Consider the following 72,089-nt stretch of genomic DNA (forward strand, 5'->3'; position numbering starts at 1 on the left):
CTATTCCAGTAGTTTCTTCCCCAGGACAGCTAGACTTCGGAATTCCCTTCCGGGTCCCTGCTTCCCGACTGTACTGACATGAAGAAGTTCAAGTGCAACGTGAACCGACATCTTGCTGCTCAACTCCCTACACAGTACCCCTGATACCTATGTCCCTGATAGTAGCCCCCTACAACTAAGTGGCAATGTGCCTTGTTTGGGGTGATAATGAAATTAAAAAAAAGAAAAAAGCAAAATAACAAATATAGACATTGTAAACAAGACGAAAACAGAACCGACAGCAAAAGTGAATGCAGTAAGCTTATCCAAAAGAAAAAAGAAAAAAGAGATGACTATGTTGGAAAACTTGTCCACGATGGTATTTGTGTCGATCATTAAACTGATAAATGATATAAACCGTGAGCAAACTGACCCTAACTGTAAATGGTAAGATTACATTTCCAAACAATATTTTCAAATTGACCCTAACTGTAAATGGTAAGATTACATTTCCAAACAATATTTTCAAATTGACCCTAACTGTAAATGGTAAGATTACATTTCCAAACAATATTTTCAAATTGACCCTAACTGTAAATGGTAAGGTTACATTTCCAAACAATATTTTCAAATTGACCCTAACTGTAAATGGTAAGATTACATTTCCAAACAATATTTTCAAATTGACCCTAACTGTAAATGGTAAGATTACATTTCCAAACAATATTTTCAAATTGACCCTAACTGTAAATGGTAAGATTACATTTCCAAACAATATTTTCAAATTGACCCTAACTGTAAATGGTAAGGTTACATTTCCAAACAATATTTTCAAATTGACCCTAATGAACTCAGCAGTAATCGTATCCTAAAGTCTAGATTTGACTTCAATTTTTCAAACAAATCTCGTAAACACATGGAACCATACAACAATAAAAAGTTGTTAAAAGAATAGAAATTTATTAATATGAGGTGATTTTAATAAGTTTCTACACTATTTTTGTAGAGGCATTTAAAATTGATGTACATTCTTGAAAATTCAGTATGTTATTGCGATCCAGTTTATTAGATGACTGACCCATTTTTTTTTTTTTTTTCAAATGAACAGCTACAGTAGGAATTGGAATACACCCTACTAAAGCCCGATTGTCACAGCTGGTGAACTTGAACACATCCAAGTTGTAGTCAGGTGGGAAGCAGGCAGACGGAACAGAGTTCCACAGGCGTGCAGTTCTAAGAAAGAAGCAAAGCTTTGTTCATGGAATCCACGTTTTGATTTAGGCACAGATAAAGAGTGGGGGAAATTTTTCACAGTAGATTCAGCTAGACGGGTGTTTTTCGTTTTACACACGGACAAAAGAGAAAAGGTCTGCTTTTATTTACATTCTGACACAAAGAGAGAGAAAACAGGCCAACTCACTCGTTCATATACAAACCAAGAGAAGTAACTCAAAAAGCTTATATCATTAAAAAGTAACACGTCATTACAAACCCATACACGAACAATGGGAAGCAACTCTTCACACGGTCCAAGGGACAGAACTCTTACAATGTTCATAGTATTAAAATTTAATTTATATTGATCATTTCCAATACAATTCTTCCCTTTTTGTCAGAAACATCGCTTATGGAATGTGAGGACTAAAGGACAAAGATGATGCTTTTAATTTTGATGGCGGTACAAAATGTGAACCATTCGCTATTTTTCTTAAAGAGAATCTTTCAACATGACAGATATCAAACTTTTGAAAAAAATATTTTTTGTACTGATGAGTAAATTCTTTTTCTCCATAAAAAATTATTTTTTGTTGTTTTATCTGGTTGTACTAGCAACTTTTAATGACCCTATCTGACAAAATATTATCCCCTGTTTAGTGAAAGTCAACACTTTTACTGTTTAGCTCGCAGTATTATCAGCAATAATAGTATGAGCAAGCAATTGTAGAATCATCTTTTTTTTTAATTTTCTCCTAAATTTTTCAGGATGTTCACATATAATTGCCTAAAAAAGGTAGAATTTCATTTTGGCGAGGGGGAGGGGTAGCAGAATATGTTAAATGTACAATAATACAAAAGAAATCTTGCAATGCATTCATTTTTAAACAGTTCTAGTTTTAGATTTCAGTTTCTTGTACATAAAATGCATTACAATTCAACTATGAATTCTCTAACTTCTTTTCTTTTAATGGATACGTGGCGTTTTTTATGAATTGCATTATATTTATATGCATTTACTGCAGATGACTTGGAAACCATTAATTTCTGAAGATTTCCAGTGATATATTTGGATTTTTTGCATAAAAATACATTTACATGGCAGATTTCATTGCTTAATCTTGTGTTTTAACAAAAGATATAACATTTTTATAGAAAGAATAGCGTAAAGAATGTGACAAAATGCACAAAAGAGGAAAAACTATCCAAACATGTGAGGCACAAAAATGTTCAAAACTTCACTTTTTTTAGTCGGATTTTAAAAATTAAAAAAAATTCTTTCTTAGATCATCACGTTCGCTCTATATATCTATATTATTGAAATATTTTAAACATATTTTAGGGAAATTGAAAGTGAACTTTGGGTTTAGTTCTTTTGAGAGTCACGTAACCTATTTCCTTTATTTTGTTCTTTAGTCTTCAGATTCCAGGAACATGTTTTCTGACAAAGGATGAAAAATTGCTGATTTGTTATATCCATCTAACACTTATTGTTGGATACGTTTTGACTTTCCATTTTTTTTTTTTTTTTGGCTTCCTGCGTTGTTTGGAGCGATTTTCATAAAAAAAATGTTTTAATTCAACTTTTTCACATTGTGAATTATATTCCTATTTAGTATTGTTAACGTGTAAATTTGATTAATATACATTTAAAAATTTGATTAATATACATTTAAAAATTTGATTAATATACATTTAAAAATAAAACTTCAAATAAAAATATGAAATACTGCTTGAACGCCTTTTTGAAATTGTTTAGATATAAAAACACATTTTGAAAGGAATTAAAATTTTATTTACAACAGAAATCTAACACATTAAGCTTGCATCGAAGGACGATTTTCAGTTGCGTTCAGTTTTACACCAGAGCCAGAAAATCCACTTGCACCCTGAAAAGAATTAAAAAATAGAAAATTAAATGTGATCGTTTTGTTCTCATAAAAAACAAGTATTTCATCATAATAATGCAGAGAAAAATATACGCGACCGAAGCTGTTAAAAAAAGCAGTAAAAGACTAACCAATTTGAAATTGGGTTCATCTGACGAACCCAATGCTGCTGTAGATGCAATGCAATAAGTTGCATTGCATCTACATCATGATTACAACATCATAATTATGCGTTCGTTTTGAAGAAAATAAGATTTTGTTTATGACGATTCATGATTTGAATTATTTTGACAACTTATCTTGGTTATGACTGTTGAAACAAAGATAATCTCCCATCCTCTCTACTGTGGGTTAAATGAACAGTTCAGTTTGGAATTCTATATAGGTTTCTGAGTTCGACAAATTGGTAAAAATGTGCCTGAAGAGGAGAAAATAACAACCCCAATGGGAATAATAGTCCAAATGATTCAAACGATACGACTTAGTTGTAAAAATGAAAAATAAACAAAGTTCAAGACAACTTTTGGATCAAGCAGGGAATAAGGAGTACAGCACAATCACGTTGACACACCGGTTCTCACCAAATCACCGAAGTTAAGCAACATTGAGCCTGGCCAGTGCCAGATAAGTGACCATTTGGGAAGGCTAGGCGCTGTATGTACCTTCTGGGAAGATTGGGTGTGTGGCCAGCACCCTCACCCTGTAAAAAGAACTCCTCGCTACAAAAGCATCTACAAAAGTTGTATGCCCCTCCAAGGGCTCAAGGGCGATGGATGGGATGGGTGGAGACAATAAGGACACCAGCCGGCTTCACTTAAAAAAGGGCAGATTGAAAAATAAAAAAACTATTAATAATAAAAGAGAAAGAAATGTAAATTTATAAAGAAAAAAATTATTTAATTTTGTTTACATCTAAGTTTTATCAAAACAATAATTTATCACAACTTGAAATTGAAAGTAGAGAGGTCGCGGTGACCATTATAGCATTGGGGGTTACTATTGTAGAGTACACGGTTTCATCGTATTTAGAGAGAGAGATATTCGTCACCGATTCTGCATACGCCAGATATATGTGTATGTATGGATCCCGGATAAAAAGGAATGACCACACTAAGGAAAATACATTTAAAGGAGAAACATCAAAAGGGAGGACGTTAAAGTCGCGATATAAAAGTAAACATTTATTTAACAATATTCGTATAATGGATTCTCGGTACGTCGACATACAAAAGTGTGTAAGTTCTTATAAGTTCTTCGATGAGACCAAATGGAAATCCTGATTCGATTTATTGTATGTAAATCCATGCAAACTCAATAATTCATGAACTAGCACAACAAATACTGATTTACCACATACACAAGTTAAATCGTTTGATTTAATGAACAAAGTAGAAGAAACAAAAGTGTATATGCGTAGTGTACATACATAAGCCTAAACTTGAAATGTTCGTTGTGTGTATATGTATGAACAGAAAAAGTTTTGATAAGCTTATAGTGAATGCATATGTATCAAGTGTTCATATAAGTTTGCCAATGTGTGGTTTTACCTTGAGAAAAGATGTACGTTCGTTTTATCTTAAAATGAAAGTATCGCCTGCCGAGGCAAATGGGATGTACAGGATGTACAGGCAAAAAACAGATTGAGATAAATAGAGAATATAAGTGGGAAGAAGAGACACCACCTGTCGGACAAATCAGAAACTACAACAAGAGCAAATAACGATTGCGTCATCACTGTTCGTGTGCATATATGCGCGACATACCTATTCAAATATCAGTCTGAAAAAAAACTTGTTTGCAATATTTAATACAATGATAAATAAAAGGTGCCCTTACCCTTTGTAATGGAATGATGTCGGATTCTTTGAGCTTTTTACCGTTGGTCGGATCAACCATATCTTTTTTGATAATGTTTTCCACACACTCCATCGTCACAACATTCCCGCTGATAAGAAATCAAGACGGCATAGAATTTCACTTTGTCACCAAAAAACAATTAACAATTAACAAAATAAAAAACACAGGATATTCAAAAGTGTGAACATTTTTATACCAAAATATTTATAAAAATATCAGAGCTTCTACAGTAGCAAATCCTTTACATATTTTTGATATAGTGTGCTGGGCATTGATCACAGATTTGGCTGATTATATTTATAGCCAAGGATGATGAATTGCACTTGTGACAGCATTTGCCAGCGATGATTGAGCCAGCTTCAGGTAAATTTGTTGCATTACAAGTCAAGGCAGTCCATTGAAGTCTGTCTGCTTCTGACTCCTCAACATACTTCAATTATCCATAATTCCATTGTTACACATTGAAGACGCATTAACCAGTTATAGCTTCCAAGTCAGCTCTGATCATTGTGAGCCACCACTCTTTTGGCGCCATTCCGCTAACGGTGTTAGTGCTGTTGCTTTGTGAATCAAGTCAGTTGGAAGGCGACAAAGAGCATGCAGAAACCATCAAAGTCCCATAAGAAAAGTCTAGTAAGCTTATATCATATGTGAATTGTGATGTTTGGAACATGATCAGTGATACAAATCCCAAAGATGCATTAATCGAAGACTTTCAGTCTTTGAATGTCAGCCACTCGCATGACCCAGATTTTGCACCTGTAGAGAAAGATTGTGCAAACAAGGACCTAGTAAATGCGGCATGTGGTGGTTCGAACAAATTAATCAGGTATCAAAATTGCAGTACAACAAGCTGAGCATGTAAGGTTGCGCTCCACAAATGAAAAATTTATTTTCACAAGGACTAATGTTTGTGCTAAATTTTAAAAGAATTCAGGGTGTGGTTATTGAGAAGAGTGCAAACAAATGAACAGATGAATGATTTGGGGGCAATTTTACCCCTATAATACCCAGTAGGGGGGTAACCAGAGTTATCCTGTAAAATTTGTTCTGAAAAAAATTTACTTTCACCATGACTAATGTTTGTGCAAATTTTTTTTTTTAAATCCAAGCTATGGTTATTGAGAAAAGTGCAAACAAACAGGCGTGAATTACTAAGTTCAAAACTTCCCTTGTTCGGAGACCAAAAATCTCTTAAATTTTCAGTCATTACATCTTAACAGTAGAACCTGATTGACATTTTTTTGACCTGGAATTCTTTATGATTTAAAACTTCTCTGACTTGATTGAGATTTATAAATTTTGCTTGGGACAACATTTAATATTTGCAATTGGATTTTTTTTTCGCTATGATAAGTTTTTTTTTTTTGCTACGATAAAGTTATTTTTTTTTGTTACGATAAAGTTTTTTTTTTTTCGTTACGATAAAGTTTTTTTTTTTTCGTTACGATAAAGTTTTTTTTTTTCGTTACGATAAAGTTTTTTTTTTCGCTACGATAAAGTTATTTTTTTTTGTTACGATAAAGTTATTTTTTTTTGTTACGATAAAGTTATTTTTTTTCGTTACGATAAAGTTTTTTTTTTTCGTTACGATAAAGTTATTTTTTTTCGCTACGATAAAGTTATTTCTTTCACCATCCTTTTTTGGATCATTTTTCTTTTACAAGAATTGGCTGACTGGGACAGCCTCCGTACATTCATATCTGATCTACCTCTGCATTCCATATTTAAAAAGGATGTGTCCTCTATAGTATCAGACCTGACTGAATGGTTAATTGTAGGCATAGACTGATTCATACCATCCAAAAATTCCAACAAAAACCTAACGGCCAGCCATGGTTCTCTCCAGAATGTGCTGCTGCCATCGCGCACAGAAATCACTTTTTCCATAGCTACCAATGTAATAGATGTACTGAGACTAAAGCTGCTTTCAGGACTGCCAGCAACCACTGTAAAAGAGTAATAAAAAATGCAAGAGAGCTATATTCTCAGTCCATTAAATCCAAAGTAGCTGAGCAGCGGCTTAGTTCTCACCAGTTTTGGCAAATAGCAAACAGGATCCTGAACAGAAGCATGCGTTCTATCCCAACCATCATCAATGGACCTGAGGTGATCTCGTCAGCATAAGACAAGGCCAAACTATTTGCCAAGAAATTTGCAGCTAATTCTACTCTATGCGACGAAGGCCATCAACTCCCTGTATTTCCTCCTATAACAGACAACATGCTATGCAACATACAAATATCTGTGAATGAGGTCGCGTAGCTAATCAAGAACCTTGATTCCAGTAAAGCAACTGGTTCTGACAGCATTCCAATTATACTGTTGAAAAAGCTTCAACCAGAACTTGCCCCCATACTTACAAAACTGTTTAAGTGTGGCCTTAAGGAGAAGTGCTTTCCAACACCCTGGAAAACCTGATGCTCTGTATTTGAGAATTCAGGTGATAAGTCATCTCCCGCTCAGTACAGAGAGAAGTAGTCAACCACCTCAGCAGAAATAACCTTCTAAGTGACATGCAATATAGTTTCTGTTCTGCTAGATCTACAGCAGATGACGGTTATATCTCATAGGATTAGTGAATCTCTCGACAAAGGCTTCCTTTCTAGAGCAATTGCTGACATATCAAAGGCCTTTGATAACATATGGCATAAAGGCCTACTTCACAAGATTTCCAGCTACGATATAATTGGAAATTTTTTCTCAATGATTAAATCATTTCTCTCTGATAGGCTCATAAGAATAGTGGTTGATGGGCAGAAATCAGAAGCCCACAGTATTAATGCTGGAGTCCCTCAGGGGTCAATCCTGGGCCCAACTCTCTTCCTGATCTACATCAATGATCTCCCAAAACACATACTTAAATCATTTGTTGACATCTATGGCAACACATCAAAGGCCATAAATGACAAAGTTCTCTCTGATTCTCTCTCTTCTGATCTTGAGCGTGTTATACAATGGGGAAAGAGGTGGCTGGTTATCTTTAATGCATCTAAAACCAAGCTTCTATCTTTACATCATCAACACTCTGATTCTCATCTGGCATCAATTGAAATGGATGGCTCTCGTCTTGGGGAGGCTCCATGTTTTGATAAGCTTCTGGGTTTGACCTTTACTCCTGATCTGAAATGGAACATGTACATCAAGTCTGTTGTCAAGGTCGCTGGGAAGATGGTGGGATCCTTCTACCAGTCCAGTAGATATCTCACTACTGATGCAATTCTCTATCTGTATAAAAGCCAAGTATGTCCAAGGATGGAATACTGTTGCCATATCTGGGCAGGAGCTGCTAAAAACAGCCTATTCTGCCTTGATAGAGTACAAAATATGTTATATTGTTATTATTATTATTATTATTATTATTATTATTATTATTATTATTAGACGATACCACTTGTGCGCGTATGTTACGTGAGTTCTTATTAGTAATGATATGAGTCTTAGTGAGAGTTCTTGTCTTATTACATATGATGTTGTATCTTAGAGAGAGATGTGTATGTAATGACATTTTATAACACAGACATATTATAACAATACAATTTACCTTTTTGTAGAAATCACAAACACAAAGATGAGCTTTATCCAAAACACATGATGGATTTATTTTCTTACGACCGGTCGTGACTTCCCCATTAAGAACTCAAAGTTTCACATCTTAGTTTCTGAAGTGACGTCTCGCTTCAGACGTCCGCCTGTCTCTGTCTCCTCTGACTGTCTCTCTGAATGTCTCTCTGACTGTCTCTGACTCTCTCTACGACCAACTAACTCCCACCTCCTATATTGAGAACTCCATGCATCCCGGCCACGTGAGCAAAATTCACGTGTCTCAACATGCGCGACTTTGCACGTTTTCGACATTGATTTCCCAATAACCTATTTTTCTTGTGTTGTTTCCACAAAGGAATTTAACCTACATATCTAATTTATTTAACTCATATTTTATTATCCAAATTCTTTTAACAATTGAATAGTTTATTTATTATTTATTTCATCCGAATTAACAATTTACTGGACATTCCATTTAAACCTATTATTCTTTAAAACTTATGTCCAGGGTTCGATTTCTGCTTTCTCTTATTTCCATTTTAACTAATCTCTCTATTTTTATACTTACATGAACAGGGGACAGCCCTTATCATGTAACAAATAGACTTCGTGGCTTAGTGGGAAATGCCTTTTTCTCTTCCCTGCAACCTCTCTCCCACAGGAGAGACGTTGTGAGCCTGTCTTTATTTTATCGTTATTTCCATGGCAAGTGCTTGTCTGAGCTCCAATCTCTGGTCCCCCCTCGCCAATCTTTCACAATAAACTCCCGTCTAGCTGAAACCACTGTCATTAATTTTCTCCACTCTTTATCTGTGCCTAAATCAAAGCATAGATTCCATGAACAATGCTTCTTTCTTAGAAGTGCACGGCTGTGGAACACTCTTCCATTTGCCTGTTTCCCACCTGACTACAATGTGGATATCTTCAAGTCCAACATAAACAAATCCCTGATTAACCGCCCCCTTAAGTAAGACACTTTATCAAATCTCCAATACTAACAATTACTACGATACTATCCCACTGATTACTGTACACGCAATAACCCTTATCCCCAGGTGGCTTCTAGGCCTTGATAAGTGGTGACCTCCATGTAAAAAAAGAAAAAAAAGAATAGTTCTATACTTAAAAGGTTATGGGATTAGTAATCGCCTTTGATGGATCTGACTTAAAATTCAAATTGTAGCAAGTGAAATTTTTAAAATATATAAAACTACAGAAACTACACAAAGTTAATTAGTCACTACCCAAGAATCCTAACAACCCAGAATTTATTAAAAAGAACACAATTTTTTTTACAGAATTGATACAATGTTTACATGATAGAAGAAACCCATCCTTGATAATTCGAGAAGCTTTGGTTGATGGAGATAAAACCCTGGACATATTAAGAAGGCATTATTTATCAAAATGAAAACCAAAAATTATCTTGCTATATATGGAACTAACATCAATAAAACGTATCAACTACTAGGATGATTACTCATCTATAAATATAAAAGCAAAAATGTGTGTATGTATGTTCGCTTTTTGTGTATGTCCAAGAAAGGCTTTTTTCCGAGAAGCGATCAGTCGACTCACTTCTTCTTAAAAGTTTTTATATCACGCCTAAATGATAATATCTATGAGTTAACAACTGGGGTCGCCTGTCTATTTAATTTGCCCGACTTTGAAAAGATAAATATTCAAGATTTTTCAATCGCCGCATGTGCATTAAGCTTTTTCGTATAAAAAGGAAAGCAAACAGATTCGCGGTAAATAAAACACTGTCCCGCACTCAAAGTTGACGTCATTAAGTCATCAAAAACGGGCACCTGCTGTTAAATGTTGTATGTTTTTTTTTTTCACTTTATTATTTTCCAACAGCGCGTCAAGGCTTTGTCTTTTTAAAACAAAAACCCAGCCAACGATTTTTGTTTTCATTTACCCAAAAAAACACTTACCTCCAAACACCCAGGCAACGCCAGGTACCCCCCGCTAGTATGTTATAAGGGCAAAAATGATTGTAAACGTCCAGTTTTCTGCTGTGATTTTAATGAAACATTTTACTGCGATTTTAATGAGAATTTTTACTGTATTTTCTAATGTGATTTAAATGAGACCTTTTACTGTAATTTTAATGAGATTTTTAAATCTCATAAAAATCAGGAAAAAAAAAAACTTCTAAGAATTTTTTTTTTCAAAGCTTTTGCATGCTGTTTTTTTTTCTCAATTTTATGAAATTTAATCAACTTATGATATCATTTGGTCACTAATTGAACAGAATTATTTAAAATTATAACATTAAAAATGAAGTTTGAACATAAATTACCATAACTAGATTATGAATTGTTTGATAATTGTATGCATGTATACATATATATATTTCATTAAACTGTTGAATAAATATCTTTAATTAAATTGTCGAATAAATATAAATATATTTCATTAAATTGTCAAATAAATATAAATATATTTCATTAAATTGTCAAATAAATATAAATATATTTCATTAAATTGTCAAATAAATATAAATATATTTCATTAAATTTTCAAATAAATATAAATATATTTCATTAAATTGTCGAATAAATATAAATATATTTCATTAAATTGTCAAATAAATATAAATATATTTTATTAAATTGTTGAATGAATATAAATATATTTCATTAAATCGTCAAATAAATATAAATATCTTTCATTAAATTATCAAATAAATATAAATATATTTCATTAAATTGTCAAATAAATATAAATATCTTTCATTAAATTGTCAAATAAATATAAATATATTTCATTAAATTGTCAAATAAATATAAATATATTTCATTAAATTGTCAAATAAATATAAATATCTTTCATTAAATTGTCAAATAAATATAAATATATTTCATTAAATTGTCAAATAAATATAAATATATTTTATTAAATTGTTGAATAAATATAAATATATTTCATTAAATTGTCAAATAAATATAAATATATTTCATTAAATTGTCAAATAAATATAAATATATTTCATTAAATTGTCAAATAAATATAAATATATTTCATTAAATTGTCAAATAAATATAAATATATTTCATTAAATTGTCAAATAAATATAAATATATTTTATTAAATTGTTGAATAAATATAAATATATTTCATTAAATTGTCAAATAAAAATAAATATATTTCATTAAATTGTCAAATAAAAATAAATATATTTCATTAAATTGTCGAATAAATATAAATATATTTCATTAAATTGTCGAATAAATATAAATATATTTCATTAAATTGTTGAATAAATATAAATATCTTTCATTAAATTGTCGAATAAGTATAAATATATTTTATTAAATTGTCAAATAAATATAAATATATTTCATTAAATTGTCGAATAAATATAAATATATTTCATTAAATTTTCAAATAAATATAAATATATTTCATTAAATTGTCGAATAAATATATATTTCATTATATTGTCAAAATCAGATTATTTATAAACATGGGAGATACCCATATATGCAAAATAAATATCAGAGAGGAAAATGAATTTGAACTTACGAGGTTTTCAAAACGACACATGGGACTGAATTTCCCAACACGTCATTGGTGACAGCACATACGTATCTCGCCTTAAAAGTTTAAACAAAGAAGAATTTATAAAACAGAAAAAATTACACTTTTGTAAGTAAAATTTAAAACAAACTTCAGATTTAGTATATCATTCCACCAACATCCAACAGTCATCACTTGTTCTTCATTTTTGATCGTTTTCGTGAATAACATTTGTATCGTTAATACTCTTGTGAAATAGAGTGAATATCGCCCATTAACAAGGTGGTCCCCAGGTAGCAGATTGGGAATGTCCTTCAGATGGCCATCGCATTTCATTCTAGATGATGGTGTAGGACTCATTCTAGTCAAATATATCACCACAAAATATACCAGATTGTAAAAGAATGAACTTGAATTGGGGGTTAAGTAAAGTGTAGTATCTGTTTTGATCGAACACTATCTTTACTGTATTCGGTCAGTGAAGGAGAAATCCTGATTCTTGTCCAGAATATCTCCTATATTAAAAAACGAAAATAAAGAAAACTACATATGACGTATGTATCCGTGATGAAACAAAAATATCATATTCGAAAAATCGCTTAAATTGATCAAATAGTTTTTTTCATTTTTAAGTGAGACATAATCTCACAAGTTTGAATTATTGTTGTATTGTCTCCCTTTTTTAGATTGTTTTCAAAATGGCAAACAAGACGGCTATTCTTCAGTTACTCATTTGCAAGTGTTTCGATGGCAATTGTTCTGACAAACTCCAAGCACTAGTACCCTCTTAATGACAAACTAGACAAGCACCAAAATCCCACCCCTACACTGTAGATATCTCTAGATGTTGTAAAGCCTTATACTCGAATAGGTTTTCCTCTTGGACTGCTGCACTTTGGAATTTCCTCCTGAGCCTCCGTTTCCCTGACTGTACTGACATGCAGAAATTCAAGTGTAATGTGAACAAAAATCTCGCTGCACAATTCCGTAAATAGTATCCCTGCAAATCTGATCCAAATAGTAGTCCCCTCACAACTACGTCAATAAAAACAATAATACTTGAAACAAAAATTTTTAATAAACATTTCATTCATAAGTTTGTTGGAAACACAAAACAGAAAACATTCATATAAATAAACATTTTAGTAATTTGATAAGTTTTATACAAATTTATTTTTGAAAATTTGAAAAATTACCACAAATAAACGACAAAAAAAAAAAAATTAATTTCAATGGTGTGGGAGCGATTTGTTTTTAACTTAAAAATACATTGCAACTTGTTAGAAAATTATGTAAGTCGAACATAAAATAAACACAACTAGTTGTTATATTACAATCAAAATAATCATTGAATTAAAAAAACAATTAAATGTAATTTTGCAAAACAAATATGCAAATTAGTTCCTTTTGCAACTGAAATCACGTATACATAAGCAATATATAAAAAAGATGTTGCAGCTATGGTGTCAAGTTGAATAAGCTTGAAATAGCTTTGACTTAACCGTTTGTGTGAGAAAAGGATCCAACTTTATCATTCAGTTAGAAGACAGCATCAGAGCCAAAAGTCTGAAATTTTTTTTCATAGATTTAAAATTTTAAAATTGTTTCAAATTAGAATATTATGGCACGTCTGTTCGTGGCGATGATTTATAAGTGTTCGTGTGTTTTGCTTTCACTGAGTTTGTAATCTTTAGATGAAAAAAACACTTTTCATTTTGCCTTATTTTAAGTTTCATACACCAACCTGATAATACCAAAAGATTTATTGGGTTGAAACACGAAGTGTATTATGACAGCTAAATATTTTTGTATAAACAATTTTGTTTAATATACAGTTCTATTTCTTGTTGAGCATTCACACAAATGCTGTAAAGTTAATTGCTTTCATTGTGCAATGTCTCTGAATAAAACTATATCTGCAATAAATGAAGAATAAATGAACACACACATTTATATATATATATATATATATTAATGATGGGACAACGCCAATATTTTTCCTGATTCCGATACAAATACTGATTATGACCTACATTTATGAGTTTGATTCTTCTTAAATTTTTAAATATCTCATATAGAAAAGGCAAATTTATTAATAATAATAATAATTCCATGTGTGCTAAAGTTACGTATAGGTGAGAACAAAGACACACAAAATCATGTCTGAGACTATTTAATCCTATTGGCTGCAGTTATTTCCCTTTGAATATCGTTGCAGTTATCTCCCTTTGACCAATGTTATCCTTATTACCTCTCTAATTATCGTTGTACCTATTTACTATGCCTCCCCACGGGACAGAGTTAGACACCAGGGTCGTTTTTTAACGTGGAGAAAAGGTACAAAAATAAAAATTGTCTCAGTCGTGAAGGATTTCTCCTCCACCGAAAGAGAACAAGAAATAGAAGTGCAGCATCTGAAGAACAGATAGATACTACACTTTGATCTTGTCCCGAAGGCCAAGCATGTCTCTAATTATCGTTGTAGTCATGCTCTACATTTAAGTAATGATTTTGGAGGGGTTTTTTAACAAAGCAAGTGATCATGGCGTTTTTTTTTGACTATTCAGAAATATGAGTTTTTTTAAAATATTTTTTTACCTCAGATTTACCCACTAAACTTTCTTTTCATATTTATAAAAGTTACACATGAATTTCTTTACTATCACCCCACTTTGAAAAAAAGGTGAAAGTGCACTGGGGGACCACCCGAAGCTTTACCTTTAAAAAGTTGATTACGAGGAGGTTGAAAATGAGAAAATGCCTTTCGGAATAAACACCCCCAACCTCCCCATGTTAAGAACGGCTTTCGGAATAAACACCCTTTGCAGATTGAACAACCAGTGTGGCAACCGTGCATTGATCGTCTTCGGGTGGTCCCCCAGTGCACTTTCACCGAAAAAAAAAAAAAGAAAAAAGAAAAAAGAAAAAAAAAAAGAAAAAAGAAAAAAAGAAAGAAAAAAGAAAAAAAGAAAGAAAAAAGAAAAAAAGAAAAAAAGAAAAAAAGAAAGAAAAAAGAAAAAAAGAAAAAAAGAAAGAAAAAAGAAAAAAGAAAGAAAAAAGAAAAAAAAAAGAAAAAAGAAAGAAAAAAGAAAGAAAAAAGAAAAAAAAAAGAAAGAAAAAAGAAAAAGAAAAAAAAAAAAAGAAAAAAGAAAAAGAAAAAAAAAAAGAAAAAAAAAAAACAAGAAAAAAGAAAAAAAAAGAAAAAAGAAAAAAAAAGAAAAAAGAAAAAAAAAGAAAAAAGAAAAAAGAAAAAAGAAAAAAAAAGAAAAAAGAAAAAAAAAAAAGAAAAAAGAAAGAAAAAAAAAGAAAAAAGAAAAAGAAAAAAAACAAGAAAAAAGAAAAAAAAAAGAAAAAAAAAGAAACAGTACAATATGGATGCTGTCAAGGGTAATACTGTTCCAAAATATCTAGGTAAATGTTGTGAAGAATTGTAAGACGACCTTGTGTTTACTTTTGGCAGCCTCGTAATCTTCCTCTGAGGTCATCAGATCTGTGTTAAAGATTCACATTACACATCCACTGTATTATGCTCAATATCCCAAAGTCTCAAAGGACAGATTTCAATTTCATACACACACATGCCTAAAACTCTTTCTTTGCTATGTGCTGGTTAGTAATAACACTGTGCTAGTTAGTAATGGTAAAAGTTCCCAGAACTTACTCCATTCACTACTAATTCTTGTTATCAAACCAAAACCAACTCCTTCCTGTGCTCCAACGCTATCACCAGGATAACAAATTCATACTATGTATTGAAGAATATTAAATATTCTCTCAACCTAAAAGTTATTTGAGAACGACAGTTTTTTTGCTTGTGCAGGTAGCACCCTTCTAGACTTCAACATTCACAGATGAATTGGAATAAATACATAGAAGGTACTGCCTATCTGCGGCAAAGAACATGGGCTTCCTCTACCAGGCTAGAAAACTTCTCATACGTGCCAGTATTGTATATCTCTGCAAAACTATCATTCGCTGATGGAGTGTTGTTGTCGCATCTTGACTTGTTTCCCCAACCACTCGTCTCTTCCTTTAAGACAGGGTTCAAAAGATGTGTTCTGCACCGTATAATGCTGCGTCTCACTGCACAACTTCTCACCCACCACTTTTACATGCACTTTCATAAGCAATCCTAGTAGAAGTCAGTGTCCGTAAAGATGTTGGTTTAAAAAGCTGGGAGAGAGGAGAATGAAAAAGAAATAAACTTGGTTTTTTTTTTTGCATTATTTATAGTAATATAGTTATACTGTATTTATGTATTTATTTATAGTAACATATTTATACTGTATTTATGTATTTATTTATAGTAATATATTTATACTGTAGCACTTTTACTGAATGTACGTACGTCGTGTATCATGGTTTCCAGATTATAAATGATTCATCGGAAGATCCTATTTATTAAAAAGGGGGATAGAAGGTTATAACATAATACAAACATTAAATTAGTATATAGATATGCTAATTTAATGTTCTTACTATGTTATCACCTTCTGTCCTCCTTTTTAATAAATAGGATCTTCCAATCACCAAAGACGCAGTGTAAAAAAAATTTAAATAAAAAAATGTTTTTGTGCTGTACGTGAAACTAAAACATACCTTCTTGGTCTTCTGGCTAGAATCCAAGGGTAGTATCTGTCCTGTCTAAAAATGGTATTATGATATTGTGAGGTTTCCATTCGCGCCGAGGGTCCATATAATGGAAATATGTCACAGACGCCTATAAGAACATTGGCGATAAACCGTAATAATCAGATATATTCTGCCACTATATTAATTAGATTAATTAGATAAATACTTTTACAGTTTTAACAAAATTGGTTACAATAATATCACGGGGTCTCCATTTACGTTTAACGTCCAGCATATAATAGATTACATACGAAAGACGCAGCTGTGGAATTTCCACAGGTCTCACTAGTTTGTAGTGATACAAGTGTTAGCATATTGGTGTTATTTTAGAGATTTCCTTCTCCCAGATGGGTTACCTTACTAAAGCTAAAGATTTTAGTCTACATTACTATTCCGCACAAAACTGGAGGGATGACATACGCTTTCGTAAACGTATTAATGAAAATAATGCAATCGTATTTTCTGATAGTATCCGAATATACTGTAAACCACTGCATTCACGCATTGTAATTTTGTAAAACTAAATTCAAAAAAGATTAATGAAAATATACAAAACCTGTTTTGTGATGAGAGAAGTTTTCTTATCTCGGTCGTTAATTGCAGTGAATGTGATGTCCAGCAAGTCTTTCAACTTGAGTGGTTTGCCGCTCATTGGACAGCGAACTTTATCATCCTAAAAAAAAATTATAAAGAATCTTATCAGTGTATTTTTAATTTTGCGTGCCCCTTTCTGAATAGTTAAATTTTCCCCATATTACAAACTAACCTTGCATTTAACTCTGCCTTTGTAGCAAAGAAATAAGAACTACTTATTTTAAATTTACCTACTATTCAGATTGTTCTGATTTTTGGGAGATTATACAATCTGACTTGTAAAAAGTCCAACTCCTTCCTAAACCCCAGATTTCTTGTGACTGTGTGACTCTGTAACTGTTTCAAATTTAAGCTTGACAAACTAACCAATGGACAGAGTCTGTTAGAAAATAAGATGTGCCAATTCAATCAAAAAAGATGTGCCAATGCACCATTTTTAACGGTGAAGAAATGTTACAATTTGAAGATAAATGACCAAAGCTGACTTCTATAAAAAAAAAAAAAAAAAAAAAAGTAATACTTACTGGTTTGGTCATCATCGTAGCAGTGGCACTGGGAGTGAGAGATGGCACCCAAAAGCTTGGCAAAGCCTTTTCGTTTCCAGTTTTCATGTTGCAGATGCTAGTGGAAGCACCACTGCTTGTGCTCGGTTCTGAAGTTAAACAAAATAAAAAGAAAATTCAAGAAACTTTTCAAAAAGAAAACGTTTCATTGGTTGTTTTACATCATATCAACTTTTTTGGTGAATTATTTAACAGCAAAGCTTTAATCTGAATTTGAAAGAGAATCGTGTTGCCGAGTTTGAGAGAATATGCATCACATATCTTATAGATAAAGAAAAGTCAGAGTTTTGACTATTTTTTGGATCGATATAGCTGTCTAAAACATAAATGACAAATAGAATTCTGTTTAATGTTTTTTAGTGTATTACTGATATGTGCTTTCGGAAAAAAAATTAGTTTTATATTCTAGCTGTGCAGACATATTCTCTTTGTTAAGAGAGTAGGAGCAATTACCCTCCCACAGTAATAATTTCTCATCCTTTGACACAGAACGCCACAAAAGACACACAGTAGAAATATAGTGTCATTTTTTCATATTACACCAGCTGTTAACTTAGTTCATATTAATTACATGGCTGATAAAGATTTTTTAAAGTTATGTTTCCAAATTACAAATTAATACACAAAGATCCATAATCTTCTTACACATGGTATTCTCAGAATATACATAACAAAACGACCTTTACACTTCTCATTTTTAGACTCAAGACAAAATTATGCACCATTTTTTTTTTTTACTGTTTTTCATATGTGTTTAGGGATTTTTGTTTATTTAATGTTAAAGTAATAATCACTAGATTTGTGCTTGAGTATTTTTCACACGTCAGTTTGCATTCGCAAAAGAAATGCTTTTCTCACATCAGCATTGTGTCACTCGACACTTTTTCTTATAAATTACTTTATTTACAAATTACATCTACGCATATGAAATAGTTCCTTCATTTCAGTGCTCATTCTTTTTTTAATACACTTAATTTCTATTATTTTCCACGTTGATTATTTCTTATTTTGATTTTTTTCTTATTTAAATAAAAGTTTTGTACAAAGTATTTATTTACTTTTAGTCAAATGCTAATATTCTTGAAAATGCTTAGAAAAATTATTTCATTTACAAATATTTAATTTTCTATCAAATAGTATCGTCCGTCCAATGTTTGAATGTAGACATTATTATTTAAAATCACGCATTTTTGTTTTATTTAAAAAAATTTTTTGTTTTTTTTTAATTTGTTGCCTCTACACAACTCTTTGGGTTTTTTTTTTTTTACTTGGGAGTCACCATTTATCACGGCCAAAAAGCCACTCGAGGATAAGAGTTAATGAATGTAAGGTGGTAGTTTAGTAATTTTTAATCGTGTAGATTACTTGCTGCACAGATGCTACATTATAATTATGAAACAATACAAATATTCATTATTATTTAGGATTTCTATATATACTAAACACTACAAATTATACTTATGAATAGTTTTTCTTATTCTAAATTGAGTAACTTATATAGGGGTTCGGAGGAGAGAACATGCATTTGTGTTCTTCAATGTTTTCAAGCAATACTCACCAATTTGTCCCACATGTAAAAAATCAAGTTGCAAAAGGTTTTTATAATATATGTTACTGAAATTAATTTAAGTATTCAAAAGCTGGAATATCTGTACCTGGCAGGTAGGTATTTATTTGCTTCCCCACATAAGCAAAATATGACACAAGGTCGGGTTTTATGTGGGGTGAAGGGAGAGGGGGAGGGGACAGGGAGGGGATGGTATACATAGGGTTGCCCCTACATGTACCAACAACCAATTGCCACAAGGGCAATGGTCTCAAAGTGCAGCATCTGGGAACAGATACTACACTTTGATCTCAGTCAAAAGGCCAAGGAAGAGGTGTAAGGGATTTCACACTCCCCCAAGATGGCCTTATAAGTACGATCCTCCCTTTACAATAATTTGCATCAGAATGCGATCAGTGCTACCAAATTTGAAATCTGTAGCATCAATAGCATAAAAGTATCCTTCCACAAAAGTCAGGAGCATTTAGTGAAAACTGGGAATATAAATTGTCATGGGCTTTCTGAACAACCTGATACTACAAGGCTCTATGGACAAATTTATCTTTAGTTGATCTTCAACAACTAAATATTTTCATTTACTAGCCAAATAGAAAAGTTACTAGTCAAACCCACATGATTTTCGGAATATGACATCTTTGTTCCGTAATGAGTTTGTACATCATAAAAATGTTTGATTATTTTTTTTTTCAAATAAATGAAATTCAAAATATGCACCAAATTTTATGTTGATACTTGAACGTATAAACATTCAAATTTCTTCACATGCTTTTTAAAACAGCCTTCATTAAAAAAAAAAAAAAGTATATTGTTCTATTAAAAAATTTATTCTTTAAATAATTTGACTTTGCTAGTTTTATAAGAAAAAATAAAGGTTGAAAACATATTTTTCACTCAATAATTAGCTTTGGAAGATTGTCGGTGAAAAAAAAACAACACAATCACCAAAATACAAGCTTTTTATTATTTCTAGTTTCCACTTAAAAAAAAAAAAAAAAAAAAAAAATCACTCACAAATGCGATTGTTTCACTTGCAACATAAAGCGCTGTATTATTCTCATTTTGGTTGTTATTTTGATGTTTCAACTGATGTAACCTACCACCTTCTTCAAGTACATTTTTTCGAACTTGGGTATCTTTATGTCAACATTAAAAAGGTGCAGTTCAAAATTCTGTACAAATTCCCAAGTTTATAATAAAGATAATGTGTAAAGAAATGTGAAGAGGGTTTATGCTGCTAAGTGGAAATCTATTTTACAGAAAAGAGAAAGAAGGAATCATATGAGGGTAATAGAAATCAGGAAAAAAATAAAATTCTCCTGTCTTGAAAGAGGAAATCAAGAACACATTAATATTGGTTAATGGAATTATGATCTTAGACGATGTATGATTGATATCTAATCACAATGAAAACGACCCAATGCAATCGATTAATGACAATGTCTAAGCAGTTCGTGACACAATAAACCTATTGTTTTATCGACTTGATATTTGTTGGATTATTAATCGATGCCTCTTGAATGGATTATTAATCGATGCCTCTTGAAATGAAATGATTTTCAGCACTGATTTTATATTAGAAGGTTGGGAGGTGAAATTAATAACCAAGATGAGAACACAATGACTAGCAACTGCCTGCAAATTTAATATTCTCTTGACACTTTCTCCTTTGGAGTAATCCAGTTCAACCCGGCTAGGATGAATGCAGTACAACAAGCAAACAAGATGAGAATAGTGCTGATTAGCTGATTAGACCTACAATCTTCAGATTTTATCCTCTACCCATGCAGGGTAGGTGGGGGGAGGGGGGACAGAGGGGAGGTACAGTCACGGTTATCTTTTTATATAAATAGGAAGTATGAAACCCCACATTTACATTTCACTCTGTGATTTTAATGAGAGTTAACCAATAGATCACACAGAATTAAATACGTTAAATTTCAGCAGATTTTGAAGAAAATGGTGTGCACCCTAGGTGAGGAACCATCATGTCATGATTCTGGTTTCCCATTAATGGCAGGCCTTTTCGACCCCTTGTCTGTATCATTTCCTGTTTAATGCATATTTAGCATGAATCCTCTTAATTTTTCTTTACCCATTACTTAATTTTTCATTGAGATTTAAGATTTTAATTAAAAGTAATAAACAGAAAAGTATATTAATTCAGAAAATTTCAATCATTAATGGAATCAAATGCTGAGAAACATTTAAATGTTCAAAACTCATAAATTCACTTGTTTAATCTCTCGTGCAGTTTTTATTGTAGCAACCAAATTTGCATCATTGGAAGATATAAAATCTGACTCCAACTCTTAGGATTCAAAAACATACAACTTCTGACTCCTTATTTTAAAGTCTTCTAATATTCAAAGTTTTTGTTTAATCCGACTCAGTCTCCTAGTATACTAACGAATCCAAATCAGACTCAGACGTCAACTCTTTCCAACACTGGTAATATGTTTCTTATTACATTGAAGTATTTGGGGTTTCTTACAATTCTTTAAGTTTCCAAGTGTTTTGCATTATTCTGAACCTGTCCTGGCACAGGTATTCCAACTAGTATTTATATAGATTTTTACTTTGATGGGAATCTTTGCAACAATTTATTCATTAATCTTTGCAACAATTTATTCATTAATTTTTGTCAAGAAGTCATGTAATAAGCACTATTGTTAAATCACAAATTAGTTTGGAATATCCAGGATTATTATCACAAAAGCCAAAGAAGTTTGTCACGTCTCAACTTACTTGGTTGTTTGCTTCCATTTACAGCACATACAGGGTTGCCCTCCGTCTGTATAAATGCCTTCTTACGGCTTTCTACTTCAGCCTGACCAAGTTCTTCCTGCTCTGCCTACAAAACAGGTATCAAAATTATCAGATTGACAAATTCTAAACAGAAAATAATCACCATATTTAATAAATAAGAATATTCAAATTCTAAACAGAAAATAATCACCATAGTTGTAGTAAGATAAAGCTAACAAATCGTAACGTTTACATTTTGAGGAAGCACATGTTCGTGTACATTTTTTCCGTAAAGGCAGTCGCCATTTTGTTGTATCAACACACAATGGTCGGAAGCAAGAGAAAAAAAGAACAATATTGAATAAACAGCTGTATTTTAATTTTATACACTTATTTGTAGATGAACAAAAACTGGTTTATGGAAAATGTAAGATAGTATATGTGTGTGTAAAATTGAAATGTAGTTTGCCTGAAGCATTGTGTGGAATAGGTATGTAGTAGAGATTTAGAAGGCTATCACAATGCGAGGAATGGGATACAGTCTTTAGTCTATAGTTTTAATTCAATCTTTTTTGCTCTATCATCCGGCATGCTTTAAATAGATCCGTTACATCAACCATTTGAAAAGGAGAAATTTTTCCCAAAATATAATGGATATTGTCACAGACATAGCAAGTAAGACATTTGTACTTAATACAATTGAATAACTACATGTATATATAGACATATATGTATGTACTTATTGATTTGTAAATTGCCACTTGTTTTCGTCTTCTCTCATCAACACCGACTATATCTCATTCCTTGCATTGTGATAGCCTTCTAAATCTCTACTACATATATATATATATAAGGACACAAATTTAAGACTTTAAATTAGATGTTAGGTGAAGTTCGACAGGATATATATTCAACAAAAAAGAAATAAGATTTCCTTAATCCGCAGAGTTTCAAAGAAATGTGTTCCTCTCATCAGATGAACGATATTAGCAAATGAATATTATAGTGAAGCTATGGATTTGCTGGTACTTGCATTAATTGAAACAGCATTATATGAAAAATAGTCATAAATGCAAAAAAGTTTTTAGTGCAAAAAATGCATAAAATGGAGAAAAGAAATGAAAAATAAAAGGAATTAAAAACCAAAGATTAAAAATCCAGATGAAAGGATATGGAGAGATTAAGTATTATCAAGACAAAATTATGACAGGAGTCAATGTTTCCATGAGAAGAAATTAAATAATCTATATATATATATAAAAGCGAAAATGTGTGTATGTATGTTCGCTTTTTGTGTATGTCCAAGAAAAGCTTTTTTCAGAGAAGCGGTCGGTCGGCTCACAACTTCTTAAAACTTTTTATATCACATATAAATCATAATATCTCCGAGGTAAAAACGGAGGTCGCCTGTCTATCTAATTTGCTCGACTTCGGGAAGATAAATATTCAACAGTTTTCGCTCACCGCATGTGGATTAGACTTTTTCGTATAATAAAAGCGACACTAATTCTGGCGGTATTTTTCCATGCCAGAATTGTCCGAAAGCAATCAGCTTTGATCAATGTGGAAATATTTTCCTTATATCAGACAATTGCTATTCAATTTGGACAAAGGGAGCTGGTCCTTCCCCCCCCCCCACATCTTGGGAAAATAAAAATAAAAAAAGTGTTCATGCATTAAATAAAATACTACCCCACTGACCTCATTAAGTCATTAAAATGTGCACCTGCCAAATCTAAGTAATTAAATAAATTCAAACGTGTTTCCGTTAGTATCTCGCGGTAGCCCAATGCTTAACGTTGCACATTTTTTTTCACTTCAATTTCCAACTTCGCCTCAAGGGTTCGGGTTCGATCCTCATACTCACCTACCAAAACTTTTTTTTTATTTTAACAACCCACCCCAACCCGGAGTTTTGATTTACCTAAAACCACACACACCTCCAAACATCCGGGCAACGCCGGGTACTCCACGCTAGTGTAATATATAAATATAAAATTACTAAAACATCATATTTAAGCATATTTTACAAACGGGCAATGCCAGGTGCACAGCTAGTCTAATATACAAAAGAAAAACTGTATAACTATGGCCGCACGTTGACAACTGCTAACTTCCAATATGTTGTGTTTTGTTTTTCTCCATCGTCTTATTCAGACCATGTCAATTTTAATATATTAGGTGATCACCAAGCATGAAGCATTAGTTTACAAATTGCATTCATTATAAAAACTAACAAAGGTACAACTAGAGATGTTATATAAACTGTTGTTAAACTCAAATGTGCATGTGTTGCTTTGATGTGATCAAATAATAACATTGTTTTATGGCATCTTTTTTGATTGTTTTAAGCTGAAGCCGTTCATTTTGGAAACAAATTTTGATGCTTCAAGTTGTTTGGTTTGATTGTTATGTAAAGGGAAATTGTTGTTTTTGTTTTTGTAGCACATGATTGAGTTTTGCAACAGGAAAGAAAAAAACAATAAAATAAATGTTTGGTGCATTTTAGGTCAGGAAGCCAGTATCTTCAGACAGCCTGATCTGGTAGCACCAGTACATAAAATAGGTAAGTATTGATAGATAATCTTACAATCTTAGAAAAAGTGTCTAACTTTTGATGCAATTCTCTACCGTATGAGAACCAGATATGTCCTAAGATCGAGCACTGTTGTCACTTCTACAGGATGGAAAGATAAAGTTGTAGCCTTAAAGAAAACAATCCTACAGTTTTATGCTAAAACTTTTATTGAAAAAATCAATTCAGGTAACTTGGTTATATAGTAGAGCTGATATCTATTCAATGTAGCCACCTGCAGCCTCAATTACCGCCTTCATACGAATTCAGAACTGGGAGTATATTTTTTCCACAAGCGCTGGCAGGAACTCACTGAATACTCAGCAGAAGGTGGCGATCAGGCTGGCTTTGGTGTTGTGGGAGGTCATGTTGGTGATGTTCTCGACATATAACCAAACAAAATAGTCCAGCAGCTTCAGGTCAGGAGAGGAGGAAGGCCAGTGAAAGAAGAGTACAAAGTCATAGCACTCGTTCTGAAGACAAGCCTGGATCTCTTTGGACTTGTGGGACAGCACCAAATCCTGCTGCCACACCTAGGGTCTGCCAGCGGCCACCTAATTGCACCAGGGGATCACCACACGCTTCAGCACATCCAGGTAAACTTTGGTGTTGACGTTCAAGCCAACTTCAAAAATGCAAGGTGGCATGATGTGGTCCTTACTTGAAACCACACCAAAGATCATAACTGCAGCTGGAAACTTTTTCATCACCATGGGTATGTCCGTGTTATTCATAGCAATCCAACGATGCATTTTGAGAGTGCTGGCAATGGTCCTGTTGTTATAACTTGGATCAGTAGAGAGCATGAGTTGTACACCGGCGCATCTCCAACCCACTCGTTGAACATTGTGTCATTTTCAGACACGATAGAAAGCTCCTATCGCTCTTGAGATTTGTACACAACTGACCAACTAGTAGATGGTCTGCAACAACAAAAGAAAAACGCTTTTTATCAGAAAAATTGAATCATGTCGTCTTTTCTCGGGCAACAATTTTATTGTTGCACCCTCTAGTGGAAGATGTTCTATTCTCTTACCTACCGCTTCTTTCTCTACTTTCATGGGAGTTGCTCGATTGAGCAACAATCGCTTGTTCCCCCTTTGTAAAACCTTGTCTTTCTCTAACTCACAGCAAAATATTTTTCTTTCTAAACGGAACTTCATGAGCAGAGTTTCTTTCCAAGAACTACCATCTGTCAAAACACAATACCACAAGGCTGCTTCCCAGCTAACTACAGCATGGTATTTTTCAAGTTCAATGTTAACAAATTATTATTTTGTCATCATCTTAAATCAAATTCTGCCCAGTTTTAACCATCACTGTTTACCTGATAAATTCATTCATTCTTATCCTCAAGTGGCTTATGGGCCTTGATAAGCAGTGACTCATACTACAAAAAAAACATGTTCAGAAATATGAGGTGCCTTAAATAAGTTTCCAAACATTTTTTGTACAGACATTTTAAATTGTCGTAGACTCTTGAAAATTCAGTATGTTATTGCTATACATCTTATGAGATGACTGACCAATTTTTATGATTTCAGATTCAAATGAACAGCTACAGCAGGAATTAGAATATACCCTACTAAAGCCTGATTGTACACAGCTGGTGAATTTAAAAAATGCAATCTAGACGTGAGGACTCTTTAGAAAAATGATATGCAATAAAATTCTGTTTTAAACCTGGAAAAGATGCCACAGAAACATGAAATGCATCAGACGGCTTTTGGACCCTCTTGCATGAATCGAGTATCAGTTTTTGAGTGGCATAAGAGATTCAAGGAAGTCAGGGAGTTTGTGATGGATGATGAGAGGTTGGGAGGAGTAAGGAAATCAGAACACCAGAGTTGATTGGCCAAATAAAGAATTTCATGTGTAAGGACCATCATGTGTCTATAGAGATAATAAGTGCACAGTTTGATGTCAGTGTGGGAACTGTACACACAATTGTTTGCGAGAAACTGAGTATGCGGTGACTTTCGGTTATTCCCTAAGCTTAAGGAAAACCTTAGAGGTTGTTGTTATGAGACAACTGAGGAGATGAAAGAGGCTGTGATGAGGATCATTGACACGCTCACACAAGAGAACTTCCATAGGGTTTTCCAGAACTTATTGGAATGGTACAATAAGTGCATTGCAGCCCGAGGAGATTACTTCGAAGGGGACTAGAGTTTCATGTGTGTACAATAAATAAAAGTGTCCATATGAAAAAAGTCTGGAAACTTATCGAAAGCACCTCGGACATCGAGAAGAATGAAAATGAAGGTTTATTGCAATTTACCTTCAATTTAGATTTTTGTTTTTCATACTGTTTCAGTTTTTGGCCAATTTCTTTTTTCTTGTGAATAATGTATTCCAAAATGGCTTCTTTGTCATACAAATGACCATCAGGCCTGCAAGAAAAAAACAAAAACAATTACAAAAGAATGATTTTTAATTTTCTTTTAACTTTTTGAAGAAAAGAAACGAATGAATTTTGCAGGATTTAAATATCACGGCCTAGTTAGATTTTGAAAACAGATAAATTCTCTTCAATTTCAGTTTGCAATATTGTTACAGGGGGGGGCAGATGGCAGAGGGGACAGTCAGCTGTCTCCAGGCTTTTGAAGATGTCAAAGGAAAGTCGACCAGATCCTAGATTCAGGTGCTCCATGAATGACGTCAAAGAAGTTAAAATGGGGGACGTAGAATCCCTGGAGATTAGGTCAGCAAAACTGGCTGACATTTCAAGATAATGCGTTATGGTATGTTTTGACATTATCTGTGCCAATAAAATAAAGGCAGCAGATAACAAAGAGAGAAGAGTCACAGAGCGAGGACAACCTGACACATGTTTCTTCACTGCCAAACATCCACATCTCTGCTACATGCCTTCACTGATGTCGCAACTCTCATACTGAAACCGAAAAGGTTGTCGTTGAGAATAAACAAAATATTTTATAACCCAGCTGTGCATTTTATTTTGTTGCCAAGACAGTGACAAAAGTTTGATTATTAGAAATTATATAGACTGAAAAGCACATTGGACGAGTGAATAAATAACAATATAGTTTGATTTCTTGTCTTATTTTGATAAAATTTAGATGTATCCAAGATTTTGTCTGTGTATTTCTTTCTTTTGCATCATTAATAATTTTTTATCCAGGTTATTTCAGTTACAATTTTATCCAGGTTATTTCAGTTACAATTTTATCCAGGTTATTTCAGTTACAATTTTATCCAGGTTATTTCAGTTACAATTTTATCCAGGTTATTTCAGTTACAATTTTATCCAGGTTATTTCAGTTACAATTTTCGATGATGAGCAATTTATTTTTTACATGAAAAAAAAATGGTGTTTTTTTTTCAAATTTGATTTGTGTGACATTGTGTTTCTCTATGCAACATAAACAGTCACATCTTAAAGAAAAAGGGACATTTTCAATATGGTCTTCTTAATATATGGTTTCAAGTTATCTTTCATAAAAAAGCTAGTTTGAAAACTTTACTGAATAAAATACTGAAAGAAATGTTTGCCTTATTATCAAATTGTGTTTGTTTTTACATAGTCCAAAACAGTTTATTTATATTGATTTATTATTAAAAAAAAAGTTATCTCTAATGTGCTATGACTCATCAGAAGATTCAATGTGTTAACTGTTGAAAAGAATCTTATATGAACAAAGTTGGGTCTGCATGTGGTTTTTGCATGTTTTTATGAGGAGCAATGAGATTTTGCCAAATGTTTAAAGCTGGTTTGATCTAGTAATTATTGGGTTGTAGTCAGCTAATGTACTTCCTAACTTCTGGCATGTCTGCTACTGGAAATGATGACAAGGCAAATCAGTTCCTTCACTTTTATTGTTCTTCAGTATTTCTATTGTGAAGCGATTTATTGAAATAAAATACAAGAAAAGGACATTATTGAAAAGTATACAATAAAAATGAACAAAATTATACAGATAAAATAACACTATAATTTTTATATGAACTTTTAATAAGAAAATTTTTAAAAAATACAATTTTTTATTTTATTTGAAATTTTATAAGAAATATATGTTTATTAAATTATGAAAATAGAAGTTTTTTTTAATTTAAGGTGTCTGAATCGGGTTCAACCAAGGTGTAGTCAGTCGTTCCAGAGCAAGTTTCGTTTGCGGAAGAAAGAAATGTTGGGCCATGCATGCAGTTGCTCTTTTTGAGGTGTGAGACAGGCACCGAGTGTGCGCCAAGATCAGCAGGGTTGTGATCAGTAGATACTTGTCTCCATTGTTTTGGATGGCAAAACGTGCGTATGCATAACACACGCATATACGTAGAATCATCTGGTCTCGTTATAAATGTATTTGAGGACCACCCTACTATCTGTGTAATAGACAGTAGAGTCAAACTGAAGGTCGATCTCGGAGAAGATCAGTTCGCCTAGCTCGGCTGCTAAGACAGTTACACAAAGTTCCATCCTTGGTATGGAGCATTCTGGATGAGGAGCAAGCTTCACCTTTCCCATGATGAAGCCAATCTGAGTGTTACCTTCGAAATCAATAGTTTTAAAGTAGGCAACTGCTGCTATGGCCTTTGTGGATGCATCATAAAAAATGTGCAGCTTCTTATGCGTTGCTTTGGATGGCGGTGTAGCTGTGAGAATCCTAGGGATAAAGACATCATTTAGAGCTCTGAAGGAGTCTCTCCACAATAACCAGAGTTCATACATTTCCTGAGGAAGACGGGAGTCCTATTCAGCGTTCTGGTCTGTCAACTCCCTTAGAATAAATTTACCTTGGATGATGATAAGGGCGGCAAATCCCAGAGGGTCGTATAAGCTATTGAGTGTTGACAGGATGCCTCTGCAAGTGAAGGGTCTTTCCATCACGGCACCTTGAATGCAAACATGTCCTTCTCAAGACCGAGACTTGTTTTTATTGTAATATGATGATGAATGCAAACATCGGGATATATTTTATTATTATAACACTGATTCCTCATCTTTGCAGATGAGGATGAAGATATAAGAGGAGAGTAGAAAGAGGACCTTGACTTTACTTTCAGCAGCCTTGTAACTTTTGCGTCTCTTATTTGATCCTTTAGTCCTCACATTCCGTAATTAATGTTTCTGAAAAAGGAAAAAGAATTTCTGTTTTCCAGGTTTTCTATCCAGTTAATACTTTTTTGTTCATTAGGTTTTGACTTTGAAATAATTTATTTTTATTTGTTTTATTAGCTTCTTACATCATGTGGTTTCATGCTCTATAAAAAAAAAAAAAGAAACTTCCAAAATTTATTGGTTCTTTTGTTCATTTCCATGATCTCAGCTCGAATATATCAAATGTTGAAGATGAAACAAAACTCAACCAAAGTGAAAATGGTTGATGGCTCGTTAGAAGTAGAATTTGATGAATTTACTCGTGAATGGGGAAAATTTACAAAGAACTTAAACAGTTGGATGAATTGTTCATTTTATTTTATAGCTAATTAGAACAATTAAAATAAAATGTTTTTTAACATAACTCAATCTCAGAACTAAAGTATGTTTTAGCATGTATTTTCTGTTATTAAAGTAAGCAGGAAAAAAAACATATGAAAGCAAACTTTGATGAACACATTAAAGAAAAATAAACCTTTTAATTTACACACAAACAACTCAATTTTAAATCATACATAAAGAAATATTTAAGATAAACTAAATTATAAATATTTTCCGACTAAATTATAAAAAATTGATGGATTAGTTAAAAATATGGCATTGTGGGTGTTTGGAATTTAAGAAAACTTAACTTACGTGACAACAGGATTTCGACACGGTTGTAAAGTTAAAGAACAGCAATCAAAGTCCTAAAAATAAAGTTGAATTTCACATTTAAATAAAGAAAAAAAAGAATGGGTTGATCTGTGAAACATTAGATAAGAAATTAAAGGCTAAATTTTCAGATTCTAAAAACAAAAGTAGCGTCCATTTCTTTGATCACAACTGAGAAAATAAATAAGGTGTTTTACACAATATCACTCGACCAAAATTATAAAATTAAATGATTTCAATGTTCATTGTCCATTGAAATCACAACAAAACTTTCAGAGAGAAAAAAAAAGTTATATTCAGCCAAACCTGTTTGTTCATAGGAATCTTTTATTCACAACGCGTCTCTAACTGCAAGTCTCTAATACACAAATCTGGATACGATGGCCTAAACTAATATCTTTAAACATGAAACTTTGCTGGATTGGCCACACTGCACATTGCAACAATAGAGTTCACCCACAAAGCAATTGTTCCAGAACTACTCCAAGATTATCAAAGACATTCGGGAGGCCAGTTGAAGTCGTGGTTATAAACCATCAAAGCAGACGTTGAATCTAAATGTCACCCCCCCCCCACTTCCATCATACCAAACTCTCCCTACAACTAATTCTGTTCCTGGTGACACCAAATAGAATGGATATAATAAAAAAAATGTGCTTGACACAATGCTGAAAGAAAATATCAACTTTGTGGATGTGTTTTGTATACGTTAAACATTTAGCTGGATAAACAAACAAACAAACATGTATATAATAGACTAAGGCTAATCAACATTGCCCGGGGACATAAAAAACAAAATAGAAGAGTTAAAAAGAGTGTACAACATCTTTATTTTAAAACTTCTATCTCTCTACTTCTTTCTTTCTATCTTCCTCTCTTACTTTCTCCTTTCCTCTTCTCCACTTTTCTTCTCCTCCCAGCCTATTCCTCTCTCTTGCTTTAATGTACTGAAAATAATGAAAATGTGAAAAATTCATATGAGCTTTCAGTTTTAGAGTTTTTGCTCCTGGGCATTGCTATACAGCATAATCACGTTGACATACCGGTTCCCATTGGATCACCGAAGTTAAGCAACCTTGAACCTAGTCATAACTAAATGGGTGACCATTTGGGACTTCTAGGAGCTGTATGTGCTCTCCGCTTATCTTGGCAATGTTTCCAGTTGTCCTGGACTTCTCCTTGCCACTGGACTCAAACAGTGCCGATTCAGGAAAGGTGTGATTAGGGATTGCGCAACCCTTGCCTCACAATTACACACACAGCTGCTCCTACAGAGGGTATCCTTTGTCTTTTGAAACTGAACTGAGACATTGACTCCTGGGCAAAATCAATTATCTGGTCTTTCCCGCTTTAAAAATGTATTGAAACCTATATTTTTTTTCAACATTGAGTTTGTTATCTTTTCTCCACCCCTTAATAATATTATGAAACTTATATTTATTTTCATTTATTCCCAGGCAATGCTGAATTTTTTGTTTTCTCCTTCTCAACCAAGCATATAACACATAGTAAATGTACTAGTGTATTTTTTTAGACACTCCTTTACTATCTAGGGTATTGAGCACCTATTGCTTCAACATATACCACTTACTAAGTGTAACAGTGAATTATCATAAACATTAGCTATCTGGAGGATATTGAACACTTGTGATTCAGAATATAATACTAACCCAGTTTAATAATGTGTTCTTACACACACTTTTAACCAAACTATTTGGCATAATGATTAGAGTGTTTGCTAAAGGGCTGGGAGACTCAAGTTCCATTATCGGTCGAATCATACAAAAGACTAAAAAAAAAAAAAAATGGTACTTGATGTTCCCTTGCTAAATATTCAGCATAATAAAGTGAGAGGATCAAGGATAAGTAGAGTAAGCCTGGGAAAGAAGTGGTGGTCTCCACTACACCTCAACATAATAGTAAATGAAAAAGGAGCCTTCAGGAGTCCCTCAACTGTGATCAACCTCATTCTTTTTTTCCACACCTACTCTAATGTATTGGGCACTATTTGACTCAACATATGCAACTTACTAAGTATAATACTGCATTATAACACCTATCTGTTCTTTCTAAAGTATTAATGGATTAAGTACATTTGGATTCACCAATTAGAACATTTTATTCAATGATATTTACATTTTTATTTTCCATAATTACACAAGTTTTGGATGGAGGTCAATATTTCACTGATCATCGAGAGAACATCTGAAAGCTTTAATTTTCAATCTTATAGTTCTTTGGTCACCTAACATTAAAGATTACCATGATTCTAAAACAGACTGATCAACATGTGCAAATTAATCCCTTTTACCCTCCTCCATCTTTATGCATATCTTTCATTTCATGCTTCACTCCTCCACTTCCTCTGCAGAAGGATAGGTGGTTGCTATCGCTGGATGCCGATCATACGAAGATGCTAGATAGATCACCCGTCTAGCTGAAACCACTGCCAGTAAGTTTCCCCACTCTTTATCTGTGCCTAAATCAAAGCGTAGATTCCATGAACAAAGCTTCTTTCTTAGAAGTGCACGCCATTGGAACTTTCTTTCGTTTGCTCGTTTCTCACCTGACTACAACTTGGATGTCTTCAAGTCCAACATAAATAAATTCCTGATGAATCACCCCCTTAAGTTCGACACTTGATCAAATCTCCAACACTAACGATTACTACGATATTATCCCATCAATTACTGTACACACAATAACCCTTATCCTTAAGTGGCTTCCGGGTCTTGATAAGTGGTGACCTCCATGTAAAAAAAAAAAAAAGCATCTATTATATAAATCTGTTATCTGTGTTTGTATGTCCACTAAAAACTTGTCATTTGCATCATACAGGCACAAATGCAGTACTGTTAGAAACAACGATCTCTCAAACACATAATATCAAAAATTGGAAAAATCAATTATTTCATGTAGAAATGTATTGTTTGAAGTGGGGGACAGATAAAAACCTTACTTTCGACGCAGTTTGCAAACCATGCATGCGTGAACCGTCATTACGTTCTTTCCTTTTAAAAAGCTGAATTTGTATTATAACCACATCTGTGTTCTCGTGGTCCAATCGATAATCCGTTCACTTACTAACTTAAGTTATGCAAATTCACACCCAGCACGCGTCAATTTAAAAAAACATTTATTTTTGCTTACAAAATTTTGCTTTCGGTTTTGCTCCTGGCTGATGGCACTCAAGTCCCATATTTTTTATGACCAGGCAACGTCGCCCTCCCCCGCCCGTGCTGTCACAATTTTTTTGTTTTAATTAAAATATCATATTTAAGCGGATTTTACAATTGGGTACCAACAGCTATTATAGATAAAAAATGCATACGTGGAAATTACACTTTGGAAACCCAAAACTCTTCAGATTATGTTGACGCCATAGTGAAATACTCTCTACTATAAAAAGGTATTAGGTTTCCATACCAAGCATCTGCCCTTGAACTAAACCTTGTCCTATCACTGCAATATTACGTCCGTGTTTGTTTTGCAAGTATTTTAATGGAATGTGCTCTGATGAACTCATAGCAACAAAATCTCACCCCTTCACTGCTGAGGTCCTTAGATGCAGGAAAGTTTTCTACTCTAATAGTTTTTTTCCCTATCAACTGTTAAACTTTCGAATTCCCTCCTTGCTTCTTTGAGTGTATCAACATACAAAAGTTTAAATATAATATGAACAGACATCTCGTGGCTCAACTCCCCATATATTCCCTTGAAGACATCATCCTATTTAATAGACCCTGACATTCAAGTAGCAATACACCTTGCTTGGGCTGAAAAAGAAAACAAAATTGTTTTTTAAAAGAGGAGGCGAGTAAACCAAACTTACCTTGACTGAATCTTTCCCAACTCTGACACTTTTGGTTCCATATCCAGACGAAGAAGTGTCTTTTTTGCGTTCATGGTAAGTGTACACCGTTCCAGCCGTACAATTTTTGGCATGCCTTGTCATATTTGACAGAAGATGTACGCACAATCAATATGAATAAATAGAGCTATCTGTAATTTAAAACCATATGTACAAATATTAAGTACTTATTAATACTAAGTATTAACAAATATGGCAAAACATTCAACCAATTAAAATTGCTCGACCAGACAACACTACAAATGCGCTATGTATGCAGCCAATGAAAATCTCAGCAGACGATAGTTAAAAAAAATTTTTTTTAAATATTAATTTTAATTGTGCAAAAGTAGTAAATGAAAAAAAAGAAAAATGTTTTCATTTTCTTTATTGAAATTACAAAACAATAAATGTTTTCTATCTCCTTTTTTTTTTCTAGCATTTTAAAATTTCATTGGTATTCAGCATATTCCGGCAGCTTACTTCAACTGTCGGAATATGCCAAAGCAATATCCATGGAAAAATATTTCAAAAAAACTTTAAATTATCAATTTCCAACTTATAGATAATACTGATTTGAGTGTTTCCTATCTCGATCACGTAAATAACTTGAAATAGCGTGAAATAAGTTATAGCATTATTCGCAAATTACTTATTTTTTACTTAAACCAGGAATGATTAATCAGAATCAGGAATCAGAAAAATCAGAACTTTTGAGGGTATCTGAATCGGAAAAATTTATGCCTATTTTTCGATGCCAAGAGTGATTCTTTTAATTGTCTTTTTTAATTGATTTTGTTTGAAGCAAAATCTTCTACTGCTGATAGAAATGATAAAATAAAGAATATTTATTGATTTTATGCTAATAGTAAAACTAAAATCGATAGATCATCCCTTACAAGTGTACTTTTACGGTTGAGAAAATATCTGCACATTAACATGTGTTTTTTACAGTAATTTTTTTTTTTTTTTTTTTTTTTTTTTTACACAGTGATCACCACTTATCAAGGCCCGGAAGCCACTCAGGGATAAGGGTTATTGCAAGTACATTAAGTTAGTGAGGAGATTTGCTGAAGTGTTTACTTAAGGGGGCGGTTCATTAGGAATTTGTTAACATTGGACTTGAAGACATCCAAGTTGTAGTCCGGAGGGAAGCAGGCAGACGGAACAGAGTTCCACAGGCGTGCAGTTCTAAGAAAGAAGCTTTGTTCATGGAATCCGTGTTTTGATTTAGGCACAGATATAGAGTGGGGGAAATTTTTCACAGTGGATTCAGCTAAACGGGTGTTTTTCGTGAAAGATTGGCGAGGGGGGACCAGAGATTGGAGTTCAGACGAGCATCTGCCATGGAAATAACGATAAAACAAGGACAGGCTTGCAACGTCTCTTCTGTGAGAGAGAGGTTGCAGGGTAGAGAAAAGGGCATCCCCACTAAGCCACAAAGTCTATTTTGTACTCTGTCAAGGCAGGATAGGCTGTTTTTAGCAGCTCCTGCCCAGATATGGCAACAGTATTCCATCCTTGGACGTACTTGGCTTTTATATAGATAGAGAATTGCATCAGTAGTGAGATATCTTCTGGAGCGGTAGAAGGATCCCACCATCTTTCCAGCGACCTTGGCAACAGACTTGATGTACGTGTTCCATTTCAGATCAGGAGTAAAGGTCAAACCCAGAAGCTTGTCAAAACACGGAGCCTCACCCAGACGAGAGCCATCCATCACAATTGATGCCAGCTGGGGATCAGAGCGTTGATGATGTAAGGATAGGAGTTTGGTTTTGGATGCATTAAAGGTAACCAGCCACATCTTCCCCCACTGAACCACGCGCTCGAGATCAGAGGAGAGAGAATCAGAGAGAACTTTGTCATTTACAGCCTTTGATGTGTTGCCGTAGATGGTTGTGTCATCAGCATAGATGTCAACGAATGATTTAAGTATGTGTTTAGGGAGGTCATTGATGTAGATCAGGAAGAGAGTTGGGCCCAGGATTGACCCCTGGGGGACTCCAGCATTTATATTGCAGGCCTCCGATTTTTGTCCATCTACCACTACTCTTATGAGCCTATCGGAGAGAAATGATTTAATGATTGAGAAAACATTTCCCGTTATACCGTAGCTGGAAATCTTGTGAAGTAGACCCTTATGCCATACCTTGTCAAAGGCCTTTGATATGTCAAGAGCAATTGCCCTAGAAAGGAAGCCTTTGTCAAGAGATTCACTTATCCTGTGGGATATAACCGTCAGCACATCTGCGGTAGATCTTGCAGAGCGGAAACCATATTGTGTGTCACTAAGAAGGTTATTCCTGCTGAGGTGGTTGACTATTTCTCTATTTAATATGGATTCCAGCAACTTACTCATAACACACAGGAGACTTATAGGTCTGTATTGAGAGGGAGATGACTTATCACCTGAGTTCTTAAATATAGGGCAAACTGAAGAGGTCTTCCAGGGAGTCGGAAAGCACTTCTCCTTTAGGCAGCGCTTAAATAGTTTCGTAAGTATGGGAGCAAGTTCTGGTTGAAGCTTTTTTAACACTATAATTGGGATGCCATCAGGGCCAGTTGCTTTACTGGAATCTAGGTTCTTTATTAGCTTGGCGACCTCATGCACGGATATTTGTATGTTACCTAGCTTGTTCTGTGTTATAGGAGGAAATATGGGGAGTTGATGGCCTTCGTCGCATAGGGTAGAATTAGCTGCAAAGTTCTTTGCAAATAGTTTGGCCTTGTCTGACGCTGACGAGATGACCTCTGGTCCATTGATAATGGTTGGTATAGAACGCACACTTCTGTTCAGGATCCTATTTGTTATTTGCCAAAACTGGTGGGATCCAAGCCGCTGATCAGCTACCTTGGATTTAACAGACTGGGCATATAGCTCTCTTGCATTTTTTATTACTCTTTTACAGTGGTTGCTGGCAGACCTGAAAGCAGCTTTAGTTTCAGTGCATCTATTACGTTGGTAGCTATGGAAAAAGTGATTTCCTTGCGCGATAGCAGCAGCACATTCTGGGGAGAACCATGGCTGGCTGTTAGGTTTTTGTTGAAATTTTTTAGATGGTATGAATTGGTCTATGCCTACAATTAACCATTCGGTCAGATCTGATACTATAGAGGACACATCCTTTTTAAACATGGAGTGCGGAGGTAAATCAGATATGAATGTACGGAAGCTATCCCAGTCAGCCATAGAGTATCGGTATACAGTACGGTGGAAGGGTACGTCTGGGAGCTTCTTACATTTCGTTTTTATCTTAACTGATACGACGGAGTGGTCGGAGGATCCTAGAGGAGAATGAACGGAACATGAACATAGCTCAAGGGAAGTTGAGAGAAAAAGGTCTAAGAGGCTTGCATATTGACCGGGTGTATCGGGCACACGGGTGGGTTCGCGAACAATCTGAGTGAGGTCATAAGCAATGGCAAAATCATGACAAAACCTTCCCTCATCATCTGTCTTATTTGAATGGGTCAGCCATTCCACGTTATGGACGTTGAAATCAGCACATATGTGGATGTTAGCCGAGGGATGTGAAGACAGTATGTGGTCAATTTTCTCAGATATGCTCTTAAAGATAGTAACTCCGCTGTTGTGGGGCCTATAGAGGGCAAATATAAATGCAGTGGTGTTAGCAAGTGCAACCCTGAAGCACATATAGGGTAAATTAGGATCTTCTCTAGAGATATCCCTGCCATACGGGAAGCCATCCTTAATGTAGGCACATATTCCATGCCCATGGCAATCTTGGGGGTCAGATTTAGCTGTTAAATTCGAGTATCCGTTAATTATGAACTCGTCTAGGGTAGTGGTCGGTCCTATTCCAGTTTCACTTAGAAATAATATGTCCGGTTTCGTCTCCTGTAATTGTGTTTCAACCTCTGGAAGGTTGGAACGTAGACCCCTGATGTTGGAGAAGGGGTCTACGTTGAAAGATGGGGTTCTAGGTTTAATCGAGTTTTTATTCTGGATATATTTCATGTTGAGGTTTGGGGATTTGTGGAATAGGTCGGCATACTTGGTTAGAGCAGTACAGAGAAGGAAAGTAAGAGAGAAAAAGACAGGAAATTTTTTTTTTTTTTTTTTGTAGCACACGAAAAGGTAAAGCCGTAACAATTACCCACTAGTATGGCATCGAGATGCCCCACCAGAGACTACTGCATGGTCCAGATCCACTCACCAAATGGCAATACAGCAGTCCCAGTACTTTGCGCCTGCTGATAGGACAGCCTCCTTAGTGGTTAATCCAAGGTTTGGGTCCCTGACTATCAGGCGGATAACGTCAGCCCAGACAAACGTTTACCTCCAGCACCCTTACTAGTGACATGGCGACAAGGACAGACAGAGACAGAAAAATTTCCGACATCTCAGACTACTGGTCACCAAGTACTACCGACCTTTAATTGTGAAAAAAAAGTCACAACTTTACAATTCAATATTTAGAGATTTATAAAGAATCCGAATCGGAATCGGTAATTGGATCAGAATCAAGAAAAAATTGGCATCGTTTTAATACAAAAAATGTAATAATCTATTACTCATGAAGAGTTTGTATCTGTATGAAACCGAAACTATGCTATAACTTTCATTAAATGTATTATTGTGCATACTATCATCCAATAATTTACGGTGTTAAGTAGGTAGCATCAGCTGTGTAATCATGATACCATCATCCCATGCATTATCTCCTCTTTTCAGGAGGAGAATAATGTAATATCCGTTTTGTTGACATAAGATTATACTTCCAGATATTACCATCTCCTTTAATAACAGTTTAGTATATATTCACTAATCATAATGTCATCCTCCCAGGCTAGCATATTCCATCTAGTCCCACATTTGCTAATAATAAGATGAAAAGTTATAGCAAGTTGGATGCTTGCATCATAAACGCGGTTTTCAAGAAAATGCATTTCCGGTAATTACCTACTAACGTGTCGAAATTCGTATGAATTCAAAAAATTATGAAAAATAATCTGATAGATGTGCTACATCTATTTTCTGAAAAAAATATGATAGAGACCAGCGGTCGGACATTTTCTACTTTTTCAATAATGGATTTCAAAGACAGCAAAGGAGATAAGTGAGTTTGTCATACTAATGGCACCACTTTTCCACATTAAAAACATAAAACTCATTAATTCGATAAATTATATTTTTACTTGTAATTGTTTTTCTACTGAATCAGTTTCCATAAGTTTTTAAATTTTAACTCATTCTGACATGACATGTTAGCAAGTTAGCATTTGTTTGTGCAAAAATCACCAAATTTTTATACAAAAATTGATGACGTCATCATTTTTAAAATAAGAAAAAAAACTTGGTAGATAGAAACAAACAAACAATTTTATTAAGAAATAAAAAACTTAGAGCCAAAAGTTCATAAGCTGTCTGCTGCTAAGATTTTGCTCTCAACTACAAAGAAAGTCCTTTGTGTGGTAACAATCACGAAAGATAGAAAGATTAGATGGGTAGGGAAGGCTTTCTTTTACTTATTGCCATGATATGAGATTTTAATCAGTGCAGGATTTTGTTTTTTTTTTGAAAGGTCGAAATATTTTAACAAAGTCGAAAAGAGTTTGTTTCTTTTGGTTGCAGTCGTCCATTTTAAAACAAAAGTCCACTTGTGTAGATCAGTTGAAATATTTGCAGACAAAGATAACTTATTATCTGAAATCATGTTCTGAAAGTTTTCTTTTATAGCTGCAATTTATTTCCTCATTTTCCTGAAGGAATAACCTGAAAAAGATACACATAATTCTTTGTATAATAACGTTCTCTGATGAGGAAAAAAGTCAGGTAAAAAAAACTTTCCAAGTTCCTTCTTTGAGTCCAGTCAGGATAAAAATATTCTTTTCATTTGACTTAGAAAAACTGCAACTTGAGACGTATCTATTTTCTTCAGGCTTTAGAAAATATCTAGTTATAGCGATAGATACTTGCACTGCATATTCAATCTTTCCTAGTGAGAATATCTCCCACATGTGTCTCCTCTCTTGCAGGCTTGTTGTTCTCCGACATATTTAACTGCCACGTCCACAACAGATTTCTCGGATTTACTTGAAGTAGATTTCTTTCAGTGAGATGTGAATTCATCAAATAACTTAAACAAAATCACTTCAACATTATAAACTTTACCAGGTAACTTAGACAAGTTCACTTCAACATTTTAATGTCCTGTTTAGATGGAGAGAAGATTGCACATCAACACATTTCCAGTGTCAAGCTCTAACTGCCAACCTCAGCTTGAGTTTCATCACAAAACACGGGAATGCACAGTTCAACTAATCAACAGACAGAAATTCAAAAAATCCTTTAAAATTACCACTATCATAGGTTTACAAGGGTGCTGCAAATGAAACATTCCAGGAAACAAATAGTTTCAAAGACATAAATAAATCATAGTTTCAAAAAGTGGGGGATCGCTTTTGGTGAAAGTGCACTGGAGACCACCTAAAGACTTACCTTTAAGAAGTTGATTACAGGGAGGTGGAAAATAAGAAAATGCCTTTCAGAATAAACACCCCCAACCTCTCCATGTAAGAACGGCTTTTGGAATAAACATCCCCCCATCCAACCTCCCCATGTTAAGAACGGCTTTCAGAATAAACACCTTTTGGAGCTTGGACAACCAGTGCACGTTGACCTCACTTTTCTATATTAATTTAACGTTAAATGAGTACCCACTTGGGGGGGGGGGGTTACTGTGGCCTGGTAGACCAACAAAAAGCCTACCTTAAAAAAACGGTACTAGTGCAGAGAGTGATCTGGGCGTAATTCAGCCACTGCTCGGCTGTCACCGGAACACTGACGTCAACAGCCGGAGTAAGCCGAGCATCGCCGAGGAAATTAAGCCGAGCGTCGCATAGCATTACAAGAAAAAGAAAAGGAAAACTTACCTTGGAACTTTAAAGTTTTATTACTGATAAAGGAAAATGGTATAACATTTTTTTTTTATATAAATAGTTTTTATGGAAAAATAATTCTAAACATTTGTTAGTTCAATAAAAGGTTCTCTGGTAAGTCGAAAACAATACTTTCAAAGATTTTTTTTTTCTTTTTTTGTTACAAGAAAAATAGAAACAAAACTGAGTTTTTTTTGGGGGGGGGGGGGTCTTTTTTATGTTTTTTATAGAAAAACGTGTAAAGTTGAAATTTTTTTTTTATTTTTAGAAAAAGAAAAAACCCAACCAAACTTTTTTTTTTGTGGGGGGGGGGGGGGGGTCCTTTTGGGTTTTTTTTAGAAAAACATGAAAAGTGAAACATTTGTTCATTTTTTTTTTGGGGGGGGGGGGGGTTATGTTTCTTCAGACTGTTGGATGGCATCACACGACGACAAAGTGGACAGAGGTGGTAGTGGATGTGCAAGGGAGAAGCTTGTCATCAACCAGGTAGCTTTCAGCGATTTGAGTTAATATGGAGAGAAACGGAGCATTACCAAATCTTTGCCTCCACATAAACTCTACGAGATATGTGTCCAAAAGCTCCCGGTTGGTCCTGCATTCAACTTTGTTGCATTATTTCACTTCCTTCCACATTCGCTCCACATGATTCATCGTAGCCTTCGTTTCGGAATCTACAAAATGAAGGCTGTGGTGGTTGGTTCACCGTCAAATGGCGATACCCCTCTCCCCCCACTTTGTTGTATGCCTTCCAACAGTCTGATACGACCATGGTCTCCAGCAGAATATACTGTTTTATTAAGGGAAGGAGGGTTTCTGCATTCTGGTTTGGTACACTCATCAAGAAACCCTCCTTTTCGGCGGGGTCGTATCCACCGAAGACCCAGACTGGTGTGATTAGTCGGCCTACATTATGTTTTCAGCAATTGAATACTGCCTTGTCTATTTCCACCGTATGGCCTGGGCCCCTATCTGCGGGGATTTCTGAGAAAATTTTCTCTACAGATGTCTCTCAGGAAATTTTTTCAATCGGCGATGGTGTGTGATGACCTTAAACCGCATTCGCGTTGGAGATCTTTTTTTGTGGCTCACTGGTACGCCTACAGGTAAATGATTTTGATAATTGTTGCTATTGTAAGCCCGGACTTGGTGAAAAATGTGCCAGTCCTTAGTGAATTATACATTCGGCAATTGCTAGCCTGACACCTCCAGGCATGGCCATCACTGACTTTTGCTCTTCTCATAAGCTGACAGCTGTGTCCACATGACGAACACGTTTTCGACCTTGCCAATAATTTTTTTTGTTGGCAAAAAATTCAGTACTCCGGCTAGGGTTTTGAGTTGGTCATATAAAGATGTGAAATTCATATTATTTTTACACTTTTTTTTCTTCCTGCCCTGAATATAATATAACTTGTGTGTCTTTTCCGTTAATGTAGAAACTGGTGTGTTTTTTACTTTTTCTTTTTCTTCTAAATTGTTGTCTTTGAATTTGCAACACGCTCCGCATTGAAAAACGTTGCGCCTCATTTTCAGTGGCTCAGCTTTATGTTACGGCGACGCTCGGCTTACTCCGGCTGTTGATGTCAGTGTTCTGGGGAGTTACGTCCAGATCACTCTTTGCACTAGTACTAAAAAAAATTTGTTTTCTATGGGTTTTCGGATGTGCTAAAAACGAATATCGCATTTAAATTTTCTGCAAATAAGTAGTTTTCCATGCGTGCGGCAAAAAATATTCGCGCGCTTGCGCGTACAACAATGACCAACACTTATAACAAAAAATTACATTACTTAATACCCGGAAAACTACTTATTATTATAACAAGTTTTTCAAGAAAGGTTTTGTGTTTGTCTACCAGGCCACAATAACCAAAAACACCAACCCTAAAAAAAATAAACAGACGTCTATAAAGTGGGTGTTCTTTTTATGTTAAATCGCCTACATTAAAGATGGCTTCTCGTGTGGCAGGGATATCTCCAGAGAAGACCCTAATTTACCTTATATGTGCTTCCGGATTGCACTTGCTTACACCACTGCATTTATATTTGCCCTCTATCGGCCCCATAACAGCGGAGTTACTATCTTTAAGAGTATATCTGAGAAAATAGACCACATCCTGTCTGCTACTCCTTCGGCTAACATTCACATTTGTGGTGACTTCAATGTCCATAACGTGGAATGGCTGACCCACTCGAACAAGATAGATGATGAGAGGAGGTTCTGTCATGATTTTGCCATTGCCTATGACTTCACTCAGATTGTTTGCGAGCCCACCCATGTGCCCGATACTACCAGTCAGTATGCAAGCCTTCTAGATCATTTTCTCTCAACTTCCCCTGAGCTATGTTCATGTTCCGTTCTTTCTCCTCTAGGATCCTCCGATCACTCCGTTGTATCAGTTAAGATAAAAATGAAATGTAATAAGTCCCCAGACGTACCTCTCCACCGTACTGTATACCAATACTCCATGGCTGACTGGGATAGCTTCCGTACATTCATATCTGATCTACCTCTGCATTCCATGTTTAAAAAGGATGTGTCCTCCATAGTATCAGACCTGACTGAATGGCTAATTGTAAGCATAGACTGATTCATACCATCCAAAAAATTCTAACAAAAGCCTAACGGCCAGCCATGGTTCTCCCCAGAATGTGCTGCTGCCATCGCGCACAGAAATCACTTTTTCCATAGCTACCAACGTAATAGATGCACTGAGACTAAAGCGGCTTTCAGGAACGCCAGCAACCACTGTAAAAGAGTAATAAAAAATGCAAGAGAGCTATATGCTCAGTCCATTAAATCTAAAGTAGCTGGTCAGCGACTTGGTTCCTACCAGTTTTGGCAAACAAATAGGATCTTGAACAGAAGTGTGCGTTCTATCCCAACCATTATCAATGGACCAGAGGTCATCTCGTCAGCATCAGACAAGGCCAAACTATTTGCCAAGAACTTTGCAGCTAATTCTACCCTATACGACGAAGGCCATCAACTCCCCATATTTCTTTCTATAATACAGAACACGCTAGGTAACATACAAATATCTGTGCATGAGGTCGCGTAGCTAATCAAGAACCTTGATTCCAGTAAAGCAACTGGCCCTAACGGCATCCCAATCATAGTGTTAAAAAAGCTTCAACCAGAACTTGCTCCCATACTTACGAAACTGTTTAAGCGTTGCCTTAAAGAGAAGTGCTTTCCAACACTCTGAAAAACCTCATCAGTTTGCCCTGTATTTAAGAACTCAGGTGATAAGTCATCTCCCTCTCAGTACAGACCAATAAGTCTCCTGTGTGTCATGAGTAAGTTGCTGGAATCCATATTAAATAGAGAAGTAGTCAACCACCTCAGCAGAAATAACCTTCTTACCTTCTTAGTGACACGCAACATGATTTCCGTTCTGCAAGATCTACCGCAGATGTGCTAACAGTTATATCTCATAGGATTAGCGAATCTCTTGACAAAGGCTTCCTTTCTAGGGAAATTGCATTTGACATATCAAAGGCATATCGACAAGGTATAGCATAAAGACCTACTTCACAATATTTCCAGCTACGGTATAACTAATATAATAAACTAGACAAAATACTATTAAAAAAAAAAACACCAAATATATGTCAACTTATGTCATGGTAACATATATTGAGCGAATTTCTAACAGTATTTTGTCTAGTTTATTATTTTTAACACCTTTTCACAAACTTACCGTGTTAAAGTAAGAGTCGGTCGCCATTTTGAATTTTCCAATACATCGGTAAACACTGCATGTTTTTCGAGCTGAATAAACATGTTACATTGAATAAAAACACGAAAAATATATCCAGTTTGGTAGAAAAGTAACTTATCTTGCCTTTGATAACATTTGTTATATATTAATTTGTTGTTTTGACAACTTTTTCGAATCTGTGTGTACAGTAAAATAAACCCATATTTTAGATTACTTGTTCATGGCTGCAATATTTGTTGTCAATCACGCTAAACTTTTCTTTTTTTTTTTTTTTTTTTTACTAAAATCACAATAGCAGTTGTTCTATTCGATGAATTTTCGTAATTTTTTGGATATATTACTATTTTCGACATGACAATTAAGTAGTACATAATGCCAATAAAGATGAATATTTCAACAGAATTGCTAACTTGTAATTGAAACTAATTTATGTCTTTTTCAATCTTTAAAATTAAATAAAAAATATTAAGGCAGAAATAAAACTTTTAGTCCACTGACAAAGGAGTTTTCCAACGGAGAACAGTGGACTCCACTACTGTTCTCCGTTGGAAAACTCTTTTGTCAGTTAATTAATCTCTTGCAACCATTACAATAACCTTATTATTATTATTATTATTATTATTATTGAGATTATTAGTTGTTTACCGTGAAAAACAAATTCGAGGATTTAAAAACAAACATAAATAATACCATAAAATAAAAGAAAACACCCGAATGGAGACGGGAGTGATTCTATAAAATTATGTTACTTTCACCCTCGTTTTACTTGTTTACGTAAACAAGAACGCATTCACACTTTTCAGCTTCGTATCTAAATATAAAATGAACGCGGTTTTCATAAATCATCATTTAAACAATGCATTTCCATAAATGAAGCAAATTTTATGCATCTAATATATAAAATGAAAAAAATAACACAATTAAAACAATGTTTTCTATTTACCTTAAGAGAAGAATATTTAAGCTGCGTTAATGTAATAGATACCGGAACCGGAAGTTGCACCGATGAAACAAATTTGGCAGATTTTTTAAGGCCAAATTTTTACGAATTTGGCCTTTTCTTTTTTACTACTTGGCCTTAAAAATTGTATTTAGCCTTTTAAAATTAAAAATTTTATTTTGCGATTTGGCTTAAATTTTCGCCTTTTCCCATTATCTTACATATTTGGTAGTAATTAGATAAAACAACGTGGTAATCTGCAAGAAAGAGAGAGAGCCTGTTCCTCCGTTTAACTATAGGTGGCGTTACTGTCTGCCCACCCAGTTATGGAAGCACAAAATGTATATAATGGCACCCTTGAAATAAAAATAAATGTTTTTGTTATATTTTAATTTTAAACATGTTTTTTGTTGTTGTTGTTGTTGTTGTTGTTGTTGTTGGGTTATTTATGCAAACATATTTAAGTTTTTGTTTTTGCAAACATATTTAAGTTTTATTTTTTCAAACATATTTACGTTTTTTTGTTGTTTTTGCAAACATATTTAAGTTTTATTTTTTCAAACAATTTGTTGCTTGTTTATTTTCAAACATTTACTTTTTTTTCGTTTTTCATATTTATTTTTTTGTTTTGGAAACATTTACGTTTCTTTTTTGTTTTTCCAAACACATTTACGTTTTTCTTTTTCGCAAACATTTTTTTGTTTTTGTTATTTTTATTTTTTATTTTTTTCAAATATAGTTTTTTTTTATTATTATTATTATTATTATTATTATTATTATTATTATTTTGTAAACATGCGCAATCTATTACGATCTTTGCCGCCAATTGACCCTTGCCAAACCACATAATGGATGCAATTGTTGATTTTACCTCTGAGTGGCATGTGTTTTCTTGAGTATTCCTTAAAGGATGTTCGCTTAGAAAGATTTAAAAAAAACGTAAATATTTGAAAATAAACAAGCAACAAAACGTAAATATGTTTGGAAAAATAAAACTTAAATATGTTTGCAAAAAAACAAAATAACATGTTTAAAATTAAAATTAACAAAAACATTTATTTTTATTTCAAGGGTGGCATTTGTGCTTCCATAACTGGGTGGACAGACAGTAACGCCACCTATAGTTAAACGGAGGAAACAGGCTCTCTCTTTCTTCAGATTACCAAGAACGTTATAATTGAATAATTTTTTTTAAGTCGTTTCAACTTCGGAAATTGTAATTGTTTTGTTTTTTTTATTTGGACTTTGCTATTATTTTACATAAATATCTATTTTATAGTAATTATTAATGGAAACGTTAATTATTTTTTAAGTATAATATTGTGTTGACATTTTAAAATTTGACTTTTACTATTTTACAAATATATTTATTTGATAATAATTATTAATGAAAACGTGGTATCTGCAAACAAAATGAAGAGCTTACCTGTGATGCTCCATGTGAAAGAAAGACAAAATGGCTGACCCATTTATGCACTTGGAGTGCATGGGGGAAAAAGTAAGTGTACGATGGGAAAGGCAATGCATGATGGGAAAGGCATTTTTTTTTTTTGTATTTTTTTTGGTTTTTTTTTTTTAAGTAGGCCATAAAAGGAGGTGAGCAGGTCATTAAGCCAGCTTTTGGAGAAATGAGTGACGTGTGCCTCTTGTGCCAGTTGGCACAGTTTAATATTCAAATTTAAAATCGTTAAATACAATTTAGGCGCGCAGTGCAATTGATTGTTTCGGCGCGTTAAAAAAATGAAAAATGACACCCACGCAAATTCCGGCGTGACCTTTATATACCAAAGGTGCGGACCTAGTTGAAAGCACCCCATGTGATGTCTCCCGTCCAATGGAATTCCTCCTAGGACATATTTTAAAACTGATTTTCTAGAGCTCGTTTGGAGCCGATCAAATCATATATAAACATGCACAAACACAAAATCTATCTCTTTAGTCTCTTAGCCTTTCGAGCATTCTTTCGTCTCTTTAAACTCTTCCGACTCATTCAACGCCTTCTCATTAGGACTTGCCACGCGTGCAAACATCAATTATTTCATTTCCACTGCTCCGCGCAATGATACTCTCTTTTAACAGACGAACATTAATATTGTCTCTGTTACATATTTGAACATTCAAAGAACACAAAAAAAGAGACTCTCCATCTTTCATATGAACTCAAAAAAAAAAAAAGAACTCTGAAATATTGAGAACTATGTTTTGCTTGTTATTGTTTGTTATTTCTATTCCGGAAATAAACCTCCATTTGTGTTGCATATAAGATTTCTTATTTTCATTTTTATTATTTGTAGAGGAAGTCAGTTCCCAAAAAAAGGCCAGGCGACCCCCACAAGTTGGTGACCCGACGCAGAAATCATAGGCACAACGGAATCTTATAAGCTATTAAACAACCATGACTCAGCGGCAAAAGCGACAATTTTTTTTCGACCACAGTTTCAAGCTCCGCGTCCTCGGAAAAAGTCAGTTGACAGTTTAAAGGCTTTGAAATCACTTTCAAGCGAAGAAAACAAACATGGAACCTTCCTGTGTTGAAAAACCTCTGGCAACGTTAACGGTAAATATACCAGCATTTAATCCTACCAACATAAAGACCTGGTTTATCCAAATCCAGGCCCTTTTCGACGCAAAGCGGATAACGTCTCAACGAACCAAATACTGTTACTTGGTGGAAAAACTCCCGGCAGACGTCGTCGAAGAGGTGGCGGATTTATTGGAGAATGTGCCAGAAGACAACCCATATGACGAACTTAAGGAGGCCATCTTACGACGGACAGGCTTTTCAAACGAAACAAGGTTACGCAATCTTTTCACCCAAGTAGAATTGGGAGATCACACTCCATCACAACTTTTGCGATACATGCGTACATTGCTAGGGGACAACAAAATGTCCGAAAATATAATGAGAAGTCTGTGGCTGGATAAACTTCCAGACACAACAGTACAAATTCTAGCACCCACAACGGAAGAGACAAATATTGAAAAACTCGCCGATATGGCAGATCGAATCCATGAAAATCTGAGGCACCGCAAAGTAAACTCAGCACAAGCACAGCAGAAACAGACGTGCGACGACGATATATCGGGACTAAAAATGACAGTCGAAAATCTCACTCGACAAGTGCAGGAATTAATGCAAATAAACCATCGTTACTCATTTAATAAACGATCGAACTACCGAAAACGAAGTTTTAGCAGAGGTCGAAGCAACACACGGGAACGAGCGAACAAAATCTGTTTTTACCACAAAAAATTCGGCACACAAGCTCGGCGTTGCACTTATCCTTGTTCTTTTAAAAACAAGAATCAGGGAAACGATTATTCCGGCCAGTAGAGACGACGACTGTCGCTGGATTTTCCACTAAAGGTCGTCTATTTTATATTCATGATAATAATCACGGATATAACTTCTTAATAGACACTGGAGCTGAAATCAGCGTGATACCACCTCTACGTAAACAAAAAGCTATTCCACAGCCTTACCACCTCCAAGCAGCTAATGGCACACAAATACCGACATACGGTGAAAAATATTTAGACGTCAATCTCGGCCTGCGCCGCACATTACCATAGCCAACGTGACGACACCAATATTAGGAGCAGATTTCCTAGCACGGTTTAATCTATCGGTAGACATGACTAGTCGCACACTGACTGATAACCAAACAAAAATCGTAATTAAAGGTATCACCACAAGATACCAGTCTACTGGGATTAGTTCTGCCTTACCTGAAGAGACGTACATTCGTCGGCTGTTTCAAAAATACCCACAACTTACTCAGCCATTCAAAGTCACGGATAATATTAAACATAATGCAAAGCATTATATTAAAACGAATAGACAACCCGTCTATGCCACCCCCAGACGTCTGAAGCCGGATAAGTACAAGATCGCAAAAGACGAATTTCAACGCATGTTGCAACAAGGAATTATCCGACCTTCCAAAAGTGCGTGGTCATCTCCTCTACACATGGTACAGAAAGCAGACGCGACAACATGGCGTCCATGCGGCGATTTCAGGAGATTAAATGCACAAACTGTACCGGATAGATACCCTATCCCACACATTCACGATTTTGCAATCGGACTGCAAAATGCCACGGTATTTTCCAAACTGGATTTAGTAAAAGCGTATTACCAAATACCGGTGGCGGATGAAGATATCCACAAAACAGCACTGACCACACCATTTGGATTTTACGAATTCGTCAGAATGCCATTCGGACTTAGGAACGCTTGTCAAACCTTCCAAAGGTTAATAGACGAGGTTTTTAGGGACCTTCCATTCGTATTCGCTTACGTGGACGATGTCTTAATTGCTAGTAGAAACCTCGACGAACATAAACAACACTTGGAACAAGTTTTTCAAAAACTGTCCCATTACGGTTTAAAAATAAACTTGGACAAATGTATTTTCAGTCAGCAAGAAGTAAACTTCCTTGGACATTCAATTGATAAGGATGGTATATCACCATTACCCGAAAAAGTAAGCGCCATTACGGATTTTCCACAACCTACGTCTGTTAGACAAGTTCGTCGCTTCATAGGTATAATTAATTACTACAGACGATTTTTACCCAACTGTTCCACAATCCTTGCACCGTTAACGTCATTATTGAAGAACAAAACGAAAAACCAACAATTAAAACTGGAAGGATCAGCTTTAAAAGCTTTCCATCAAGCTAAAACTGCCTTAGTCAATTTCACAAAATTGAATTATATTAAGGACAGCAAAGAATCGAAGCTTACACTTACAACAGACGCGTCAGACATAGCTGTAGGAGCAGTTATACATCAACTGACAGGGGATACAATGACCCCTATATCGTTTTTCTCAGCCAAACTGAGCAAGACACAGACAAAGTACAGTACCTTTTCAAGGGAACTATTAGCAATTTATTTGTCAATTAAACATTTTAGACATCTGTTAGAAGGAAGAAACTTCTGTATTTACACTGACCATAAACCGTTAACATATGCACTGCATACGCATGTAGATAAATATGGTCCAAGAGAAATCAGACACCTTGATTATATTGCCCAATATTCCACAGACATCAGATACGTCAAGGGGCAAGAAAACATCGTGGCGGACGCATTATCACGAGCTGCAATAACTTCACTAAATTCCAGTTCGTTAACTATGGAATTAATTGCACAAGAACAAAAGACGGACAAGACACTCACTGACGTACAACAGAAAACATCTTTGCAACTGAAGGAAATGCCCGTACCTTTTAGTGTAACAACACTTTATTGTGATACAGCAAAAGAACAACCGCGTCCATACATACCGCCAAGCATCAGACGACATGTTTTTCTACATTTTCACAATATGTCGCATCCAGGCAAACGAGCTACCATAAAAATAATAACAGACCGCTTTGTTTGGCCGAATATGAATGCAGATATTCGAAATTGGACCAAGACGTGTGTATCCTGTCAGAAAAATAAAATACACAGACACACGAAGTCACCGCTGGGCACTTTCAGTGCGCCTGATGCCAGGTTCACCAATATCCATGTTGACTTGGTGGGGCCATTACCGCCCTCAAAAGGACACACCCACATTCTCACCATATATCGATAGGTTCAGCAGATGGCCAACAGCCATACCCGTGAAAGACACATCGGCGGCGACAGTAGCTGGAACAATACTAAAAGACTGGATAGCAATTTTTGGAGTACCGTCAATACTCACAATGGACAGAGGTTCGCAATTTCAATCGAAACTCTTCGCAGAGTTCAACCAATTGTTGGGAACAACCCACATAAAGACTACTGCTTATCACCCTTGATCAAACGGCCTCGTCGAACGCTTTCACAGACAGCTAAAAACTTCTTTGGCTACGAGTCTTAACAACGCGGACTGGTCAGATATTTTACCATTAATCCTATTAATGATCCGAAACACAATAAAAGAAGACTTACAAAGCACACCAGCGGAGCTAGTTTTGGATCCGTAGTCACACTACCTGGACAGTATTTTAATGCATACACAGATATTTCACCCATGGCTACATTTGTGACGGAATTAAAGAACAAAATGTCTTCTCTCAAATTTACCCCCACCAGGAGGGCTGACAAACAAACATATATACCGAACGACCTTCACACATGCAAATTTGTCTTTATCAGGAATGATAGGGTCAAAAAGCCATTTTGTCCAAATTACACTGGACCATACCAAGTTTTGGACAGAAGTGAAAAATATTTTACTGTCCAACGGAAAGACAGGAAAGACAACATCGCAATCGACCAAATTAAACCAGCATACATTGAGGAATACCCTCAGACAATTTCCCCACCAGAACAAATTCCCTTAGAACATGGGAGTCCAGCAGAAAATGACGAGGACACCAAACCCATGACAAAAACGGGTAGGAAAGTCCACTGGCCGAAACATTTCAAGGAATACATTACATATTGAAAAGAAAACTTTTTTTTTTTCCAATCTGGGGGAAGTATTTGTGCCAGTTGGCACAGTTTAATATTCAAATTTAAAATCGTTAAATACAATTTAGGCGCGCAGTGCAATTGATTGTTTCGGCGCGTTAAAAAAATGAAAAATGACACCCACGCAAATTCCGGCGTGACCTTTATATACCAAAGGTGCGGACCTAGTTGAAAGCACCCCATGTGATGTCTCCCGTCCAATGGAATTCCTCCTAGGACATATTTTAAAACTGATTTTCTAGAGCTCGTTTGGAGCCGATCAAATCATATATAAACATGCACAAACACAAAATCTATCTCTTTAGTCTCTTAGCCTTTCGAGCATTCTTTCGTCTCTTTAAACTATTCCGACTCATTCAACGCCTTCTCATTAGGACTTGCCACGCGTGCAAACATCAATTATTTCATTTCCACTGCTCCGCGCAATGATACTCTCTTTTAACAGACGAACATTAATATTGTCTCTGTTACATATTTGAACATTCAAAGAACACAAAAAAAAGAGACTCTCCATCTTTCATATGAACTCAAAAAAAAAAAAAGAACTCTGAAATATTGAGAACTATGTTTTGCTTGTTATTGTTTGTTATTTCTATTCCGGAAATAAACCTCCATTTGTGTTGCACATAAGATTTCTTATTTTCATTTTTATTATTTGTGGAGGAAGTCAGTTCCCAAAAAAAGGCCAGGCGACCCCCACACTCTACATTGGGTGAGCACTTTTAACCTACTCTTAAGTAGAGCACAAGCTATTTCAGCGCAATACTTTGATGAACATGGCTGACTGGAAGTTAAGCGGTCAAATGTTGAGGCCCTTCACTGGAGAAGGGGACCTAGTTAAATGGCTAAACAAGTTAAAGATGGTGGCGAAGCTTCAGAAGATCGAAGATGTCATTAACTTGCTACCATTATACCAAGAAGGGGGAAGCCCTTCTAAGTATATATATATATATAATATACCAGCAAATGCAGGAAGAAAACAAAGGAAACCTTGCCCTGGTAGAACAGCGACTGAAATTAGTATTCGCAGAGGGACCCTTTGAGGCACTTGGCAAACTTTCGAAGTTGAGATGGACTGGTGAGTCGGTCGACGTTTTCACCTCAGAGATTAGAAGACTGGCAGGATTGGCTGGAAATGACTGTGAGATTGTGCCTGGTGAACAGTTTCCTGGAAGAAGTTTCTGCGAATCTGCAGAGAATAACAGGGATTGGTAACATAGAGGTGGGTGATGCTAAAGTTCTGGTTAAAAAGATCAAAGGTCCAGTTGCAACTGCAGCTACAAGCAGAAGTGCATATGTAAGACCCCCCCACCCCACCTTGGAGGACAAGAGGCAGGCGGCAAGGAGACAAGAGGGTAGATTTGCCATAAAGTGCCTCCAGTGCCAGGGTTCTCACCTGATTAAAGACTGTAAAGAACCGAGACCAGGGATCACCTGCTACCATTGTGGCTTGGTGGGACACATCAGTAGAAATTGTGTCGCCTCCTGAGACCAAGGGAAACGAGTAAAGGGGAACTGTTGTACAAGTTGTTACCCCTTCTGTGTGGAAATGGTGCCAGATGAATCATTGCCACAATTAGCGGTAGTTGTCAACGGGAAAAGCACTATAGCCCTTGTTGACACGGGCTGCACCATGACGCCGTTAGCAAGGAATGTCGCTAAATCATGGAGCAGAGCCGTGGATGGCAGGGAGGTGAGATGCAAGGTGTGCCCATTGTGCTTCGAGCTCTTGTGTTTGATCGTCCGGTCAGTGGTGTTGACATAGTGCTAGGTATGAAGGCAATCAACCAGCTGGGGGACACTACAGTGAGGGAAGGCCAAGTGACTTTTGGATGCTTCGGCATGATAGGGATGGCAGGAGAAGAAAGTAGGAAGAACATCAAAGCACAAAAAACACAGGCTTGCTGCATCGAGAATGAGTATTTCGTGTCGAAGTTTGATGGTGAGAGGTGGACAGTGGAGTGGCGATGGATCTCTGAGCCGCCAAAACTACAAAATAAAGTGGATTGCTTAGAGAACACATTGCAAGGAGAGAAGAGAAAAGAATTTGAGAAGTGGAGACGTGGATAGAAGAGGGAATCCTGAAGTTTTGGTCAGAGAAAAGAGAGGGGTGCTGCTACTTATGACAGTTGTTCAACCTACCAAGAACAAGGTTAGACCTGTACTGGACTTCAGGGAGAAAAATAAACACGTAGCGGAACCTTAAAGAGTGAGACCAACATCAGCGTGCAAAGTATTTTCCAGGGGAACTCTCCCAGGAATACATAGACAAAGAAGGTTCCTTGGACTGGATCGAAAGGGGATCCATCCACCACGATCAGGAAAGGGTTATAATGGCTGCTCAAGACCAGGGATTGATGACCAATGCATTCAAGAAGATGGAAGGTCTCACTAATGACAACGGATGCAGATTCTGCCACATGGAATTAGAAAGTGTGAGTCATCTAGTATCAAGTTGAAAGTTCTTTTAGGGAAGGCTACTACACAACGAGGCATGATGGAGTATGTAAGTACATCCACTGGACCATCTGTAAAAATTTAAACATCCAATGTAGCAGCAAATCCTGGGAACATCAACCTGAAAGAACAGTTGGAAATGACTTATATACCATACATTACGATCATGTAATTCCTACAGCCACCTACCTTGAAAATGCTGTTGTGAAACCTGACATAGTTATATGGAATAAGTCAGAGAGAGTTGCAAACTTGGTTGAAGTGAGTGTCTATAATGATGGAGGTCTGAACAGACCAAATATCAAGGTCGCATGTATGATATGAAAAGAAACTGGAATCTTGGGGAGATATCAATCATACCAGTTATTATAGGTGCCACAGGGTTTATGAAGAATAACCTGAAGTCCTACCTAAGAATATTCCTGGTGAACCAAGTGCAAAAGAAATCCAGACAATTGCACTTAAGGGAACAGTGAGGATACTAAAAAGAGCGCTCGATTGGTTTCAATAAAAAGCAGGGAAATGTTGGCAGCTGATTTGACTGCCCGATACCCAGCATTACAATCTTCAAAGGAAGAAAATTAAAAAAAAAAAAAAAAAAGAGACAGAATCAATGTATGAGGTCATGAGGAAATGGAGGAGGATGGAGCGGGCCACTAAGATAGTAGATTTGAAATAAGCCTATTTGAAGATTCACGAGGACAAGAAACTTTGGCAGTACCAACTGGTCAAGTGCAAGGGACAGCTGTATTTTTTGACGAGGTTGGGCTTTGGGGTAAGTTCAGCTCCAAAAATTATGACTGCTGTACTGGAGATGGTATTGAAGAAGGATTGTGAAATGGACGGGGCCACTAGTTCATATATTGATGATATTCTTGTGGAGGAAGCAGAGGTGACAGCAAAGAAAGTGAGATATCATTACCTGCAAAAGTGTTGCTAGACAGTAGAGCAGCTTTGGGATTGATGGAAAAGGAAACCTTGTCTTCAAACGTGGAAATGAAGTACCTGAAGTTGGGACTGAATGGACAAAGTGAGAACATTTCTCAGTCTGCGGGAAATTCATGGGACACTATCCCATTGCTAGTTGGCTCAGGACGGTGTGCAGTTTTATAAAACGCCAGATGGGTACTGACTGCTGGGAGGGCCACGTGATGAAGGAGGTCGTAAACATGATAAAAGAAGTCATCACGAGAGTAAAGAAGGAGGACTCAGTGAAAAGAGAATTATGGAGTGATGCAAGTTGCCTTGGTTGTCATATTGGATGTAGAAGGTGTGACTGTGGAAGATGGAGCATGGCTAAGGAAGAAAAATGACTACTCCGATACAAATGTTGCTGAACTGGATGCCACTATGATAGGGATCAATCTGGCCCTGAAGTGGGGACTAAAAGTAATTGACATCAAGACTGATTCAGTAACAGTAGTGGATCAGGCCGGCAGTGACTGGTGATAGGAGAATTAAATGTTGATCAAGCGAAGATTGGAGCACTGGCAGATCTGATTAAGGAGTTCCAATTGAAGGTGTCTGTCATGCTGGTCCCATCAGAAAAGAATAAGGCAGATATAATGATGTGAGTAAAGACGGCTTTGTTGCAGGATGGAAAGAGTGTGTCTTCTGTATGCTGTGCAATAGAGAAGGTTAAAGAATTGCATAATATGCACCAGTTTGGTCAGGAGTGAACATTGTTCTTGGCAAGGGAAGTTAACCCAGAAATTACCAAGAAAGAAGTCAAGGAGGTAGCAGAAAATTGCAGGGAATCACTTGACTCTGCACTGTCCAGACAAGAAGCAGGAGAACTACATGTAGCGGAGGACTGGAAACGGTTGGCCATTAATGTCACACACTATTGCCACAAACTGTATCTATCGATGATTGACTGTGGTCAGTGAGATTTGCTATCTGGAAACTGCATCGGAAAAGTTGTTGAGAAAGTATTTTTGGAGAGAGGACCAGTTGCAGAGTTGTTGATGGACAATGGCCCTACTTTTTGGTCAGAAATCTTCAAGGAGGTGTGTGACAAGTGGGGTGTCCAGCAATTTTTTAGGGTAGCATATCGACCAAGTGGAAATGGAATAGTCGAAAGGCATCATCGTACCATCAGGGCTTGCTGCAGAGAGAAGCTACATCTTACCCATGGAGGCAATATTCTGGTACAACATATCGCCAAAAACTGGACAAAACGAAACAACCGTACATCATAGGGCCATCTTTACTTTTGAGTGATGGCATCCTTACAACAAAATTGCAGGAGTTGAGAGTGAAGAAGCTACCATCAACATGGGGGAGGAGGTGTGGGTGAAGCCTCCCAATGCAAAGTGTACTACTTGTTGGGGAAGGGGAGTAGTAACGGGGACGCAGTCAAAGGATAATGTAACTGTAGATGGCATTCCCCAACATAACTTAGACCTGCATCGTGTTTCCCTGCCAGTCGACAGTAATGGTTATGAGGAGGAGGAGGTTGAGATCCATCAAGAAGCGAATGGTGTGCCCCAATTCGATGCTGTGTTTCCTTACAGTCAGATGGGAATGACTGTAACGAAGCTGAGAATGTCATCCCCCAAGAAGTCGTCCAAAGGCCTCAGTGTGAGAGGAGGAGGCCTGCTTGGATGAAGGATTACAAAATGTTTTATTGATCTTAGAGATCAAGAAGGCATGCTGTGTATCTGCAAACAAGATGAAAGGCTTACCTGTATTGCTCCATGTGAAAGAAGAGAGACAAAATAGCCAACACATTTATGCACTTGGAATGCATGATGGGAAAGGCAGTGCATGATGGGAAAGGCAGATTTTTTTTTTTGAAATACGACATAAAAGGAGGTGAGCAGGTCATTAAGCCAGATTTTGGAGAAAGGAGTGGTGTGTGCTTTTGTGTTGGGTGAGCAGCTTACTCTTTCGTAGAGCATGGAATTAATTAAGCATTTTAAACTGTTGACAGTAAATGTAATATTTATATAGCCACTCTTCATTTTACAAAATTTCGAAATAGCTGTAGTTTGATATGCATTGATTTGCATGTCAATTAGGCCTTGTCCCCAAAAAGATGTTATAAAAGACCTAAGTTGAGAGGGAAAGGCAGTCAAATTTTTGGAACCGAATTGAACAGGTCGGAATTTAGAAAGCTGTATGAATGCTAACAAGAATACTTTTTTTAATTACAGCAGGAAATATATAATCGATTCGACCAAAACAAAAGTGGGATTTTTGAAAATTGAAAGCACCAAGAAATGAAAAGATTAGAATGATTAGCATCAGGAAATGGAAATATTAAATAATTCGCGTTGAACTTTGAAAATTGAAACTCTTGAGAAATGGAGAGATTGAAATATGATTTGAGTCAGACTTTTTCTAATCGTTGTATTATATTGGAGAATTACACTTCGACTGACATTTTTTGTTTTTGAGAAACTAGTAAAGTCTAGCAGTGTTTAAGAGGCTAGTGTCTAGATTTGTTTGAGAGGCTAGTAGTTTCTACTGATGTTTGAAGTTGATGTGAATATCGATCTGAGCACAGGGTTATGAGATGATCTGTAAACTTGAATATCAATGAGGATTTATCCCCTCAAAAGATGTTATAAAAAAATTGAAGTCGAGGGGTCAGAGCAGTTGAACTTTGACAAGGATCCTTTTTTAATAATTGTTTCTTTTTTCTGACCAATCAGAGAACATGACTGCCTTGATCAATGACTTCAGAGTTGCAGGACACACTCTTTAGACAAAATATGTGGTCCAACGAATTCCAGGATATTCACTCTGCTGATGTATTACATGGATCTGATCAGTTGTGGAGGATCAGATCCCTTCCTCATATTAATCCACCTCATTCACACTCAAGTCAACTTATCAGCCAAATTCTGGAACTAAGGTAATGTCAACCTGCAAACTGTATTTGTCAACTAGATGCTTTATTATTACCAGTCTCTTTCGTACCATTTCACTTGCAGCTTTAACCTAACTCGTGCCTTTCCAGTTAAGGTGTCAACCATTAGTAAACACACAATGAGTCAATGTACAATTGTGGCTTACCATTAAGGCCCTTTAGCATAGCATCAAGTTCTGCCAAATTTATATGCTGAGCATCATTTTTCAGACATGCATTTTCCACAACAGCACCCATTCGTTCCAATACTACACCTGTAGCCAATGAACTTGCATCAACTCATGCATTTAGTTTGTGTCTGAACAAATGCCACTTACCCTGGGCATTTCTATATGTGCTAGTCAATATTTTAGCCATCATTTGCTGGAGAGAATCCTCATCCACTATGTCTACCACAGTTACTCATCTTTTTAGTATTCCTTTTGCTGAGTGGAGCCATCCACAGACAATTAAATGTTCTACTAATTTACCACAAATAGAAAATATGATGCATCTTGTCAACACACTAGGAAACTCTGGAATTGGGCTCCCTAGCTTCTATCATAAAGTATTACACTCCTCCCAGACTGCAAGGCCTAACACAGGCATCTCATCCTTTAAGTGCTTAAGGTCCTTGCTTATTAAACTGAAAGATTCCAGTTTAATTCGAACCGCATCTGTGGACATTATGTCTTTATTGATGTAAATGATATCAATGTAAGCTGAAGTAGCTTTCGCTATGGTCTCATTTTTTTTTTTTTTTTACATGGGGGTCACCACTTATCAAGGACCGAAGGCCACTCAGGGATAAGGGTTATTGCGTGTACAGTAATCAATGAGATAGTATTGTAGTAATCATTAGTATTGGGGGTTTTGATAGAGTGTTTTACTTAAGGGGGCAGTTTGTCAGGAGTTTGTTTATGTTTGACTTGAAGACGTCCAAGTTGTAGTCAGGTGGGAAACAAGCAAGTGGCAGAGAGTTCCACTGGCGTGCAGTTCTAGGAAAGAAGCTTTGCTCATGAAATCTACGTTTGGATTAAGGCACAGATAGAGAGTGGGGAAAATTATTGACAGTAGTTTCAGCCAGACGGGTGTTTCTCGTGAAAGATTGGCGAGGGGGGACGAGGGATTGGAGCTCAGACGAGCACCTGCCATGGAAATAACGATAAAACAAAGATAGGCTCGCAACGTCTCTTCTGTGGGAGAGAGGTTGCAGGGAAGAGAAAAGGGCACCCCCCACTAAACCACAAAGTCTATTTTGTACTCTGTCAAGGCAGGATCGTCTGTTTTTGACAAGCTTCTGGGTTTGAACTTTACTCCTGATCTGAAATGGAACACATACATCAAGTCTGTTGCCAAGGTCGCTGCAAAGATGGTGGGATCCTTCTACCGCTCCAGAAGATATCTCACTACTGATGCAATTCTCTATCTATATAAAAGCCAAGTACGTCCAAGGATGGAATACTGTTGCCATATCTGGGCAGGAGCTGCTAAAAACAGCCTATCCTGCCTTGACAGAGTACGAAATAGACTTCGTGGCTTAGTGGGGGATGCCCTTTTCTCTACCCTGCAACCTCTCTCCCACAGAAGAGACAATGCGAGCCTATCCTTGTTTTATCGTTATTTCCATGGCAGGTGCTCGTCTGAACTCCAATCTCTGGTCCCCCATCGCCAATCTTTCACGAAAAACACCCGTCTAGCTGAATCCACTGTCAAAAATTTCCCCCACTCTATATCTGTGTCTAAATCAAAACGTGGATTCCATGAACAAAGCTTCTTTCTTAGAACTGCACACCTGTGGAACTCTGTTCCATCTGCCTGCTTCCCACCGGACTACAACTTGGATGTCTTCAAGTCCAACATTAACAAATTCCTAATGAACCGCTCCCTTAAGTAAACACTTCATCAAATCTCCACACTAACGTAATGTACTTGAAATAACCCTAATCCCTGAGTGGCTTCCGGCCTTGATAAGTGGTGATCACTGTGTAAAAAAAAAAAAAGAGATTCACTAATCCTATATGATATAACTATTAGCACATCTGCTGTAGATCTTGCAGAGCGGAAACCATATTGCATGTCACTAAGAAGGTTGTCTCTGTTGAGGTGGTTGACTATTTAATATGGATTCCAACAACTTAGTCATAACACACAGGAAACTTATTGGTCTGTACTGAGAGGGAGATGACTTTTCACCTGAATTCTTAAATACAGGGCATACTGATGAAGTTCTCCTTAAGGCAACGCTTAAACAGTTTTGTAAGTATGGGAGCAAGTTCTGGTTGGAGCTTTTTCAGCACTATAACTGGAATGCCGTCAGGGCCAGTTGTTTTACTGGAATCAAGGTTCTTGATTAGCTTGGCAACCTCACACACAGATATTTGTATGTTGCATAGCATGTTGTCTGTTATAGGAGGAAATACAGAGAGTTGATGGCCTTCGTCGCATAGGGTAGAATTAGCTGCAAAGTTCTTGGCAAATAGTCTGGCCTTGTCTGATCCTGACGAGATGACCTCAGGTCCATTGATGATAGTTGGGATAGAACGCATGCTTCTGTTCAAGATTCTGTTTGCTATTTGCTAGAACTGGTGGGAACCAAGCCGCTGCTCAGCTACTTTGGATTTAACGGACTGAGCATATAGCTCTCTTGCATTTTTTATTACTCTTTTACAGTGGTTGCTGGTAGTCCTGAAAGCAGCTTTAGTCTCAGTGCATCTATTACGTTGGTAGCTATGGAAAAAGTGATTTCTGTGCGCGATGGCAGCAGCACATTCAGGGGAGAACCATGGCTGGCTGGTAGGTTTTTGTTGGAATTTTTTAGATGGTATGAATCAGTCTATGCCTACAATTAACCATTCAGTCAGGTCTGATACTATAGAGGACACATCTTTTTTAAACATGGAATGCAGAGGTAGGTCAGATATGAATGTACAGAAGCTATCCCAGTCAGCCATAGAGTATCGATATACAGTACGGTGGAGAGATACGTCTGAAGACTTATTGCATTTCGTTTTTATCTTAACTGCTACAACGGAGTGGTCAGAGGATCCCAGAGGAGATACAACGGAACATGAAAACAGCTCAAGGGAAGTTGTGAGAAAAAGGTCTAGAAGGCTTGCATACTGACTGGTAGTATCGAGCACACGGGTGGGTTCGTGAACAATCTGAGTGAGGTCATAGGCAATGGCAAAATCATGACAAAATGTCCCCTCATCATCGGTTTTATTTGAGTGGCTTAGCCATTCCACATTATGGACATTGAAGTCACCGCAAATGTGAATGTTAGCCGAAGGAGTAGCAGACAGGATGTGGTCAATTTTCTCAGATAGTCTCTTAAAGATAGTAACCTCACTGTTGTGGGGGCGATAGAGGGCAAATATAAATGCAGTGGTGTAAGCTAGTGCCACCCGGAAGCACATATAAGGTAAGTTAGGGTCTTCTCTGGAGATATCCCTACCACATGGAAAGCCATCTTTGATGTAGGCACATATTCCATGCCCATGGCGATCTTGGGGGTCAGATGTAGATGTTAATTTGGAGTAACCTTTAATTATGAATTCGTCTAGAAAAGTGGTTGACCCTATGCCAGTTTCATTTAGAAATAATATGTCCGGTTTCGTCTCCTGTAATTGTGTTTCAACCTCTGGAAGGGGGGAACGTAGACTCCTGATGTTGGAGAAGGAGACCTGGTAGTAGGGGTCTACGTTAGAGGATGGGGTTCTAGGTTTATTCGTGTTTCTTTTTTGGAGATTTGTCGTGATTGTTGAGGTTTTTGGGTTTGTGGAGCAGGTCGGTAGACTTGGTTGGAGCAGGACAGAGAGGGAAAATAAGAGAGAAAAAGACAAGAATTTTTTTTTTTTTTTGTGGCACATCCTGCATCAAAACAGTTTTAATAATATCTGTCATTATTAAGGGTGCTACGTTTAGGTTTTGGCCTAAACGTGTCAAACAATATCATTTTCCCTTGATTATCACTGTCTGAAATGGCCACAGTGACTCATGAATCAGAATCTGCATGTAGGCTCTTTTCAAATCTAGCAGTGTTACATTACTCCCTTTCTGATGCCACTGCTGCAGTTTAGCAGTGCACACGCATATGCATTTCCGGTGAAAGCATCAACATGTTGATTCAATTCTCAGTAATCCATTATGGGTCAAATTTTGTCTTTAGTCGGTTGCTCAATATCCAAGAGCAGAACTAATTCTTTAGGTGATCCTAGACGTTCCTGTGGATATGGTATTAACCCTAACCCTAACCAACTATTATCAATCCATGTCTGAAGCTCTTCTTCACATGCAGCCTGATTTTTACTTTGGAACGGTATTGCACAGCCGATTTGGTGCCTCACTCATGGTCCACTTCCACCTTGCAGTCCAGACCCTTCCTTTGTTATCAAACGTAACATAGAAGTCTTTTACTTCAATAGAAATAGCTGCACAAATTTCTTTCCCTCTACCATGATGCATCTAGTGCTTGTATTGCATCAATTTCAATTAATAGGTCAGATTGTCAATTTCAGCTGTGTAACTTTTCTCCGTACGGATCATGACATTCCCTACATCACAACATGATTGGGATAAGCTGTTGATGGCCATAATACTCACTTGTTGCTTCCTCTACATCTTTGTTTCTCAAACAATTGCGAGATATGTGACCCACCTCATTGCGGTGATAACAGCACACTGTTCTGTGCATTCATGGATAAACACTCCTCATACCACTTTGACTCCAGCACTCCTTAGCAAAATGATTAGCACCCCCCCACACACACAAACACATATTCTCAGGTAAGCCTACTAAAAAGGCACAACTTAATATTTTGTTGTTGACCTCATTAGATAACTTCTGTAAATCGGCTAAGTACACGTCAGCTGTTTTCTTGGGGTGAAGTTGCCGGCCAGTGAATTGTTGCCATACAACAAAAGGATCAAATGCTGTATACAGGCTCTGCTTAATTTCACCCCAGTCTGGTTCATCCCTAAATTGTTAGTATACTGCATAGGCCTCACTGGTTAACCTCAATGGATGATTGTTGCTGAGTGCCAAAATGGATTATATACATGGCAACTCTGCTCCAATTTTCTGTGACATCAAGCCTATTTAGCTTCCAATTCACTGGGGCTGAATTTATGTCTTGGCATTCTTTGAAATCCCCAGCCACCTCAGCTTCAATTATTCCTGGGTTGATTAAGTTAAGTTTTCTGGACTCATCGATTGTTTATACTTGAAAAGTGTTATGTTCTGTGGCTATGGCACACACAGGTTCTCTGGGTTCTGTCATCTTGCAGATTTCATTTAACCATCACTATGGTACCTGGGTAAGTTGGTCAGTTCGGTTATCATTAGACTTAATAAGCCCACCTCAATCTTCAGTGCATATTCCAGGGCCAACTCTCGGAGCATGAAGAGGTGACACCTTATTAAAATTTCAGAGGCTGCTTTTGGTCTGCACTCTTGTCTGACTGGACAAGGTGTCAGTTATCCGCGATATACACATGCCGTAAATAAATGGTTTTGACTTTCCATTGTCCTTGTGCATCGTTCAGAACCAACTTGCTTTCTGCCACAGAACCATTGCTTTCCACAATATCGCCCTTGGCTAAGGAACTAGCATCTACCCACACTGTAACTTCTTGTCCATGAATACACCAATCACCTCTTACTGGATCGTCCTGGGCCACTCTCGAATGAATATCTTTGATCATCCATTCTAGAAGTCAGTCAGAGATCGTTGATGCTGGAGCATCCATTGGACAGAGACAGGAGAAAGAGTAAGGATGTCTTCCTTTGTTACTTCCAGGGTTCTCTGTGTTGACCATCTGTAATTCCGAAAGGAGTTGCTGAAGTAATTCTACAGGGGTCAGATGGAATCAATGTGCCCTATAAGCTGATTCATCAGTGTGCAACCAAATCACCTAGCAGGGACATTTCTACACAAGAGAAAATACGTCTTTGTTTGTCTACACTAGCATTTCAAGCTGGACATGATGAAATTCTCTATCTATATAAAAGCCAAGAACGTCCAAGGATGGAATACTGTTGCCATATCTGGGCAGGAGCTGCTAAAAACAGCCTATCCTGCCTTGACAGAGTACAAAATAGACTTCGTGGCTTAGTGGAGGATGCCCTTTTCTCTACCCTGCAAGCTCTCTCCCACAGAAGAGACATTGCGAGCCTATCCTTGTTTTATCGTTATTTCCATGGCAGGTGCTCGTCTGAACTCTAATCTCTGGTCCCCCATCGCCAATCTTTCACGAAAAACACCCGTCTAGCTGAATCCACTGTCAAAAATTTCCCCCACTCTATATCTGTGCCTAAATCAAAACGCGGATTCCATGAACAAAGCTTCTTTCTTAGAACTGCACGCCTGTGGAACTCTGTTCCGTCTGCCTGCTTCCCACCGGACTACAACTTGGATGTCTTCAAGTCCAACGTTAACAAATTCCTAATGAACCGCCCCCTTAAGTAAACACTTCATCAAATCTCCACACTAACGTAATGTACACACAATAACCCTTATCCCTGAGTGGCTTCCGGGCCTTGATAAGTGGTGATCACTGTGTAAAAAAAAAACACAAAAAAAAACAACATATCATGTACGGGGACATTTAACAACACTCTTTTTAATACTGTTCTTTATTGTTATGTTGTTCGAACACGTGGGTGTAAATGTGTCTTAATATTAAAGTTACAAGCTAGATGAAGATAAAGTGAAGCGTCTTACCATAAGAAGAGGTGCTTAGTTGATAAGTAGAAACCAGGATGACTGGAGAAAGAGATGACACAAAGAGATAGGAATCTGAAAAAGCAAGTATGTTTATTTCGTCAGGACGCCATTACAGGAAGTGCCTCTTCCGGTCCACAGTAAACGGAAGTCCTTCAAGCAATCATGCAGTAAATGTCCTTGTTATATATATATATATATATAAATAACATTTATTAATCAATGATCTTAGCCCTTTGAGTGGTAAAGAAGCCTTCTTGGCATCCATTAAATCTGTCCATTCATCTTTATGGACGGCAAAGCACATGCAGTGGACTTGTGGTATAGAAGGAAATGCATATTCATCTCATGTTCGGGTGTCACCAGTTTATAGTGGACTGGTTGATATATTATATATCTCCCCCAGTCGTACAAAATAGGAAAAATGAATTGAATTGAGAAAGGAACGAACAACGCGTTAAATTGAAATAAACAAACTAGAATTTATTTTGTGAAGAAACAAATTAAATGAAAGGATACATCACCTGTTTAGCTTGGCGTGTGTCTCTCACTCTTAGCTGGTGAGAGGGAAAGTCTATTGTTGTAGAGAGAGAGTGAGTGAGAAAGTCAATCCAGGCCATGGAGAGAGAAAGCATGTAAGGCGTACGTACTGTCTGTTGGCTCTTGCCCCACACATAGTAGCAGGGAACGTGAAGCGCGCAGGCGCGCCCTAAAGGGAACGATTGGTCCGTCAAGCACTCAGGTCAGGAGCCGAATTGAAAAGGAGGAAACAGCTCAGGTCTCTTGCTTTTGTAGTTGTTTCCAGTGTCCTTTGCGCATGCCTGGATTTCCTTTAAAGGGAAGTGATGTTGCCATGTGTGCGTACGTGTGCGTACATGTGTGTACGTTAGCGTGTGTGTATGCACATGAACGTGAATATATGTACGTGCGTGCGTATGTTTGTGTGCACGTATGTGTATGACAAGAAACGTGTCTTGAGATGTAAACGCGTGTTTCGTGTGAGACTAGAACAGGCTTGCACACACGCCAATTACATGCAAGATGAACTTGTTTTTTCTTACATCAAAATTTTACATGTAAGACAGACATTTTTTTCCCCCCAGATTCTGTTTCTTCATATTTTCCACATCCGTAAACCATCTATCGCTGCACAATTTGGAATCTGAGTTTTTATGAGTTCCTAAATGCAGTCCAAACACGTCAGAGATTAATAAACCAGATCTTTTATGATTAATTATTCATTTGATGTAATTGCTATCTCTGAGGACATCATTTCCACTGATCAACCAGGCGTTACTAAGATGCACTTATAGGCTATATAAAAAAGAATGCATTTGTTTTTCTACTTGATGCACATTTGTGGTCTTCATCTCCATCTTTATGACCACGACTCTCCAACAAGCTTTTGCCATCAGAATCCCTGCTGAACGAAATGGTACTTTCACTCTGATGGTAACATTTCACAACAGCAATGGCAGCTTCCACATCTGTTGTCACCAATGGCAACTATCCATTCTATCATCACAGCCAAAGTAGCTTTCATTGTGCCTGCCAGCATCACCATCTACAAACTACAAAGAGTAGAAGCTCACAAAAGAAAATAAAGAAGTGTAAAACCAAGTGACATTTCGGCATAAAATCATCAACTTATCATATCTTGTTTTCCTGATGATTCACCAAATCCTGGACAGTTTCGTAAATTCATATTTCATTATTTGAAATAAAATCTGTATTTATAATCTGCTATGTTCTGGAGTTCTCCCCCTTTTTGTTGTTGTCATGTTGATCACATGTTACCTTTTCTATACTTCCCTTCACATGTGATGGGAGGAGGCATGTGACACTGGACAACATGCCATCATTCCCTTCTAATCAAATACCAATGCATTGACCTCCAGTTTGCACTACTAACTACAATCTGATCTATATACTAGTTGGACACCTGGCAGAATCCACAATACATGTACAATACGCTTAAACATGATATTTTAATTTATGTGGATTGTGTACATATTATTACAGAATCAATCCTCTACTGAATATTATGTATTACGAGGAATAATTTGTCCAGTAGACTAATTCGCAAAAAAAAAAAAAAATAAATAAATAAATAATGATAACATCGTTCATGAAATTCTGCTTGTGTTTGTTTACAATATCACGTCAGCTAATATTTGGGCTTGACGATGAATGCCCTGGAACAGTCACTTCTGATTAATGTTTAGTTTTAAAATATGAAAACAAAGAAATGATTTGTGGCGATTTTAAATGGTGCTTCTTTTATCATAAACTGAACTCATTAATAAGAAAAGACTAAAATAAAATGGTAAGGTACACACAGGGATAATTTGAATACTCTACCATTGCGTTATATCATCAGATGTCAATAATTGTTATTTTTTAAGAAGAAATGATTTGCTAAAATTTTATTATCTCCCTTGGCTGGTGTAATGTAAAATATTCCTCTGTCAAAAATTTTTTTAAAAAAAGAAAGACTATTTTGAAGATCGCATTTTTTCGATTTTCGATACTTATTGGATGAATTTCTGTACAAAACATATCTAAGAACACTGCCAGACATATAAATTAGCTTTGTATGAAATTTGCAGAAGATAGGTTCCAAACCAGCTAAGTCTATGATGAAGAAAGTCACACAAAATGACTTTTATATAAAAGTAGATAAGAAACTAGAATATATTCATTGCAAAAACATTTTATCTCCATCTTCCATGGTAAGGAGACTGATAACAAAGTTCAGTGTCCCTGACATGACATCAAAAGCACATCCGTAAAACTTATTCTTGACGTATTCTTGAAACCGAGAAATCCTTTAAAAAGTGATTCTGTTTGGTGCATCGGACAATAATTTGGTGATTAGTTATACATGCAGGGGTTTATTGATGCCCGAGGCCAACTGCTTGATTCTATTTTTTTTTTTTTTTTTTTTTTTTAAAAAAACAAAAAAACTTGTTTTCACCCCAAACAAGACACACTGCCACCAAGATGCAAAGGACTACTGTGAATTACAGACATCCTAAGCAGGGAGTTGAGCAACAAGATGTATTTCTGTATGTTAGTATAGTCAGGAAACAAGGAGGAATTCCAAAGTCTAACAATTTAAGGAAAGGAACTATTAGAGTAGACCACTGGAATGCTATTTCTTTCATGGATGTAAACCAATGGCCCAAGAACTGGTCAAGAAGCTTTCTTAATTATGTTAAGCCTCTAACAACATCTCAGGAAGAGACCTGCATCTGTGGACCACCTGGCAAGAAAATGCCTCCACTCTCTTACTGAGATAGGAATCTTCCTTCTGAAACTTTCCCTCTCAACTCAAAAGCACCTCAAGTTCAGTGGAGGGCACTCAACTGCCTAAGAACAAAAATAGGACAATGAAAATTTGCTATTGTCAATTGTAGTTATAAAACTGACCCAACTATCTGCAAATGTAAAGAGAATCATATGATGTAACATCGCATCTATGGCCTCAGTTTTTATAAAAGGATTAGGGGTAGGAAGGACGCCATAGAGGTCACAACAAAAAAATACATGAAATGAACAACGTTGGAAGTGTGTAGATTCTGACTCCATATAATTAAAGACAGACAAATATTGAAAGTTGAGAACCGATTTTATTTACTATTAACAGTTTATTAGAAGAGGCAAAGAATCATATGATGTAACATCGCATCTACTGTGCAATTAATGCAGCTTAAAAGATCTTGCAGAGTACAACAATAATTCAATGGGGAAACTGCAGTATGACCACATGCTTCAAAGATATGCAAAGAATAATTGAAAGAATGCATCTTAAAAAATTCTAAGCATTATGATGTGCAATTGGAATATATATATATATATATATATATATATATATATATATAGTGCTGTGAAAAAGAAAGTTTGCACTGGTCATTTTTTCAAAAACCCCAATAAATCAATGTATAAAAGTGAAAATGTGTGTGTGTGTGTGTACATTTCCCTACCAAATAACTGTCAATTTTCAGTCTAGAGACTCGAGATTTGGCATAAGGAGTATTGAGACTTAGGAAAATCTTTTTAATCGGTTTTCGGCCAGAAATTGTGCTGTCAAGGGGTCAAAGTTCAACTTTTTGACCTTTGAAAACTCTACCAAACTCCGCCGCCAATTTTGGGTCTAAACACTTGAAATTTTAAATGTAGGTTACTTAAACATGGATCAAACTTTTTAATTTGATTTGAGCCCAAAAAAATGGATGTTAAGGGGTCAAAATTGCAGTAGAAGTTAAAAAAAATTGCGGTCTCTATCAAATTACTCAGCCTATTTCTGGTCTAAACATTTGAAATTTTACATAAAGGGTATTCAGAGATAGGGCAAGCTTTTTAATTGGTTTGGGTCGAAATTTTGAGTTGCCAAGGGGTCAAAATTCAAGAGATTTGACCTTCGCAGTGTCTAGCAAACTACTCCACCAATTTTGGGTCTAAACATTTGAAATTTTACATAATAGGTATTCAGATATGCAGCAAACATTTTAATCAGTTTGTGGGCAAAAATTGTGCTGCCAAAAGGTCAAAGTTGAAAGAGTTGATCTTTGCAGATTCTACCAAATTCCTCCGCCAATTTTGGGTGTAAGACTTGAAATTTTAGATGTAGGTAACTTGGACATGGGTAAAACTGTATTTTGATTTGAGACTAAAATAATAAATTTTAAGGGATCAAATTTAAAAAAATTGACCTCTGCAGTCTCTACGAAATTACTCAGACAAATTTTGGTCTAAACATTTGAAATCTTACACAAAGTGTATTCACACGTAGGACAAGTTATAAACAGTACATAGTGCCCAAGCAAAGCCAGGCTGAACTGATAGTATATATAAAAGTGAAATTGTCTGTGTGTGTGCATTTCCCTAGCAAACTACTCTGTCAATTTTTAGTCTACAGATTCAAGATTTGACATAAGGGGTATTGCGATTTGGAAAAATCTTTTTAATCGGTTTTCGGTCAGAAATTTGGAAGTGGTCAAAGTTCAACAATATGAGCTTTGGAAACTCTACCAAATTCCTCCGTCAATTTTGGATCTAAACGCTTGAAATTTTAGATGTAGGTTATCTGGACATGAGTACAAACTTTTTATTATATATATACACACACACACACACACACATGCATATAAAGTTATTAACAGTACATAAGGCCTGAGCAAAGCCGGGATGAACTGCTAGTTTAAGCTAAATCAAATGTAACTGTTTAAACAACCTATACCTCATTTAATTCACCTTTTATTCCTCTATAATTTTACCTGTTCGTATTTGAATTTTAATTGAAATATCCTAGTGTTCATGTCAATTTAAAAAAAAAATTGACTTCAAATCTAGAAGGCAAAAAGAAACTCCGCACAATGGAAAGTTGTTATTTAAATGTAACTTGAGAACATTAATGCTACAAAACAGGAACACAGTGAAGTAGTTAATAATTAGTAGCTAATAGTTAAATCCTTCTGCAATTTAGAGCATTCTCTTGAATTAGTCTGCAGCAATACTCTGGTGAAAGGGCATCTTACTTCTCTTTGTGTCCGAAAGTTCTTCCAGATTTGAAATGTTATCATTGCATAGGTGTTGCTTGATGTAATGTCATATGTTTTTCAATAGGATTGAGTTTGAAGATTGTACAGGCCAATCCAAACATGGAATATTATGCTCTTCAAGGAACCTCTTGACATTGCTAGTTGTGTGAATGAGAGCATTAACCTGCATGAAGATGGGATTATCATCCAAATTCGGCCAAAGTAGGGTAGAAAATGCTCATTCAACATATTAATGTACTTGGCCGAATTAATTCGACCTTCCAAGTGACCTATAGGCCCTGGACCATTGGCACTAATAACGCCCCATACTAAAACTTTACTGCCACCACCTTTCAACATTGCAACTGAACATTAAATTTTTGTCCTTCCTTCGACAGATGTACTACCTACCATTACTGCCTAGCTTATTGAACTTTCAACCAATATGAAGAGTCATGATCTTCATTGCATTTGTCGAAGTCAAGATGACACTTTCTGTTCTTTACAAAATTTTTATTTTTTTAAAATTTTTTTTTACATGGGGGTCACCACTTATCAAGGCCCAGAAGCCACTTGGGGATAAGGGTTATTGCGTGTACAGTAATCAATGGGATAGTATCGTAATAATTATTAGTATTGGATATTTGCTAAAGTGTTTTACTTAAGGGGACGATTTATCAGGAATTTGTTTATGTTGGACTTGAAGACATCCAGGTTGTAGTCAGGTGGGAAACAGGCAAACGGAAGAGAGTTCCACAGGCGTGCACTTCTAAGAAGTTTTGTTCATGGAATCTACGCTTTGATTTAGGCACAGATAAAGAGTGGGGAAAATTACTGACAGTGGTTTCAGCTAGACGGGTATTTTTTGTGAAAGACTGGCAAGGGGGGGGGAACCAGAGATTGGAGCTCGGACAAGGACTTGCCATGGAACTAACGATAAAACAAAGACAGGCTCGCAACGTCTCTTCTGTGGGAGAGAGGTTGCAGGGAAGAAAAAAGGGCATCCCCCACTAACCCACGGTCTATTTTGTACTCTGTTAAGGCAAGATAGGCTGTTTTTAGCAGCTCCTGCCCAGATATGGCAGCAGTACTCTATCCTTGGATGTACTTGGCTTTTATACAGATAGAGAATTGCATGAGTAGTGAGATATCTTCTGAAGCAGTAGAAGG

At 36.0% G+C, this 72,089-nt stretch overlaps 1 protein-coding gene across 1 annotated transcript; it reads right to left on the reverse strand.

Moving 5' to 3' along the window:
- Positions 1-2,966: 2,966 nt before the first annotated feature.
- Positions 2,967-46,203, reverse strand: LOC145292848 (nitric oxide synthase-interacting protein-like). The gene is made up of 10 exons (XM_080138897.1): positions 45,885-46,203; positions 34,296-34,465; positions 30,446-30,498; positions 26,972-27,083; positions 22,116-22,221; positions 17,765-17,892; positions 17,203-17,319; positions 12,021-12,091; positions 4,920-5,028; positions 2,967-3,083 (listed from the first exon to the last, which is right to left on the reverse strand). The coding sequence occupies exons 2-10, from the start codon at positions 34,416-34,418 to the stop codon at positions 3,012-3,014; spliced, it is 891 nt and encodes a 296-aa protein (XP_079995023.1). The 5' UTR covers positions 34,419-34,465; positions 45,885-46,203; the 3' UTR covers positions 2,967-3,011.
- Positions 46,204-72,089: the final 25,886 nt, after the last annotated feature.

Source organism: Euprymna scolopes, chromosome 14 (assembly GCF_053919585.1).
Source record: "Euprymna scolopes isolate OS-2025 chromosome 14, ASM5391958v1, whole genome shotgun sequence".
Classification (NCBI taxonomy): Eukaryota; Metazoa; Mollusca; class Cephalopoda; order Sepiida; family Sepiolidae; genus Euprymna; species Euprymna scolopes.

What these genes read in the sequence shown, in the direction of transcription:
- LOC145292848 (XM_080138897.1), bottom strand. Translation starts at nt 34,418, where the DNA reads ATGACAAGGCATGCCAAAAATTGTACGGCTGGAACGGTGTACACTTAC. An exon ending in AACAAAAATCTAAATTGAAG is followed by an intron (nt 22,222 to 26,971) that starts GTAAATTGCAAT and finishes CCTGTTTTGTAG; the next exon opens with GCAGAGCAGGAAGAACTTGG. An exon ending in TGTGTCGTTTTGAAAACCTC is followed by an intron (nt 5,029 to 12,020) that starts GTAAGTTCAAAT and finishes ATTTCTTATCAG; the next exon opens with CGGGAATGTTGTGACGATGG.